The 60,948-nt window shown below is 40.5% G+C and overlaps 5 protein-coding genes across 10 annotated transcripts; 3 read left to right on the top strand and 2 right to left on the bottom strand.

The window, feature by feature from the left end:
- Window positions 1-12,359: 12,359 nt before the first annotated feature.
- LOC135584238 (uncharacterized) lies at window positions 12,360-20,319 on the top strand. Of its 5 annotated transcripts, none has more exons than XM_065183890.1 (9): window positions 12,361-13,643; window positions 13,761-14,095; window positions 15,894-16,419; window positions 16,504-17,084; window positions 17,158-17,313; window positions 17,441-17,774; window positions 17,859-17,929; window positions 18,018-18,140; window positions 19,467-20,319. In XM_065183890.1, exons 1-9 carry the CDS (start codon window positions 12,749-12,751, stop codon window positions 19,839-19,841), a joined length of 3,396 nt encoding a protein of 1,131 aa, XP_065039962.1. In that variant the 5' UTR covers window positions 12,361-12,748; the 3' UTR covers window positions 19,842-20,319. The 5 variants fall into 5 exon arrangements, with proteins under 5 accessions (XP_065039964.1, XP_065039962.1, XP_065039961.1 ...); XM_065183889.1 differs by having other exon boundaries at window positions 16,501-17,084; XM_065183891.1 differs by having other exon boundaries at window positions 15,894-16,728; window positions 16,819-17,084.
- Window positions 20,320-21,705: 1,386 nt separating this feature from the next.
- LOC135674237 (brefeldin A-inhibited guanine nucleotide-exchange protein 2-like) lies at window positions 21,706-34,793 on the bottom strand. 2 transcript variants are annotated; one of them, XM_065183885.1, is made up of 11 exons: window positions 33,399-34,793; window positions 31,833-32,150; window positions 31,378-31,723; window positions 30,859-31,281; window positions 30,486-30,772; window positions 30,084-30,357; window positions 27,588-28,078; window positions 27,150-27,471; window positions 26,633-27,014; window positions 25,728-26,416; window positions 21,706-22,536 (listed from the first exon to the last, which is right to left on the bottom strand). In XM_065183885.1, the coding sequence occupies exons 1-11, from the start codon at window positions 34,598-34,600 to the stop codon at window positions 21,925-21,927; spliced, it is 5,346 nt and encodes a 1,781-aa protein (XP_065039957.1). In that variant the 5' UTR covers window positions 34,601-34,793; the 3' UTR covers window positions 21,706-21,924. The 2 variants fall into 2 exon arrangements, with proteins under 2 accessions (XP_065039957.1, XP_065039958.1); XM_065183886.1 differs by lacking the exon at window positions 21,706-22,536 and adding an exon at window positions 24,840-25,594.
- A 587-nt stretch (window positions 34,794-35,380) lies between these two features.
- On the bottom strand, window positions 35,381-39,668 carry LOC135674238 (ATP-dependent Clp protease ATP-binding subunit CLPT1, chloroplastic-like). Its single transcript, XM_065183887.1, has 6 exons — window positions 39,380-39,668; window positions 39,279-39,314; window positions 39,047-39,156; window positions 36,649-36,828; window positions 35,861-35,988; window positions 35,381-35,782 (listed from the first exon to the last, which is right to left on the bottom strand). Exons 1-6 carry the CDS (start codon window positions 39,568-39,570, stop codon window positions 35,750-35,752), a joined length of 678 nt encoding a protein of 225 aa, XP_065039959.1. The 5' UTR covers window positions 39,571-39,668; the 3' UTR covers window positions 35,381-35,749.
- Window positions 39,669-41,347: 1,679 nt separating this feature from the next.
- On the top strand, window positions 41,348-47,131 carry LOC135674236 (enolase-like). Its single transcript, XM_065183884.1, has 17 exons — window positions 41,348-41,504; window positions 41,745-41,808; window positions 42,151-42,215; window positions 42,719-42,766; window positions 42,873-42,959; window positions 43,047-43,127; window positions 43,216-43,317; window positions 43,404-43,484; window positions 43,564-43,638; window positions 45,179-45,241; window positions 45,342-45,422; window positions 45,555-45,749; window positions 45,844-45,894; window positions 46,303-46,391; window positions 46,464-46,515; window positions 46,617-46,673; window positions 46,768-47,131. The coding sequence occupies exons 1-17, from the start codon at window positions 41,439-41,441 to the stop codon at window positions 46,846-46,848; spliced, it is 1,338 nt and encodes a 445-aa protein (XP_065039956.1). The 5' UTR covers window positions 41,348-41,438; the 3' UTR covers window positions 46,849-47,131.
- A 2,540-nt stretch (window positions 47,132-49,671) lies between these two features.
- On the top strand, window positions 49,672-52,922 carry LOC135674235 (very-long-chain aldehyde decarbonylase GL1-10-like). Its single transcript, XM_065183883.1, has 5 exons — window positions 49,672-50,066; window positions 50,458-50,780; window positions 52,343-52,490; window positions 52,574-52,606; window positions 52,713-52,922. Exons 1-5 carry the CDS (start codon window positions 49,737-49,739, stop codon window positions 52,761-52,763), a joined length of 885 nt encoding a protein of 294 aa, XP_065039955.1. The 5' UTR covers window positions 49,672-49,736; the 3' UTR covers window positions 52,764-52,922.
- Window positions 52,923-60,948: the final 8,026 nt, after the last annotated feature.

Raw genomic sequence — 60,948 nt, 5'->3', positions numbered from 1 at the left:
GATATTGGGCCTAGAGGGTCACACACATATGGTAGGCAATGCGATGAGTAGAGGTTCGGATATGAGATATCCGACGGAGCCCTTGTCTTATTAGATGCAGATCCAATACCCACTAGGGAAAGGACCCATTAGGGTTTTGACACGGGATCTCTATAAATAGGAGGGATTCACAGCCTCATAGGCTAGAGTCTTTGCTTGCCCTTCCTATTCTCCTCTCCCTCTCCACCTCAGAGTAGGCCTGGAGTTTTGAGGAGCGTCGTCGCAACCCTGCTGTGTGGATCACCGCTAGAGAGGAGGACGCTTGACCTCCTTCACCCTCTCCTAAGGATCTGCAAGGAAACAGGGATATACGATCTCCCTAGGTAACACAATCTTTATACGCAGTTTTGTGTTTTTTTGCAGATTTTGCGCACCAATCTTCGCACGACGATGAACATCTTTTTGGGAATCGGGGATTTTTGTTTTCTTGTTCTTCCGCTGCGCATATGATGTCGCCCCCTATGATTTCCCAACAGTGGTATCAGAGCCAGGTTGTTCGTGCGAATGATTGGTTTTTGAACTGCGTGTGTTGTGTTTAGGAAGAATATTGACGTCAAAATCGTTGACGCAAAAGCAAGGAAGGGCAGCAACAGTTGCTGCCCTCGATCTGCATGCCTGCAGCAAGCCGCAGCCGCAGCCAGGCAGCACAGCGCCGGCGCATGCGCAAGCGCTGTGCCTGCAGCAGCCGACCGGCGGTCTGCTTGAAGCAGGCTTGCGGCCGGCGGGGCTGGCAGCCCGCTCGGTAGAAGCGCCTGCGGCCACTGAGCCCGCGGGCAGAGGCGCCGCGGGGCAGCAGCGCGGGCTGAGGCACCGCAGGGCAGCGGCGCCTGTGGCCGCTGCTCCCACGGGCAAAAACCCCGCAGGGGCGGCCGCCAGCGAGACAGCACCACCTGCGGGCGCTGACTCGCGGGCAGAACCGCCCGCGGAGGCGGCGGCGCCCGCGGGGGCGCCCACCTGCAGCGGCAGCGACCCCAGCGGGCGTGCCACCTGCAGGCGAGGGCAGTGCCCTCGCCCTCGCCGCACAGGCCGCCGCCAGCAGGGTGGCGGCGGCGGCGGCGCAGCAGCAAGGGGGAGAAGGGTATTAGGGTTTTCTGGGCAAAAAGATAGTTTTGCCCCCTCGGAATTTGAGAAATTCCAGTTTCTGTCTTTTGTCCAAATTACGAAAATACCCTTAGGAATTGAGAAATTCCCTATATATCCCTGATTTCAGAAAATATTAATTAATTAAAAGGTTTAGTTGATTGTTATTTTTATTATTATCTAGTAGTCCTACATGATGATGATTATTTATACATGTGATGTATGATGAGTGGACGGATGATCATGGACCGTGTGATGTGTGTACTTGTGATTATTATTATTGAGGTCTGCGAACCTCCATTATATTTCTCGTTTATTGTCGGGCCTGCGTGCCTATGATTAAGTTGTAATCACATGAGGAGGCGCAGCGGGAGCGTGGATGCCATAGCGGGACCCACGAGACGGACGATCGTGATGCATGGAGATGCATCAAGATGTCGACGGAACCGACGAGGACGAGATGGACGATCACAAGGCATGGAGATGCACCGTTGCACACATAGATCTTGATGTGAATGATTAGGCCTACTGGCTCGGGCCTAATCATATTAGGTTGTGGTCCATGATCATCTGGTGTGATTGCTTATACACATACTAGATATGTATATATATTTGCATGCGATGTAGATATATATTAAATATGTATATGTGTGACATGTCATATTAGGAGACCAAATAATAGAAACATCTCTCGATAAAATTAAGTCGGTAAACGTGAGGCAATTAGATTGACCCACGTGGCCTTCCATCGTTATGAGTAGGAACCGAATCCCGGTGTAGGTTGAGTTGGTCGAGTCCCTCGAGACTCACCTATATCGCGATTCGCTATCTTGCTTACGACATAGAGATGTCACCGGTGACCTGAGGGTATGATATGCTTGGTCGAGTCCCTCGAGGGTATATCATCAAATCAGACTCATCTTGTAACGAAGGTGTTGACTTAACCGAGCATCATGGTTGGTCGAGTCCCTCGAGGCCATGGTGATTCGGAGGCCGAACAGGACGGGAATCACAAGGAGTTGTGATCGGCAAGAGTTGTCTACCTTTTAGGCTTAGTGTGATTGGTCGAGTCCCTCGAGGTTACACTAAGACGCTGATTGGATCCTGATCCCCACTAGAAGTCTGCCGGAGACTTCCGTTTCACGTGCTGAGGGTGTCGCGTGACTCGTTAGTAAAATAGTGGGAGCATATTAAGATAGAAGTCCATATCTTGATAGTTTATTTCTTGCAAAATCTGCATGTTATTCATTTTTGCTACATCTTTATTTTCAGAAAATGTCGCTTTCAAATCCCTTACGTGGCATACTTGATGTCAACCGCCTCACTGGTCCAAATTATACAGATTGGCTCCGTAACTTGAGAATTGTTCTCACAACGGAGAAAATCGTGTACGTCCTTGATACAGTGATGCCTACGCCCGAAGAAGGGGCAAGCGAGGATGAGATCGCTCGCTACGTGAAGTACATTGATGACTCCACTCTTGCTCAGTGCTATATGTTGGGCTCTATGACTCCAGAGTTACAGAGACAACATGAAAAGATGGATGCCAGATCCATTCTCCTACATGTCCGTAAATTGTTTGAGGAACAGGGAAGGACTCAACGATATGAGATATCCAAGAGCCTTTTCCGCGCTAGGATGACTGAGGGGACACCGGTTCAGAACCATGTCCTAAAGATGATTGAGTGGATAGAGAAACTCACAGGTCTAGGAATGGTCCTAGAGGATAACTTGTGTGTGGACATTGTGCTTCAGTCCCTACCAGATTCCTTTTCACAGTTCATAATGAACTTTAATATGAACAAGCTTGAGGTGACTCTCCCAGAGCTCCTCAATATGTTGAGGGAGGCAGAGAGTACTATTAAGAAAGAGAAGCCAGTTCTCTACACTGGTGAGACCAGAAAGAAAAGGAAAGCAGAAAGGTCCCTTAAGAAGGGAAAGGGCAAGGGCAAACAAGGTAAAGCAAAGGTTGCTAAGAAAGACCCAACAAAGGACAAAGGCCAGTGCTTCCACTGTGGTAAAGATGGGCACTGGAAGAGAAACTGCAAAGAGTACCTTGCAGAAAGGGCGAAACAAAAGCTTGATGAAGCTTCAGGTACATTCATGATCAGTCTCCATTTGTCAGACTCTTATGATAACACATGGGTATTAGATACCGGTAGTGCTTATCATATATGTAATTCGTTGCAGGTTCTGGCAAGGCCTAGGAGACTAGAGAGAGGCGAGATGGACCTCAAGATGGGTAATGGAGCAAAAGTTGCTGTATTAGCTGTTGGCGAGGTCGCCCTACATCTGCCTAGTGGAGCTTTTATTGCATTAGATGCATGTTATTTTGTTCCTTCTATTATCAAAAACATTATCTCCATTTCATGTTTAACAGTTAGTGGATATAAATTTGTTTTTGAGAACAATGGTTGTTCGATATTATTAGATGATAAGATCATCACGAAAGGAACATTGCATAATGGTTTATTTATGTTAGACACCACTCCACATATCATGAATATAAATGTGTCCAAAAGGAAACGAGATGAGTTGAACAGTGCCTACCTGTGGCATTGTAGGCTAGGTCACATCCATGAAAGAAGGATTCAAAAGTTGCTAAATGATGGATATCTAGATCCATTCGACTATGTGTCATATGCAACTTGTGAGCCTTGCATTCGTGGAAAACTGACCAACTCTCCATTTAGTGGAACTGGAGAGAGAGCCACTGAGTTGTTGGAACTCATACATAGTGATGTATGTGGACCCATGTCAACTCATGCCATTGGAGGTTACTCCTACTTCATTACATTTACTGATGATTTCTCAAGGTATGGATATGTGTACTTAATGAAGTACAAGTCCGAGGCCTTTGAGAAATTCAGAGAGTATAAGAATGAGGTGGAGAACTAGACTGAAAAGAGTATCAAAACTCTTCGATCAGATCGAGGAGGTGAGTACTTAAGTACAGAGTTTACTCACTTCCTCAAGGACCATGGGATATTATCCCAATGGACACCTCCTTATACACCTCAGCTCAATGGTGTCTCTGAAAGGAGAAATCGTACATTATTAGATATGGTACGGTCCATGATGAGTTTCGCTGACCTACCCATCTCATTCTGGGGATATGCCCTAGAAACCGCAGCTTACCTTCTGAACAGAGTTCCAACTAAGTCGGTGGTGTCTACACCATATGAGATATGGAAAGGGAAGAAGCCTGATCTTAAAGTAGTTAAGATTTGGGGCTGCTCTGCCCATGTTAAAAGACACAACCCCGATAAGTTAGAATCAAGGACAGGGCGATGTAAATTTGTGGGATACCCCAAGGAAACTTGTGGGTATTACTTCTATCATCTCGAGGACCAAAATGTCTTTGTAGCTAAGAGAGCAGTGTTCCTTGAGAAGGAACACATTCTTGACGGAGATAGTGGGAGAATGATAGAATTGAGCGAGGTTGGAGAACCAAGCTCAAGCACCACTCTACAGCCCGAGTCTGTTCAGGTATATAATACACAAGTTTCAACTTTACGCAGGTCTGATAGAGTATCCCATCCTCCTGAGAGATATGTGGGACATATTAGAGCAGAGGATGTAGAGGATATTGATCCTCAGACCTACGAGGAGGCTATTATGAGTATAGACTCCGGGAAGTGGAAAGAAGCCATGAATTCTGAGATGGATTCTATGTACTCCAATAAGGTTTGGAACCTAGTTGATGCACCCGAAGGTATTGTACCCATCGGTTGCAAGTGGATCTTTAAGAAAAAGATCGGAGTAGATGGAAAGGTAGAGACCTATAAAGCAAGGCTAGTGGCTAAGGGGTATCGTCAAAGGCAAGGTGTTGACTACGACGAAACTTTCTCACCCGTAGCAATGCTAAAATCCATCAGAATTCTATTGGCTATTGCAGCACACTATGATTATGAGATCTGGCAGATGGATGTGAAAACCGCATTCCTCAACGGGAACCTGGAGGAGGAGGTGTATATGATGCAACCTGAGGGATTCGTGTCCAAGAACTGCCCAGATAAGGTGTGTAGGTTGCTTAGATCCATTTATGGACTAAAGCAAGCTTCCCGAAGTTGGAACATAAGATTTGATGAGGCAATCAGATCTTATGACTTCGTTAAGAACGAAGATGAGCCTTGTGTATACAGAAAGGTAAGTGGGAGCGCTATTAGTTTTTTTTTGGTGTGGATGACATCCTCATCATTGGGAATGACATAGGAATGCTATCCACAATAAAGGCTTGGTTATCTAGACACTTCTCCATGAAGGACTTAGGAGAAGCATCTTATATCTTGGGGATTAGAATCTATAGAGATAGATCCAAAAAGGATGCTTGGCTTGTCCTAGTCCAGGTACATAGAAACTATTGTCAAAAGGTTTGGCATGGAAAATTCCAAAAGAGGTCTCATACCGATGAGACATGGGATATCGCTTTCTACGAGTATGTCCCCAAAGACTCCAGAAGAAAGGGCGAACATGGATATGATACCTTATGCCTTAACAATAGGGTCTATCATGTATGCCATGCTATGTACTAGGCCTGATATAGCGCATGCTCTGAGTGTCACGAGCAGGTATCAGGCGGATCCAGGCTTGGAGCACTGGAAAGCAGTAAAGTGTATCCTTAAGTACTTGAGAAGGACTAAGGATCTTTTACTAGTATATGGAGGTAATAGCCTTAAGGTTGAAGGCTACACTGACTCAAGTTTTCAGTCTGATGTCGATGATAGCAAGTCGAATTTAGGGTATGTGTACACCTTGAATGGAGGAGCAGTGTGCTGGAAGAGTTCCAAGCAAGATACCACTGCTGACTCGACCACAGAGGCGGAGTACATTGCTGCATCAGATGCAGCAAAGGAGGGAGTCTGGTTGAAGAAGTTCATCACAGATTTGGGAGTCGTGCCGGATAGTGAGGAGCCGATTTCCCTATATTGCGACAACAACGGGGCAATTGCTCAAGCGAAGGAACCTAGGTCTCATCAGAAATCTAAGCATGTTCTGAGGAGGTTCCACCTTATCAGAGAGATCGTGACCCGAGGAGATGTAGCAGTGGAAAGAGTTCCATCCGAAGATAACATTGCAGATCCACTAACAAAGCCATTGTCTCAGATTATCTTTGAGCGTCACAGGGGTCTGATGGGGATCAGACACATAGGTGATTGGCTTTAGGTCAAGTGGGAGATTGCTAGTCATAAGTGCCCAGCAAGCCAATCACGTGAGTGATGGCACGTGTGACTTGATACAGAATCTTTTTTGCTTATTATATTTTGGCGTATATCACTTTATAACTATTGCATAAATGCATATATATTGTGATGTCCTTGGATTTGTGCAATGGGAATCGGATCGTGATGAGATCACGATAATGAGATCGATTCACCTTTAAACACATATCCTAAATAATCCCGGTCATAGGTTACTCGAGAGGGACATCGTGATAACCGGATAGACTGGTGTGCTGTATACCCGTCCATATGATGGATGCAGCTGGTCTCATAGCTGCTCGTGTAGGGACACTAGGGATACAGTACAGGTGCTCATTGGAGAATGAGTTCACTGATTGATCCGCTTACGAAATGCTGGATGGTTGATGATGCCTTATTGTCAGACAACGATTCCGTAGTCCTAGTGGTGTATCTGGTTCTTAGACTTGAGACACCAAGGATGTCCTGTATGAGTGCTCCACTCTTTGATACCAGACTTATAGGTTTGGCTGTTCCCAGATCTAGTACAGCTGGTCATTGGGAGTGGTAGTCGACCTTACGAGGGCTATTGAGTGTCGATAGAGGATCATCCACTCTCGGTATCATGAGAGGAATATCCCATGTGTTCTTGCTCAGACAAATCCCTGGCCAGGGTCATTCGGGTTGAGAGAGAAAGAGTTCTCCGGGAGAATCCGATTAGAGCGAGACTCGAGTAGAAACTGTATGGGTCTGACAGCACCATGCTCGATATACGGTCTCTGGGATATTAGATGGATGAGGGACTATAGGTACATGGTAACTGAGGACAGACAGGTCCAATAGATTGGATTCCCCTGTATCGTCTGGGGACTACGGCGTAGTGGCCTAGTACTTCCGTAGTCGATGAGTCGAGTGAATTATTACAGAGATAATAATTCACTGAGTTAGAAGGAGTTCTGACAGGTATGACTCACGGCCAGCTCGATATTGGGCCTAGAGGGTCACACACATATGGTAGGCAATGCGATGAGTAGAGGTTCGGATATGAGATATCCGACGGAGCCCTTGTCTTATTGGATGCAGATCCAATACCCACTAGGGAAAGAACCCATTAGGGTTTTGACACGGGATCTCTATAAATAGGAGGGATTCACAGCCTCATAGGCTAGAGTCTTTGCTTGCCCTTCCTATTCTCCTCTCCCTCTCCACCTCAGAGTAGGCCTGGAGTTTTGAGGAGCGTCGTCGCAACCCTGCTGTGTGGATCACCGCTAGAGAGGAGGACGCTTGACCTCCTTCACCCTCTCCTAAGGATCTGCAAGGAAACAGGGATATACGATCTCCCTAGGTAACACAATCTTTATACGCAGTTTTGTGTTTTTTTGCGGATTTTGCGCACCAATCTTCGCACGACGATGAACATCTTTTTGGGAATCGGGGATTTTTGTTTTCTTGTTCTTCCGCTGCGCATATGATGTCGCCCCCTATGATTTCCCAACAGTTAGTAGATAATACTACAACTATGGTGTATGATGATGATTATTTGATTGTGTCTCCTTCTAATGATATTTTTTCTTATATATTAAGATCTTGGGTGGGTGATTGATATATATGCTTCTTATTATGCTACCATAGATGGAGTTTTTTACTACTTACAGGTCTAGAAATTTCGGTGTTGTCAAGATGGGCAACTATGAAAGCTCAATAAGAGTTATCTTATTATGACTATTGAAAAAAAAATATATCACACCTTATACAAGTTGCATGCCAAAGCTTATGGTGAGTAACTGAATGCTATAGAGAAATACTTTAGCATAAAGTTGTAGCATAGGCGATTGAGACATACGAGTGAGAAGGGGCTATAAGCTCTTTCCAAAAGAGAGATATTATCAAATCTCAGAGGTACAAATTTGAACCGTTATATTGATTGTTTGACTGGTAAACAACACAGAGTTTCATTTGCTAGTCCTGCTTTGTCTAAAAAAATACATGTCTTAGATCGTGTTTATGTAGATATATGTGATCTTTTGAGGATAAAATCTCCTGGTGGGTTTGTTAATATTCCTAGCATCAATAGTATACTTTATTTTGTCACTTTTATAGATGATTTTTCTAAGAAAATTTGAGCCTATGTTATGAAGACCACAGATCGGGTTATTAAATATCTTCAAAGAGTTTCATACCAGAGTTGAAAAGAAGACAAAAAGATAATTGAAATGCATAAGATCAGATAATGGTGGTGAGTACACAAGATTGTCTAATTATTATTGCAGGTCATATGACATCCGACATGAGATGACAGTTCCAAATACACCTCAACATAATACAATTATAGTGAGGATGAACCGCACTATCATCAAAAAGATCAAATGTATGCTTTCATAGGCCAAGCTACCCAAAAGAATTTTGGAATGAGGCTTTGAGGACTATAGTTGATGTGATCAACTTGTCATCACGTAAAGTCTTATATTGTGATGTTGCAAAGTATGTATGGTCAGGGAAAAGTATTTCCTTCAAGCATTTGAGAGTATTTGGTTATCGTGCATTTGCACATATTTCAAATAATGAGAGGTCTAAGTTAGATGGTAAGAATAAAGAATGTATTTTTCTTAGCTACTCATATGATCAGTTTGGTTACAAGCTTTGGAATCTAGAAAAGCAGAAGGTGTTTAGAAGCAGAGATGTGATATTCTTTGAGGATAAAACCTTTGAGGATTTGAAGAAGAAGACACTAACCAAGACTTATACATAAGGATTAGCAGATTGTGACCTAGTTACTCCTCCAGTATATTAGGGTGATGGGAGAGATGTACAGAAAGATGGCGTAGAGCTCGATGTTGATCTACCTGCAGTACATGTTGAGCAAGAAGAAGTTGGAGAGTAATTTTCCGTAGAACCTCAATTGAGAAGATCTTCTAGACAACGTCAACCTTCCAGAAGATACTCTACATATGAGTATGTGATGCTTATTGATGTAGGTCAACTATAGAGTTACTATGAAGCAGTTGAAAGTGAGTAGAAAAAGAAATGGTCGATTGCTATACAAGAAGAGATGGATGCTCTATAGAGGAACCATATATATGATTTGGTGTAACTACCAAAGGGAATGAAGGCCTTGAAGAATAAGTGAGTTTTTAGGTTGAAGATTCAAGAATATTGTTCTCAACTAAAGTACAAAGCTAGATTGGTCGTGAAATGCTTTGGTAAGAAAGGTATTGATTTTGAAGAGATTTTTTCTCCTATTGTTAAAATATCTTCTATTCGTGTTGCTCTTGGTATTGTTCCTAGCCAGGACTTGAAGGTTGAGCAGTTAAATATGAAGATAGCTTTCCTTCATGATGATTTTGAGGAGAAAATTTATATGGAGCAACCAGAATACTTCAAAGTCAAAGGTAAAGAAAACTTTGTCTACAAGTTGAGGAAGAGCTTGTATGGGCTGAAGTAAGCTCCAAGATAATGATACAAAATATTTGATTTATTTATAACTGAAAATGGATACAAAAGAACGGCTTCATATCATTACGTGTACATTAAATGGTTTGGTGAGAATTTTATTATTCTCTTACTTTATGTTGTTGACATGCTTATTTTTAAAAAAGATATGTCTACAATTGACAGGTTGAAGAAGGAACTGAGTGAGTTTTTGTAATGAAGGACATGTGGCCAGCATAGCAAATACTGGGCATACATATTTTTCATGACAAAAAAACCAAGAAGATTTGGTTGTCACAGAAGAAATACATCGAGAAGGTATTGAAAATATTCAGTATGAGCAATGCAAAGCCAGTTGGTTCTCCTCTTACAGGTCACTTCAAGTTGTGCTCGGAACAAAGTCCGTCAAGCGATGATGAGAATGAGAAAATGCAAAATATTCCTTATGCTTCAACGGTTAAAAGTTTTATGTATGTAATGGTATGTACCAAGCCGGACATCGCATATGCAGTATGTGTTACTAGCAGATTTCTTACAAATTTATGTAAAGAGTACTTGACAGTAGTGAAGTGAATCTTTAGATATCTCAAAGGGAGCTTTAAGGTTTATTTAAGCTTTGGAGGTGGACCTTTTGCGTTGACAGGTTATATAGATACAGATATAACAAGAGATATTGATACGAGGAAGTTCACATCAGGTTTTATACTTACTTTTGCAAGGGGAGTTGTGTCATGTCAATCCATATTGCATAGGTGTATTGCTCTCTCCACCACAAAGGCATAATATATTGTTGTTATAGAGGTTTACAAAGAAATGTTATAGATGAAAGAATTCTTATAAGAATTGGGACTAAAACATGAAAACTATATGATGAATTGTGATAGTCTGAGTGTCATTCATTTGTGTAAGAGCCCAATTTTTCATTCTAAGTCAAAGCATATAGATGTCAGATACCATTGGATTCGAAATATACTTGAAGAGAAGTAGTTTTAGCTTCAGAAAATTCACACAGATGATAATGAAACAGACATGTTGACAAAGATCTTTATCAAAAGAAATGCATGTTGACAGTTGGTTGGCATGACTTCACATTAATGAGTCATAAGACAACCTCCCTTATGGGCTGAAGGGGAAGGTTGTTGGACTAACAGCCCATGAGTTTAGCCCTTAGTGGGCTTTAACAGCCCATAGCGTACTCTCATTTTAATTTAACTTTAGACCTAATAAGGGGGGTATGGTGGTTACGAAAATAGGGAGAAAATTTATAGAGACATAAAACTGTAGTAGCAACTTGATTCAAAAAAGATGAGAAAATGACAGAAAAACAAGTGAAGGAAAGGGAAGAAGATAAGGACAACGTGGAGAGATTGTTCTCATCTCATGTTAGATTAGATCTATAGTAGATTATTGTTGTAATTACTTGGGAAGAATTTAGATATTGTGCATAGTGACATAATTCTTATATCTCAGTTATTCTCTTGATATTGTTGCTTGGATTTTAGGTAAAAGATTCTGAATTTTGTATATTCATTATTCGATTATCTATAGTTTGTCTCATAGATTTTACCCTTCATGTGGGAGATGTTTTCCATATAAATCTAGGTATTATATTTGATTATAATTTCTATTTAATTCCGTTGCTAGAATAAGGGGGATGTATATATATAAAAGGATCGGATCGGAGTCGAAGGCGGATGGATACATATAGAAGGATCGGATTGGAGAGGTACGAGATTTTGATGTGAGATAGACGAGCTTTTCCGTAGCTTAGAGGGATTAGAGAGAGAAGGCGTAGATCATCTTGAAGCTGCAAATGATGGTGATTTGATTTCGGTAATCCATTTTCATGTAGAGGTTTGCAATTGTTAGCGGTGTTGATTTCAATGGTGGAAATGTGGCGTGATGATGTCTAAGTAGAGAAAATGTTCATTCCGTGAGTATTGACCCAAACTCATGAATTAATTCGGTTGATGATAAGATTATCTTTGAGGTATGTTGATGTGGTATACTTAGTTGACATCATATTGTTTTTATGCTATCTAAACTCCCCATATCAAATTTCTCGATTGGCTAATGCAGTTAATTATCATATTATTTGTCTTTATTATGTTTTTAGATAAGATTCGTCTATCCTTATCAAAAATTTAAAAATTATTATTTACATCAAAATTTGATACGAGTACTCTAGATATAAATAATATTTTTTTCCTGATACTTATGGTGGATGAGATGATTTAATATTTATTTTGAATAAATGCATCTTGTGTATAATATGATGTTAAGATATATCTTATCCAAATATAATATGTTTGGATGATTTGAATCTTATCTTTGGTTAAATGTATAATATGTTTGGAGGTGCTTTAATGCTTATGTCTGACGTATATTATATGTGAGAGATTAAAATAGTTTTAAGGGATGCTTTACTCTCAATAAAGAGACGTTTGGACTTACGTCTCGGCACATTGTCATTTTGAGCCCAATTTAAATGGACCGGACCGGTCCGGCCCTGCTCATACTGGCCCAGACCGGCCTGGTCTGTTTCGGCCCATAAGTAACTCGGCTCCCGTGCTGCCCGTGGCCGAGGGGAAACCCCGGACTCCAAAGCCCCCTCATCAAATGGCACATAATAACACATCTCCGAATCCGCCACCCTCTTTTCTCTCCCCTCTCCCCCCCTGTGCGCGACAAGCAGCAGCAGACGACGACGACGACGACTGTTCCGTCGGTGAGGAAGGGTTCTTCTTGCGGCAGCCTTTGTCTACCCTCGGAGAAGAGCCGGGCTGCGATAGCAGGCAGGCAGGCAGGCGGGTGAGCAAGCAAGAGCGCCTCGCAGCGCTCTCCTCGATCTCACCTCTTCGCTAGATCTCTTCGTCCCCTTTTCCCCTTTCGTCTTCTCCGAATTAAGATTCGGATCCCGCTCGCTCTCGCTCTCTTTGGCTATCTGATGAAGGAGAATTGACCGGTTGAGGTCGCGTTTCCTGTCCCCCGCTGCTCCCCCCGGCTGAGGGTGAAACGCTATGAAGGGGCGGTCGCAGCGGCTGCCCCCGGCGGAGCCCCCGGACGACTGGGGCGACGGGTCGTGGACGGTGGACTGCTCCTGCGGCGTCACCTTCGACGACGGGGAGGAGATGGTGAGCTGCGACGAGTGCGGCGTGTGGGTGCACACCCGCTGCTCCCGCTACGTCCGCGGCGAGGCGTCCTTCGCTTGCCACAACTGCAAGGCCGCCGCCCGGAGGCTCCGCTCAGCCTCCGCCGCCGCCGTCGGGCACTTCCCCCTCCCCGTTGACACCGAGGAGACCGAGGTCGCCCAGCTCCTCGTGGAGCTCCCCACCAAGACCGATGTCTGCCCGCCACCTCCCCCTCCGCCGCTACAGCCGGCCGACTCCGCGGCTGGGCCCCATCGGCGCCGTCTCTGGGCGGAGATTCCGCTCGAGGACCGTGTCCACGTGCAGGGGGTCCCCGGCGGCGAGCCGAACCTCTTCGGAGGCCTCTCATCGATCTTCACGTCGCAGCTCTGGAAGTGCACCGGGTACGTGCCCAAGAAGTTCAATTTCCGATACAGGGAGTTCCCTTGTTGGGAGGAGGACGAGGAGAAGAAAGAGGGGGAGGAGGAGGCCGAGAACCCGGCCAACAGAGGGGCTGATGTGCTATTCTCCCTCTCCAAGGAGATCATTCCTTATGTTCCGATGAAGAAGTTTGATGCGGCCATCAAGGAGGGAGAAGGGAAAGTCTCAAGTGGCAGCCGCTCATCCCTGAGTTGCAGAAAGAAGGATAGGAGCAGGCTTCGGACAGTTGGGCAGGCAAATGTTGCTAAGAAGAGGAGGGAGGAGCCAGGAGAAACAAAGGACTGGACCGGTAAGAAGAAGACTAGGAGTTCTGCTGAGAAAATTGCAAGTGATACTAAGAGGAGAGGTTGGTATCTTTGCATTCATTGCTCTCTTTTTGTTGCAGAGCAGCTTGTGTGAGTAAGATGCTAATGCTTGTGTTGATACTTCTCTTGCTGGCTGTCGTGATTGTGCAATTTGCCAGGTTCTGTACCTTTCACTGGTATGAAGAAATTCGAGTTCCAAAAGGACAAGGATCTCCAGCTTGAAGAGGCAAGCGTTCCAGGTCCAAAAAGTGAAGATCAGACAGAAGAATTACACTCAGCATCCTGTTTTGCTGGTCAGCCAAAAGGAATGGGTCACAGTGACAAGCCCAAGCACCTACTTGCTGATAGTAGTATGATAGCGAGAGAGGTGAAGGTTGAGAAAGTTGACCAGCTGGAAACTGTAAAAACCGAGAAAAGTGATAATTCTCCAAAAATGGATGTTGCATCTCGAGGTGGCACAAGTCAAATTGCAAAAGAATCTAGTACAGATGAGGTATCATGTCTGTTTATCGTAGATGCTTTTATCTATATAAATATTAAGCGTGACTTAATATTTTGCTGGTTAACTGTTCAAATAAGTTTACCTGCATCCCCTATAGTGGAGAGAAAGAATGTTGAGATAGACGCATAGGAATACTAGAAAGGATGAAAAAAGATAAATTCATGAATAATTAGGTATAGTTCTAAAAGTGAGTAAAATGAGGAAAACCTTTTTAAGATGGTAATTGCCTGGTTAAGAGGGGGTGAGTTGACTAGAATTAATGTCTTGAGGAGAAGTAAAGAGAGATCTAAGAGAACTTTATTAGAAATAAAAACAAAAGTTTCAGTTCTCTTATTGCTGACCCAAATAGTGGATGTTATCTTTATTGTACAATGTGAATTGGATCACTCAGTAGACTTATGTTGGCTGGGTAATTTCTGATATAGAGAAGAGAGAGAGAGAGAGAGAGAGAGAGAGAGAGAGAGAGAGAGAGAGACATTCAGAAGAGTGAGAACATTCATGGAAATCATTACCAAAGGGCTAAAACAATCTTGAAATAATGTGTTTTAGAACATTTAAATACAATTCGTTTGAGGATTAATGTCCAATTAGACTATCCTGTAAATGAACATTCAAGAAATGATAATTTCGTGATACTCGTTTTTAAATTTAAATGTACAATCACAGAGATTCCAAAATTTTGAGAAGATTAATCATTTAGAAAAAGCTTATTCTTATTGATATGTAGGGGAAGGGAGATATTTGATGATACCTAGAATTATCTTCTCCAAGTTAAAATCAGAAAGGAACAATAAATTTTTCAATATCTTTGCAAATCATGGCTTTAAATAAAAACTGTTTATGTGTCTCTGAACAAAGTTGTGGGAGTGAAGGGGTCAACAGTCGATTTTTGCATGAGTGAATGAGTGAGTGAGTGAGTGAGAGAGAGAGAGAGAGAGAGAGAGAGAGAGAGAGGATGTAGTGCATGTTGTGCTGATGGAGTCTGTGAGGAACTTGATCAAGCAATTTCCAGAGTGATAGAACAGCGAAAAAGTTTTTTATAAAGGATATTGGGAGGAAAAACAATAGAGGTCCAAGATTGGGGTTAAAATGAAACAAGCTACATATTTCATGATGTTATACATCATATCTTAATCAAATCAGTCTGTTTGGGTTAAAATGAAATTACCTAGATATTTCATGATGTATATATTTCATAACCTATCTAGATTTGGGACATTGCAGACAGAAATAGACTCCACACTGACAAAATATTGCCTGCTACTTCGAGAAAGGGGTTCTTTCTTCTCCCTGTGTTTCTCTCCAAAGATATGCTTGTATGATGTATTCACATTCGTCTTACCTTTTATATTTGGCCTATATTTAGACATTGCATAAAAAAGTTTTAAGTTAAGATCCCATGTTTGGTACTTACTAGCCAGTCTCAAATTAATTTATGTAGGCTTAGGATTGTGCTTAGTTGCTGAATGCTTGGATGTAAGATCATGTTTTAGACTTTAAGGCAACCTACTAAGGCATTGCAGAATGCTTTCATGGTTTACTCAACTATTAACTGGTAGATAGGCACAGTTTGTCTGTGACCTTTCAATCTTCTGTTTTCTTCAATGTTCTCTGTGATGTTGCTTTTCTCAGTAACTTAAATGTTTAATTATTCTTGGTTATGCTTTCTGCTGAGTTGCACAATTTTTTGTTAGACTTGCTACTGGACATTCCTTTTTCATTAAATTTTTCTGCTAAATATGTGATGCTTTGGACGATAAATCATGCTTCCACTGAAATATTTACTTAGGTTAGTAGCAGAGCCATGTACTGCATGAAAGAACCCAAGGATGAGAGCAATTTTGAAGGGCGTCTAGCTAAGGTTTCTTCAAGTGTTGTGATGGACTCAGGAACCTCAAAGCCTGCCAGTGCTGATCTTGCAAATGGTTGTAAAGAATTGCTAGACAAGCCAGTACTTTCAGGCTCAAAAGATGCAGTGATATTAAGCACAAAAATGGATGCAAATGAAGTGAAAATTGAAGGTGCTGATGACCTGTCAACAGGGAATTTAAATTTCACTGCTCCTTGTACAGTTGCAAAGTTGCCTGCTATAGACAGCCAACAACATGGGCAATTATTGAATCAGTTATCTGAGGGTATTCAGGACCAAGAAAACAAATCTAGTTTTCCATCTCATGGACATTGGTCTCAGGATGTTAGCAGAGAGTGTAATGAATTTAAAGATAGTATAACTTCAAGAACTGGTGAGCTTCTGAAACATTGCAGTCAAGTGGAGAATTCAGCAGAACAAAAAGGCACACTGGAGATAGGACATGGTACAAAAAATTTTAATGAATCTACAAACTCAAGATTGCAAGATTTGAATAGTTTAATTCCTGATGCAGTTAATTTGGCAGTAGGTGTCATAAAGGATTCTTCAACTTCATTTTCACCAGTTGTCACCAAGCTATCTGTTCCATGTACAAACATGTCTTCCAGTACGTCTACATCCTCAGCTGGTAAGGCAAGCCATTTAACCAAACAAGCACGAGCAAAGGTGAGCACAAATACTGCTGCCAAGAAAGAAGGTGCACCAACTCCAGCTGGAGAAAATATGGGAGAGATTTTAGAAAATCCGGCAAAAGGTCAGTCAAAAGTTTCCCTATTTTCTGGATCTAGGCCATCAAAAACTAGTAGAACATCTTATGATTCTGCCTCTGAGCATCTGGTATCAGATTCAAAAGAAGAATTGCCTTTTCAATCTTCAAAAGCTTCCGGCAAAGAGGACAGAACAGCAGTTTTACGCACTCATGATGTTGCTGGTTCATTGCAGTCCCAAGTAGCTTCTGTTCAAATAAAGCAGACTTCCACAAACCTGTCTCATAGAACTGAAAGAAGTCATCAGTCAGCTCCATACACTTCCTCAAAAGTTCTAAGCACCTCTATTTTTATGCATCCATCTGCATCAAGCAATGCTACCACGACTTTAAGTGATGAAGAGGTAAGATGACAACTTGCACGTAGCTACCAGTCTATTTATCCAGGGTTCTTAATTTCTTTTCATCTTTTGTCAGCTCGCACTATTGCTGCATCAAGAATTAAACAGCTCTCCTAGAGTTCCCAGGGTGCCACGTGTGCGGCAAGCTGCTGGCATACAGTCAACCCCCACCACCGGCATGAGTGTGCTTTCCAAACGCCCTTCTGTTTCTGGGGGAAAGGATCAAGTCTCGGTGAGACTGCTTCTTCTATTAAACTTCTATTTTAACTGTATATTCAATGCCTATTCCTATGTGAACTGTCAAAATATTGTCTTCAAACTGAGTTTAGGGTTACTAACATTGATTTAGTTAATTTTAGGTATTCAGAAGGAAAAACAAAGAAGATGCATCGAAATATGTTACCCGCAATTCTCAAGAGTTAAATGATGAGAGCAGGAAAAAGGGTAGGTTGTCATCTTTTCCAGACCAGAGACATCAGCAATCATCCATCTCATCAGAGAAGAAAAAGGAATCACAGATTAGACCTCCTGACTTGGCGTTAATAAAGAATATTTCTCTTGCCTCTGGTGAAGGTGAAAAAAGTGATCCTTTTTCCTCATCTGAGGTTAGTGAACATATTACTTCTATAGCATGCAGCTCACCTAGGGATATTCCGAGAGATGAAGGTGGTGTTATTGTGCGCACTTTGCCTGGTAGGTTCCCAATTTCATTTCTTTCATAAACAACTTGTGTCATTTGTCTAGTGATGCAAATTCACTTAAAGCATCAACCTGCAGGATTGATAGATGAGATTATGAGTAAAGATAAGCACATAAGGTATGAAGAGCTGTGCAATGCTGTTCGCCCGGTATGGTTTAATATCTCTATCACCTTAGTGGAACTTCATGGTGGCCATTTTACCGTCCTGTTTCATGTGCCTCTTCTCTTTTTTGCAGCATTGGCATGATTTAAGAAAACCCAATGGCGAGCGGTATGCTTATCCGAGTTATTTACATGCGGTCCATGATTGTCTGAGGAACAGGAGTGAATGGGCTCATCTAATAGATCAAGGTCCTAAGGTATTGAACCATCAAATAGAGGAATGGTGCATGCTATTTTGCTTCAGCTCCTATCTTTTTAAATGGCTAGATGTTGCTTTCTTTTCACTGAAAATTAGACCATTCTATGGTCATCGCTCTTTGATTGCTTTGATTTATTCCTATCTTATAGGAAATCCAGATTTAGCTTTAATTACTGTGCTCTTTGAATACAGAAATTGTTCTCTAAGATTTTTCTCCCATCTAATAATATGCAAAAGACTTTTTGTGTCCTCCTTAGGCCAGTAGGGAAATTGCTAGATTAATGCTTTTGATACATGTTATTAAACACAGTATCAAATGCCATCCCAAGTATGAGTTTCTGCTGTCCAAATTTATCAAAGGGCTTTTTGTTTGTCGGAATATAGACAGGATAATTAATGGGAGAATGTACTTTGGAGGCCTGTATTATTTTGATCGCCAATTTTTTCAGTACCAGACACTACATAGAAAGGGGATTGCCACTGTCGACAAGGTTTTGGATTTGAGGGATTGTGACTTGTCTCTTTTGTCTTCATTTTATTTCGTTCCCCGTCTTACTGCCTAGGGAAGCCCCCAGAAGTGTTCTTGGTTCACAGATCAAGATTGGAATGCCATCATAGCCACAGCTTGTGATCTATCATGCTGTGGTGTTTGATAAAGGATCTTTCTGCCCCTGCCATCATAGTCACAGCTTGAGCTCTCTCACTTGGATCCCATCTGAGAAGGGACAAGACGGGTAAAAAAGATAAGTGACGTTAAGGGGAAAGAAAATCTCTGTGTATAGGGAGGTATGGAAACAGTAGATATTATAACCCGGAATCTTGAGTAATTCCTGTAGGGGTAATGAATGCAATTAACAGGGAATCATATTTCTTATGGTAATGTAATCATAATAATATTGTGACTTTACAAACATTAGGAATGCAAGACATCTGTTCCAATTCCAGTTCGAAGCCTCTTTTCATATTACCAAAAACACCCTGATATTTAACCGCTTTTTCCGGATCATCAAACTATGCAACACATCTCATAATGCCTCAGGCATCATGCATTTGCAATCTGTGGGTATAATACACCATGCGAGTGTAATTTTCATCAATATTTTTTAATTATTGATTTACAGTATCTGGTTTATAAAAAAAAAAGTCTCTCTTGTTAAACATGGATAATTTTGCTGCATGGACACCATCTTGTGCTTTTTTTTTTTCCTCCATATGAATTTCCATGACGAGCTAAATCATGTTTTCCAGATGTGTGTGTGTGTTTTTTCCTGTGTGCTTGCAAAAAAATTGTTGAAGATTGAACGGAATGGATCGTTTGTTCCAGACAAATTCAAGCAAGAAGAGGAGGAAGGCCGAGGTTGACCCTGACGTGGCAACAATTGAATCTGAAAATGAAAAAGCAAGGACCAGAGCTTCAAAGGAAGAAGACAACGCGGTGGACTCACATAGAGAAGATTTTCCAAAGCGCAAACGCAATGCGCGGAAGCGTAGGCGACTTGAGCTACGAGGAACCGGTGTGATGGAGGAGGGTAGGAAGAGGCGGAGCCGAGCTGCCGTTTCAGATTATTACTCTGCCGCATTGTCTCATTCGAGCAATGAGGGCAATGAATCCCTCTTCAGCGAGGACGAAAGCCAAGTGGCCGGACCACATGCTGGTGGGACCGAAACCTCTAGTTCTAGCTCAGACGACTCCACTTGATGCTCTCAGCTGAGCTCAACCGCGAAGCCAACTATGGGGGATGTAGCTTGTCCTTTCAGGTCCTGATCGATCCAGACTATGACGAAGGTTTCTTTTTGTGACACAACCGTGCATTTTCTATCACCCGTTACTCTCGATCGTCTTCAACCATGAACTAGGGACCAAAACTATGTGTTGAAGGCAAAGATTGTCACCAACTTTGTTGCAGCAGGGTTTAGGATCGTCTTCAACCCGTTACCTCTGATGTCGGTGGATGTCATTAACCCAAAGAAGTTGGCTGGCAAGTGTAACATTAGTGTACATGTAAAAATTGTGCCTGCTTGTAGTCTGAAACTTGTGTTAGCATGCCAAGACAAAAAGAGCATATGATTGCATAGCAAACTCGCAGGTCGTAGTAACTTTTTCTGGGCAGTTGGTTTATTATCCCTTTTTCTTTTCTTCAAGGAAACTTTTTCTCAATCAAATGAACTGTTCTTCATACATCATCTCACTGCTCTCTACTGTCCCCTATTGTGGCATGGATACTGACGAGCTTTAGAGAGCTGATGCAATTTGTGCTTGATGGCTGAAAGAGAATTAATGGTCGAGTGCAGCTTTATCTGAGAATAATGTGTGAGTTCATTGTGCGTGTTGATGGATTGGCCGAGCTGTTGGTACAAGTAATATTCCATGTTATGTTATAAACAGAATTTAATTATATAAATAACATTAAATGCATTTCTTATAATTTATTCACAATGGAGACTAGACATGAGAATATATATATATATATTTATGCCCATCACATCCAGCAGCTCCGTGTTGATCCAAGAGGTTGCGGTGCGCATTTGAAAAGAAAGGGACATGTGATTATTCTTGATATCGGGATTGTGATTTTCGATAAAATCAAAGTTATATAATTATGATTTTTGATATCGAATTGTCACGTTTAAGTCATATAGTTAGATCAACCTCTTCGTAACCTCACAAGCAAATTGTTGTCGTTGTTCCGTCAATGTGTAAACTCAAGATTTTATGTGCAAATATTAAAACAAATACTTAAAAAGATATTACAATATGTAAAGATAGACTTTACAAGTTCTAAACGATCTTATAACAAAACGATCGAAGATAAACCATCACGCACAAATATCTACATGACATTATTGCATAATCAAACAACAAAGATCCAAAGTATACCATCAACAAAGATCCAAAATATACCATCGTGCACAAATACCTACGTGATATTATCGTAAAATCGAGCAACAACCTATCCTTGGATACCTACGTGATACTATCTTAAAATCGAGCAACAACCTATCCTTGGACACTATCCAAACTCCCTCTGGCCACATGCAACACAAGCGTCTCAAGAGTTTTTAGATGATTGATATTTTTTTTTATCACTTTTTCTCATTAAATATCCTTCAATTTACATACAATCAAAGACTCTTGAAACCCAATCGTTTCAAGAGTTTGAGAATATTTTGAGACAATCACGCACAAGCAACAAGCTATGCTTATAAGGCAAAATACCATAAAACTCAATCAATATATCATCTAAGACATGAACGAAACCAAATAAACATAAATATTACATCAAACATCTTTGTTATTATCAAACCTATTGCAAACCTTAATGGCTAAAACATAAACAAAATCGAAAAGCATAAAATATTCATCACACAGATGATATTATTATATCATAGTATTATTATTATTATTATTATTATTATTATTATTATATTTCTTAAATCAGGGCATCAGAATTTAAGTGGTGGAATGAAAACCCATGGAGCCAATTTTGACTCACAAATGATTTATCTTAGCAGAAATGCCAGAAATAATCATCATTCATGATTGCAAGTAAGGGATCAACAAGTGGAAAACATCACAACAATGAAATACATTCCACCAGCAACATATTTACAGAATGAAAAACTAGATTACAACATCAAATCTTCCCCCCATCTCTGCTTTCTGGTACACTGTTCATACGAGGTTCCGAAGGCAAAAAGAAAAATGAACAGCCAAAACAGCATCCAGTAAACTGACATAAATCCACCTCAAAGCCCTAAAAATTGAGATCATCATACCGTGTTCAACATGCCCGAAGCAAGATTGGACCTACCCATGTATTGAGCATGTCACTTAGTGCAACCTGTACCTCAGTAGACCCATGCTCGCAGCTTATCAGACATGAAAGAAGGGGGAAGAACAAGGCCAGGTTCTTTCTGAAGGGGGTATCACCCAGTCCAGATATGGCGTGCAGAGCTGACACAACAACGGGTGCCCGAGCTGCGAGTTCTCTTCGCTTGCCAGAACCAACTGGGATGAGCCAGTGAGTTCGAGGTTGAGTGCCAGTTGAAGCTACAACGGGCTGCCCTTTAGCTGCTTTAAGATACACCTCCAGGACCTCTCTGCAGAGTTGAACAAGGTGTGCTTCCACTTCTACATCACCATTCAGAGGTCGGTCCACAACGCTGTTCTGAAGCAGAACAAGGCATAAGTGGTATGACTCGTTCTCAAGGCGTAGCAACGGAGGATCCTGCATCTGGGTCAAGGAACCAAGCTCCTGTAGCTTGGATCTTAGGTCGGCATCGCTGTTCACCTTGTGTGCATGACATGCCACAGCGTGCAATGCTTCAAAAAGTAAGAGTTCATTCTTAGCTGATATTTGTGCTCTGTACATGTTATATATCTCCATCACAGCCTGCAAATGTTAAACCCTCAAGTAAAAAATTCACGCATGAATCATATTCGACTCTCCATTCTAAATAAGTCATAGAAAAAAAAGTATGCATTTTATACGTCTAGATGCAAGCTGCCAAGAGAAACCACAGCTATATATATTAATATGCACAACATATACAGGAAAAAGCAACCAGGTCATATAACTGCAAACAAGATCAATTATCACCCAGCACATTCCATTTACATCAGAATCATATATATGAACGATAATGAGAAAATGGAGAACTCGAGTTTGGCATCTTCTTAAAAGAAGAGGTGCTTTTAAGTAGGGAGCTTGGGTAATAAAGACTGAGTCTGAACCAACCTGCCAGCAGGTCTTGATACGTCAACCTGGTTCTGACCCAGCAGGTTGGCATGTTGACCCAAACTGACTCAGTTTATTAATTAGCATCTTGGCACCTCCATTTATCCCAATCTTTTCCCACTAAAAAAAGGAGAGGCCTCCTTGTGTTTGAATATTTTCCCCCTCTTCTAGAGGTGTCCAGATCAGGCCCAATCCAAACTAATTAGCGTCTTGGCACCTCCATTTATCCCAATCTTTTCCGACTAAAAAAAGGAGAGGCCTCCTTGTGTTTGAATATTTTCCCCCTCTTCTAGAGGTGTCCAGATCAGGCTCAATCCAAACCCCATTCAGTGTCCAGGTCCTACCTGGATCAGGTCAGGTCCTATCCAGGTCACCAGATTAGGACCTCACCCTCCTGACCCTCTGCAAGATTTTCCAGGGTGAACCTCCAGCCTAAACTGATGGCAGAACTGACCAACACAGGTACGTTCAGTAGCTACATTTGATTGAGCAGATGTGAGGACGTAAGCATCCAAGTTTTACCCAGAAAGAAAAAGAAAGATGATAGGCTGGGCCACACTTATCATGTTTAACTCACCTACAAACACCAAAATGGGTCAAGAAGGCCTCACCAGAAGCCAAACCTGACTGAGAGGGTCATTAGGCCTTGACTTGGACCAGACAATGTCTCAATTTGAACAAGTCGGGTCCATGTCCAATCGGGTTGACCCAACAGGCTTGGTTTGGAATTAACAACCCTACTCAAAAGTAATTGAATTTGATTTAGAAGATGACTTTGCATAAGTCAGAGTCCATTCAACAGTCCTGGGATCTTATCAACAACAACAAAGAAAACTAAAGGAAAACACCTAACCCTTATTAAGTTGAAGAAAAGTGATCATTCTGTGACATAAATGAGAAAAACAACCCTTATTGCAATTTTTAATTGATTTAGTTATAGAGAACAGCATCTTCCTAATTGGTAGGTCCACTGCTCAGTTCTAATGTTTATAATCATGTCCAAGGAGAGACACATACATATGCAATTGTGGTGATAGGCCCACTCCACATCAATACCAGTTTGTAACAACCTGCACTACCTGATCAAATTGTTTAAGTTGAACAATACACATAATCATGAACAGAAATAGACAAGAGAATCAGTTAATCCAACCTTTGTGAATTGGATTTTGATAAAGATTAAAGCTGTAGTTTGCATATATTTACAAGGTATGCCAAATTCTATTAGAATAAGTAGCTTCCTAATGCACATGGTTAGGATGCTGCTTCACGATCTACAATTGTCCCTCCATTTGTCTGCATCCTTAAGCAACCAAAAGGGTTGAAATTTTTTTCCCAAATGATAATAGAAAAGACTAGATGAATTTAATATTAAAATTCTCTCTCCACCTCACCTGCTTTAGCTGGCTTTGACTCCACCTTTTCAAAAATGCCAACCATATATCAGCTTGGCAACTTGGCCTACATGACCTTTTCCAGCAACCCATCATTTATCCATCCTCAAAGGCAACCTTGACAAACCCTCGTCCTCGATCAACATCCTACTTCTTTGAGAGACACCCCATTAAATTAGGCTACTAGACGCCTGCTATTCTCAATATATCCTCATCCTCCAACTACCTATTTTCCCTTGTACTTCACCTTGTTTGTTCTCAGCGAAAAAAAAGGTGGCAGATTCCAGAACAGGATAACCCTGTTGGAACCAGCTGAAAATCAACTAAGCATGAACCAATCTTGGACAATTTCTAGGCTAGACTGTCAAAGCACTGACTGAACTAGCTGAAAATTGACCAAATTCAGCCAAAATGGATTGCTATTAGCAGATCCGACCAATTTCCACAGTATCATTCAAGAAATGGAAGTTAAAGGTGAGGTCAAGGAGTACAAAGGAACCTGAGAAGTTTCACCCTGACACTATCACTGTAATGACAGGCATGAAAAGAAGGTGAAAGAGGACGAGGTCCGAGAGGAGAAGATGTAAGAAAATTTGAGACCCCTTTAACAGGGTTGTACAGACCAATCCAGCCTAGGTCAAGCTTGAGCTATTAGCAAATACTAAGCCAGACTGCACATTTAGCTACCATCTCTCTGGTTGCCCATCTGATTTAACTGGCCAACATTCTTGTTACAAATAAAACTCTCCAACGGGCAAGCACCGAAAAATGCTGATAACATGAACATGGGGCCTCATCATGAATTGTGCTGTAGTATCATATCAAATAGTTTAAACATAAGCAATAAACTAAAGTACCATAAAAATCCATAGTATGTATGCAGTTGTTTGTATCTTAACTTAAAGTGCAGAAAACATTATCCAATTGTGCCTTCGAATTTGTGAATATACATGAATAAATAAAGTCAACAAATGTATATGAGCTACTTAATATTGCTTTGTGAATATCTAGGAAACAAACCCATCAAATAGTCAAAAACCTCTCATATATTAAGCATATATGAATAACATGATAAATGAATATTATTTTGAGGCCTAAATCAAAAGAAAATGATTGGAGATGAAATTGTAGTTGAACTGTTGCACAAAACTAATATAGCATTTAGTTTCTCATAATATCTAGTCATATTACCTAATATCCTTGCTTATTTCCCATTAGAGCGTCAGCCTTTCTTTTGTTTTTTGCTTTATTATTTGCCCTTCTTGTCTTTATTCCCTCCTCATATCATTTCTCTATCTTCTCCAAGTTACTAAGTACATCTAGTAGAAGGGTAGGTGATCAGTTCTCCCACCTTGTAAAGCTTATTAACCTCAGAGATTAAGATGCTTTCCCATTTTCTAACAAGATCCATAATCAAGTAGGAAATGCCATCATAGGGAGAGAGTCACTGACCTGGATTAAAAGTAATTGAATGGCAGCACGACACTTGGCATCACCAATTGCAGAATATAAATTTCTCGTTCTCAGGCCTTCTGAATCATCATCTATTGATCCCCTAGATTCACCATTCTCTTGCATCAGAGGAGAATTCCCATTGTCTGATGCTGCATTATCAAGATGAGCTCCAGATGAAATATATGAAAAATCAGGGAGAGTGGCTTTAGCAGCTTCTTTCAAAGACAAAACAACAATCTCCCACTTGGTCTCAACAAATAAAGGCCCTGCACTGCTCATTAAGCGAACAAATGCTGTAATGCCAATGCCAGCAAGGCTTTGATGAGGACGCTTAATCAAACTTGTCAGCAATGTCAAAACCTTTTTCAGAAGTGGATTTACTGTGTCATAAAATTTCACAAACAAGTCCACAACTAACTGAAGAGCCAGCTTGCATGTTTCATAAAGCCAAGCATCTTGATCGAGCTCTTCCGTATCATTTTCTGACCCTTGTCCTTGTGGAATTCCCCTAGGGGTATCAACGTCATGTCTTACAGAGTCAAATATAGGGAATAGGACTGAATCAAACACTTTCTCCCATAAGGGCAATGAAAAATGATGACCACAATTTCGTAATGTATCAAATAGCACTTGCAAGGCACTTTGTCTAATATCAGGTCTTAGGTCAAAAGTGAGTTCCGATAAACCTGCAAAAGCAAGAAAAGAGAATCCTTGAGAAAATATTGCTTAATAAAAGGTTCCGATAAAACTGCAAAAGAAAGAAAGGATGATCCTTGAGACAATATTATTTGCTAACTTGTAAACAGCTTCCCTAAATGTAGCACTAGCAATTAAAACCAAACACATAAGTATCATAGATGTGTTTTTAATCATATAGAATAAGCAAAAAAAATGTATGCCACCTGCTAAAAGTGGAAACCATAAGTGTAGGTGGTCATCCTTGTCAATGATCAATGGAGTATCTTGTTTTTCATCCTTTATAATGTGTGGTGAAGGGGGACCATTATTCGCAAAAGCCTCCTTGTTCTTGTATCTTGCAGAAGCACCAATATCTCCTTCTGCAAGCTTAGCCGCACAGAACCGAAGAAAAGCAATTGCATTGAGACTAATGTCTTTGTTAAACCTACTATTAGTAAATGCAATTAAACAATTAACACAATCAGTAAAGGTGGTTGTTTCCGTTTCAGTTATGTAGGGGAAGTAATCCCGTAAAATCTTCTCAATGATCTCAAAGGCCAGAAGGACTATATTTTTGTGATCATCATATGATGCAGTTGCAAATACCTGCAATATATACCATTCAGTTTGTTAACTCGATCAACTTCAATAAGACAAATACAACATCTAAGTCATACAACAAGTGAATGCCATGATAACTTTCCAGCAATCTAAAATTAGCAGAAAGAGGAAAATAAGTACCATGAACATGCTTTTCCACCCAGACTTGACATTACTAACACGAGCCAACACCATCTGAGAGAAACATCTGATGATCAGCTCTCTGATCTCGACAGCTCTGCTTTTCCTCATAACAATAACAAATGGTTTCATGAACTCATTTTGGAAGTTATAGTTGGCCAATTCTTTTCGCTCCAAGAATTTCATAGCCAATTGACGCAAGGAATCCATTGCAAAGATTGCAATTGAAAGGTTCTCAGAGCAGCCAATGGTAACAAAAAATTCAGACAACACACTCCAAATGCTTGACCACACAAGCCTGATACGGTTCATATTGTAATGTCTGTACAAAAGAAATCAATCAAACAGGTGCTAAATTGATATATGCAACATCAATAATAAAATAAGGGTAATTCTTATGCATTCTACATAAAGAATAAAATGAGGGTAACTTCTTACGCGATCTCGACTATTTTTGTCAGACTGAAAACACGAGGATCAGATGCAGAGCGTAGTTCCTCCATTGAAACCTTACAGAGGGCTTTAACAAAATTAATTATTGCCTCGCTGTTTAACTTTTCACTTCGTACAAATATGCGATTCACTTCAGCAATTCCAACTTGTTCCAACAAGTTCAAATTGGAAATTAAATTATTCATCTGTTCAGATGTAACAACTCCAGAAGCCTGACCACTGACCCCAGCACTATCATAGGTACCTCTTCTGGCAACAACAGATGAAGGTCCTTTTTTCTTCGTTGTAGTTAGGATTGATGATTTGGTTTGATTAGATGTGTCAAGTTCAGTCTGTTGTATTGTGAAAAATGTGGCATCCGGAGGAGCTCCCTCTCCCAAAAGATGCAAATGTTCAAATCGAGAAACACATGTCAAAACATGTTCCCAAGCTTCTTGAAGGTAGTTACCATCTTCATCTGCGATGTATAAAACAGCCTGGAAACATTTTACAAAAAGGATAAGTCATCTTAATTTCTGAAAATTAGCTTCAGAAAGCCATTGAAATTGCAGTTAACTGAATGCAATAGATTTTAGAAACTGTGAGAAGATAGAACCCATACATTCCAATTATTTCACATACAAGCATACAAAAAGATAACTCAAATGTCAAAGAACTAATCTTGATGGTTTCTTTATCCCAAATTGCAGTGATTAATGCAGCAAAAGAAAAAAAATGAAGGTGCAACTCAACATGTGTATTAGCATGGCGGTACCAGCGGCAGACAGGACCCAGTGAGTTAACAAAACTTTTGATGGACAGTCACCTTTTAGCTAGCTATTAACTGTACCCTTCAGACCAAACCAGTCTTGAATCTTCCTTGATGTTGGCTTAGATTTATTTTTTGTTTACATATCTATTGAACCTAATGCTTTCTCCTTGTTCTGTTAGAATGGTTGTTTATATATGGAAAGAACTTTAAGAGGCACCAAAATAAGGATCAACCTTGGGGTCAAAATGTGGAGTTGTCGATTAAGAATTGCTGAATCTCTTGTACTTGCTAAGACCAGGGTTTGAAAAACCACCAGGACTGGTATGAACCAAGCAGTAAGCATCGGTCCAACAAAGCCCCAGACAGCAGACCAGCCCATTTCATGCAGTTCAATTCCGGTTCAAGGTTATTGCATAAAACCCTCTCTCTCTCTCTCTCTCTCTCTCTCTCTCTCTCTCTACTTTTATGAAAAGTAGACTTGTATGCCAGCCCATGTCATGTTGCTTTGTCATCTAAAATAGAAATGGGAGATGAGTTCATTTGAAAAATCTCTGGATGTTCAATGCTAGATTCATTGCAGGCACCCATAATTAGAGTATATACTGAACAATGATTCTATAAGTAAATAGATGATGTTCTTAGTTAACTATATACTGTGTTAACAACTTGCTAAAATTGCTCTAAGCAAGGCATAACTTATCTGAACAGTGATGTAGATTATCAATGTATAACAAGCCATAGTTCCTCTACTGGACTTTAAAATAAATATCTTTAATATCTTAAAAATGAGAAGACCAAGATTGTACCCAGGATCTCATGCTCAGGCCACAAGCTATATTAAGATGAAACAGATTATACTCTAAAGGTACATGACTTGAGGCTTTAATTAGTTTGCTTAAACAATACTTCCAATATATGCATGTTGTGAACTTGGGAAAACATAATGCTGCTCATAATGCTGCTCAAACATCGAGATTGTAATTCACCAGATCCAACCAACAAATAGTCATCTTAAAACTTATTTGTTACCATGGCCTTCTATCTAAAGATAGCATCATAATGGAAGATTTTTTATTTTTCTTGAGGGCCAACATCATCTTCTGGTATTATGTTACTCATCAATCTCTGGATTTTAAGCCACTCATGGCTGTGACTAATAATATTATACATTTTTAGAAGTTTAGGACATTAACAAGGAAAAAAGAACATACGAAAAGAAGCTTAAAATGTTATGCTCATCATATTTTTCCCAGCGTAATAATAAAAAAGAATTCATATTACAGGACAAAAAATTGAGTATGTCTATGATTGATCCACTTGACCTGTCTACATCAGGTGAAAAGTGCTTATGTGCTCTCCTTCCAAGTTAGTGTCTACAATCTAAAATATGCACCATATAGACATCAAGGTTTTCTCATATTTGGTAAATGCAATTTGAAGAAATCAATGTCTTGTAGGATACAACCAGAAGCATTAATAAGAGCACCATTGATAAAGTTTAACATCATCTAAAGCTATTTTGAAAAAGAAACTATGAGAAGGAAAAAAAAAGGTCAACATCAAGGAGCAAACCATAATAAGTAAATGTCATCAAAGATTGAGTTCAATCTCAGGAACACATGCAACTATATATACATATACTCTGAAAGTACATAAGCTTAAGAGAAAAGTTTCTTAAAAAAGCATTTTTTTCGACTAAAAATAAAAACCTATGGAACTTAAAAACAAACCTTAATAGCATCAATGTTTTTCTGCTTGATATCTGCTGCTGAATGAAGGGATGTAAACTTTGCGAGTGAAGTAACAAAAGCATCTCTTTGAGTCTCCATAGACATTACTGCTGTAACATGGACCGCACTACGAAATCCTTCGAGGCATAACGATATGACTGTTTCATCGTCACTCTGGTCAAGAGGAACACTAAAGGCAGCAAGCATTGGGGCCCAGCATACCTCGATCATAAACCTTAAAATTACCACATCCGTTGCAGAGTAATATGCTGACCTATATTCACAAATAAAGCAACTTGAACTATATATTTTATACAAATTTTAACATTAACCTGCTAATATATTGGCAAAACCAAGGATCAAACTATTATAGGAAAATTTGAATTTTGTTTGAACACTTACTCAGATTTGCGAGCTTTTTCTTTAAACTGCTCTTGCATGTGCCTGATCATATCATCACTAGTCTCTGTTGATGAATGTCGCTTGCGTATCACAATGTTTAAAATGCCATCCAAGCCAAGAATCTTGTTTGAATTTGAAGATTGTATTTGTTGAGGAGCCAAATTATCCTCTTTCATCTTGATTTCATTCTTGGAAATTCTGTCATACAGGGATCTCAAATATTCTTCTGGCAGATCCTTTCCATCATCGATACCTCGGTTGTTTCTTATAAAGTCATCTGGTGACATCTGCATAAACAACAATATTTGCATTATTGCTCCATAACCTACAGAAATTCAAGCATATAATGAGTTTTTGCAAACAAAGGATAGACCTTGTTTTTCACCGTCGGATTATGAGCATCGGTGTTGAGCATTATTACAGAGTAAGCAAGCACATAAGCTGTATCTGCACTTGTAAAAGCCTTAGGGTTGCACTTACAGTAGCGCTCAGCAAATTTTTCCATGATGCGATCAATCTTTTGTGCCTCACCAGGCAATCTAAAACCTTGTAGGAAACATCTGATTGCTTCATCAAACTTCATCCCTTCAAAATCGAATGAATCCACATATGCATGCATGACTTTCAGGGATAAATCTTCTCTCTCTCCTAAATAGTCACCAATTAAAGTCTTGTTTAAGCCCGATGCACTTTTCAGGAAAGCAGCTATTTCCTCAGGTGAGTCACCCACCTTCTTTGCATTAATAAGAAATTCAATGCCTTTCTTAGGTTTTTGATTAAAAAGTGAAATACCTTCCTGCAATTTATAATTGCATTAAAAGAACTTAACAAACTCATGTTAGATAGTTGCATTAAAATTACCACAAAAATCAAACCCATGTTAGATGAGCACCTGAAGTTCTAGTTTGTAAGCCCTACGCAGCTCAATAGATGCAACTTCTGAGGTTCCATTTGCTGTTTCAGAGTGAGAATCACTTACTTCAGCAGGCTCCTCACTGTTGCCATTTCCCAGAGGAAGTTCATTACTACCACCAGTATTGCCATCTGCGGTTTCTGTATTTTGGGAGTAAGGATCAGGAATTCTCAATTGTTTGTTCATCCAATCTCCCATTGACCTCAAAATTGCCACTAGACACTTCATAGCTTCAAACTTCATTGTAACATCTTGTGGTGGTACCAATGTTGTGGGAGCCCCTGGGGGAGGCCCTTGAGCAGTTTTAAGCAGACCGTTTACCATCCTAACAAAACAAGGAAAATGGGAAACAAATGCAGATGGTCATTTGCTTATGATTATATTCTGCCAATGTTAGCTTGTGTGCCAAACACATCAAAATGAAGAACACATACCTCTCAAAAATATTTGAAGAGTGAACATCACAGTCATAATTAATGAATATGTCCACCAAAATTTGAGAATCTACACAAAGCTTTTCCAAGAAACGAAGCACAATCATCTTCTGCTGGAAAATCGGTTGAGCAACGTTTTCCAAAACTCTAAGTACAATCATCGGAAAGAAAACTCCAATCTCTGCCTTCAATCCTGGTCTAAATCTTGATACCAAGCTCATAAAAATGGAACACGACAGCTGAAAAACAATCAAATGAGCTGAAGCACTGTTCTTCAAAAGGGATAAACATAGATACTGCTTAATAGCACCTAAAAACCTGCTTGATTGAAGGAAATTTCATCAGGTTGGGGCATGTCAATCCAGTTTAATATGATATTGAAAACAAGCTATGTAAAATTTGACAGACAAGAAATAATAACAGTGAATATTGACATTCAATTTTAAAGTACTCAATCAATGTATGCTAATCAAGGGTTGAAGTTGAATACAAGCATACAATCATCTCAGCAGAATGTAACATCAGTTGCCAAAAAAATGCACAGTGTTTATGTGGAAATTAGAATCTGAAAGTTGAGTGTATCTTTCACCCATGTAAACTACTTCGAAATTCTCATGCTATATACTTATGCAAGTTCTATTTTCCTCAAACAAGTTGCAACTTGCAAAGCAGGTGACACTGGAGACTACCTAAGATGCAGCATGATTTTTAATAGCAAATTAACGATCAGTTGAAAAGCCACCGAAATCGACGACACATGGAAAAAACCTATTCCAAACTTCTTGTCCTTGGGCAGGTCATCAAGTTAATCACAATCCCATTGAAGATTTATTTTTATGGATTATGTTACATTCTATGCAGAATTTAGCTTTAGAAAATTAGAAAATAAGTGATAGGTTAGAAATCATACTTTTGTTTGTAAAAGTAAAGTGAATTAGGTGAAGGAAGATCCCAAAAGAACAAAAAGTCAGAGATGACAGTCCCATTAAAGTTTAAAAGAGATTCAAAGATCAATGGGATAGCTTGTAACTTTGATTGATTAGCTTATTCAACAGTATTTTGAGAACTAATAGATGTTTGATAAATGTGGGAGAAGACTTTCGTTAATAAGGAAGACATTCAAAATTGCTCCAGTTATCAAAGAAACTAACTAATAACATAAAAATTATGAAATGGTGCTATGAAAAGAAAAATAAAAGACAGATTTCCTATAATTGGTTTCATACCTGAAATATCAATCCAGAAACTATTTATTTATTGAGACAACTAGTAGAAGCATGTAGAGAGAAGAATAAAGATTTACATAATGGTACTTGTTCACCTATTAAAAGACTGTAACAAGATTTCTAGAAATTTATTTTGGTGGGTTTTAAATATAATGATTATCTAGTAGTTGCATTGACATAATATCTGATATGCATGATAGAGTAATTACTTCTATTAGGATCATAGGTGTACCTAGCAAATTACACATGTTAAACAGAAACTTACTAGAAAAGGTAGAAACTAGGAAAGAAGCACATAAAAGGAGAACATGAAGTGGAACAGTAGTGACCAAGCAAGTACCTCTCACTAGTCCTAAACACAGCTCCTGCATTCTCTAGCAAAATCTTGAGCAGCTCCAAAGCCACAATCTTTCCCTTCATGAGTGCAGGATCAGCCACTGCCTCCTTCGGAGGAGTCTTCATGGAGAGTTTACAGAGGGCCCGGAACACCAGGAAGGCATCACGCCTCAGCTTGTTCCCAATCTGAACCTCTGCTTCATCATCTCTGTCCACCACTCCCTCCGGCCCCAGCTCATCCTTCCTGTCCTCCAGGGCTGTCTTGTACATGCTGATCTCCCAATACTTGGCATCCAGCATGTCCTTGTCCGTCGAGTCCAGAAGGTCAGCAGGGTTGGTGTTCTCGACCGCCGTGGTCTCGAACGCCCCGTCGTGTTTCCTGGCAGACTCAGTACGGGCCAGCGGAGTGGAAGGGTTCAGCACCACATCGATGTCACTGATGATCCTGGTGATGAACCCCTGGACGAAGCTGACGTCCGCGGCAGCAGCGTTGGACGAGCGATCGGCGGGCTCCATCAGCTCGGCGACGACAATCGGCTGGACGGGGACGGTGGAGGAATCGGCCTCCATGCGGCGGAAGACAATGACGAGCATCTGGATGAGCGACGCCTTGGCGGTTGTCTGATTGACGGGGTTCTTGCTACCGAGATAGAGGTCGTAGCAGGTGCGGACGATCTGGAGGAGGGCGTCACCGTGGATACGGAGCGCGGTGGATGTGACGGCAGAGAGGAGGGTCTTGAGAACGAGCAGCTCGAGGGCGTCATCGCCGCCACCGCTGAGGGCGAGGGAGCCGCAGACGGCATCGATGAGCTGGGCGAGAAGGCGAGCGTCGGGGCCGCCGGCGGGGTCGGCCTCGCCGTGGAGGTAGGAGTGGGCGACGAGCCTCTGGACGCAGTCGAGGGCGGGCTCAGCGACGCGGGGGGAGCCAGACGAGCATGCGGCGATGAGGGGGGCGAGGAAAATCTCCGAGTCGGCGAGGGAGTAAACGGCGGAGCCGCCGTCGCGGAGGGGGCCGGGGAGGGAGGAGGAGGAGTTAGGGGAGGAAGGGGAGGGGGGAGGCGGAGGGTGGGAGAGGCGATCGATGAGGGACTTGCACTGGTGGGCGAGCTTGGAGTGGCCTTTGCGCCAGGATGCGTTCTTGACGATCTTCTCGAGGGCGGGTGCGAGGACGAGGGGGAGGCGGGAATCGGCTTCCGGAGAAGCCATTCCCCCAGAATATGATCGAAACGAGGGCGGTAGGAGGCGGCGGCGGGGAGGGGAGATGGGTGTAGACGGCGGCGGGTCGGAGAGGAAACGATGCCGGATCTGGAGAGGGCTTTAGATCTGGTGCACAAGGCTTTCCATGTGCGTAACCGTGTCACACTCGTACAAAATTGCGCCCAAGAATATGATTGATCTCGCGTGGCGTTGGGCTGCTGCGTAGATGCTTTTCTTTTCTTTTTTTCTTAATATTCGAAATGGACATCATGTGATGCAGCTACTTTTCTTTATACTAGAGAATAATTAGTGCTGCTGCTGTCTAAAAGATCGATTTAACTTGTAACACATGTAGATGCGAGTTGATGATGCCACGCACATATTATTGCGTCGATTGGGAACCAAGGAGTATTCAGTGTAAGGGACAACGGCCCATGGGCTGGAGGAGGTCTTCACCATTGTGGCCCAATCGAATAGTTCATCCTTCTCCCTGTAGAGGGCAGAATTCGTCAAAGCTTCTACCCGACTCACGGAGGAACGGTTCGACTCGACAACGATGTTGGTGGCTCGATGGCACCTTTTGTTTGTTGGCCAACACCTTCGCTTCCACTCGATGCAATAATACAGTCCGTCTTGATATGTTGCATGCGTTAGTGAGAGATAGAGAGGGAAACATGTTACACGTTAGTTAGGTGGACACCATATCCAACGGATGAGCCCACATCAAAGAAGCTAACTCTGTCATCATCATCATCATCCAACGGTGCCTACACGACAGTTGCTGCTATCTTGACCACCAACGATGAAGTCAATTGCAAGAATAACACGGATGGTTGGTGTAGAATTACAATGGGGAAATAATTACAGTTTGTCTTCTGCAACAAAGCCAGATACCAAGTCAAAAGTGTCTCCTCACCCATAGTAGTGGGTTACCAGATTGAGAGAAGCATTCATATCAAGCATTATAAATGTGTGTTGAATCCAGGGGAAACTAAAACAGGCACTGCCCACCACCATGATGAGGAAAGGCCATGTTCTAACCTTGTTTGCAGTTGCTGAAACTGAATTGCTAGGAATCAATCAGCTCCTTGAAAAGGCGGAAATTCTAGTTGGCATACATGTCAGAGCTCTGAACCAGTTCTTAGTGTTATACAACATCTATCGGGAGTTCATGACCACATCCTTGTTGGCCTGAAAGCAAAGGCCAAATCTTGTTAAGAACAAACTGCCATGTGAATTTACTCAAAAGAGGACAGGTTAGATACTCACAGACTTAGCCAGCTCACTAGCTTTCTGATCATCAAAGCCTAGGGAAGCCAATATCTTGTAACCAGCTGACTCTTTCTCAGACCATATGCCCAGAAGCATATGTGCAGTGGTTATCTCTCCATCCTCACCTGCTACCATTATAACAAAACTTAATCCAAGCCTGGCTGGATTTGAGTTGGCAGAGAAAGAATTGATCACTTTAAAAGAATCAACAATTTTCAAATCCACAATTACACGTTCCACTAAACTACTTTTACCACACGCCGTAAATTTACCCGTTCACCAACTATAGTGTAACATAATTGTAACTGGCTCAGAGCCTGGACGCTAAATTCCAATTGATTAACTTTATGAACAGATAAAGTCTCATAAAGAACAGTGGCAAAAATGGATTAAGAAAAAGGTATGAAATGATACATACAAGTTGTTGATCACTATTGAATGCAAATTCAAGGCAACCTAACCCAATCAGCCATGCAGGAACTTCCATACCAAAATGATTTAAGAACATTGCAAGAAAATAATGAAAAAAACAAAAAACTGTATGTGATCTTATAGGCTAGTCACAAGGATCATACTAGGTCCTTAAGCTGTCAGCATAAAGTTAACCATAGTCGAGTCAGGCCAAGTGATGCCTAAGAAACTCAGCATCAGTTTCCTGCTTGATGCTCTGGGCAGGTTCAGGCAAACACAGTCAAAGGAAGCTCACTTTATGGTGACATATATAAATTAATTATAAAACAGGATCAAGTAATACAAGAAATCAAAGTTCAAACTAACCAACTAACCAGATTTCAATTTCTCATCAACAGCCCAATCTAGTGCCCTTTGTGCTGATTCAGTCAAGGGAGGATGCTCAGGGCTAAAAGAGAACAGGTCCGACTTGCCCAGTAACTTTACAGCCTCTTCACGCACTTTAAAAAGAGTAATTCCAATTGCACGTAAGAATTTTGATGCTTCATTTGTTCCTGAGAGAAAGACCAAGCATACATTAATTACTTAACGAACATCCATTAGTTAAGGATTCTTAAATGAGCTACAAACTAACCAAATCAGGAGATAGTATTACATTATCAGACAGCACACAGGAACAATTCTATCATGCAAATGGAGCTCAGAATAGAGAATGTAAGCCCCATCTTTGAAGCTTAATTGGCAAGCTATCACTCATGAAGTGAGCATACAAAGTTATTTCCCTAAAAAGACAGGGCTGAAGAGCTAGCTAGATCTAACAGCGATAATAACATTATCCTACATTTTCATTGCTTCTCCTCTTTGACAAATAATCTATCCCGTCGAATAATAGGATCAAGGTGCAAGATATCAACATTTGTTTCTCTAGCCTACGGTTGGAGTTGCACAAACCACAGGATTGCTTTCTCAGTTCCATTTAAGAAGTTTTTGTTGCAGAAGCCAAGTGACATGCATACAAACAAACCAAACATATTAATACAGATATAGTTTGCCATTAAGCAAGACCATAGTTAAGTTATATGGGATAAAACACACATTGTGTTGTTTTACTACACTTTATAAACTTATTTTTGGCAGAGGCAAGAATTTGTACAGGTTGAGACAGAAAAAGTGACAACTAATGCATTATCAAAAAAATTTAAGTGCATTCTTAAAACAAATCAACCTTTCATATTTATAACTAATTGGTTGACATCTCCTAAATTCTACTCATGTAAGAAGCTATTGGTAAAAAAATCTGTATATTCTTTGATTTGATATTGATTCAGGTTATTTGACTAGTTTTTAATAGGTTTTTAAATTCAATGCATCCCTTATTTCCATATTTCTTCAGACTCAGACTAACCAAGATCATCTAACAAGTTTAACCAAAGATAGATATTCCTAAGGAGATCTATACCTTTGCTACTTAACAAAGTGTTTAAGCTTCTTTCAATCACAAACGAAAAGCACCAATTAGCTAAACTCGTCTCGAAAGAAGACAAATAATCTCACATGATATGCTTTGCAAGTACTGAAAAATGGAAAACCTAAATTAAACAAAAAGACAAAAAGAAATAAGCATGAGTAAGAAACAAACAACTAACAACCCTTAATTTTTAGATGTTTTAACCTCTACATTTAGATCTTTTATGGAAGTCAACCACAAGCTAGAGTCTGAAAGTATTTGTTTGACCTTTGACACTAGACAAAGATGTTGATTAAGGCATTGAAATCTTGATTTCCAATAAAACAATATATGACATCCTAGATGGCTGAGGCTTCACAAAATCATGATCTAGGGATTATTTGATACTAAACTTAGTTATTAAATGGATTATCTCTTTCACTCTTTCTTCTGATCAAGTAAATTCATAAGTATTAAATGGATTATTTGATACTAAACTTAGTTATTCCAAAATATTAATGCAGTAATTTTTTTAAATATCTTACAATTGAAATAGTAAAACATAACATAATCGCCTGAAACTACTACTTATCTAGTTTCACGACTGCTTTAAATTCACCAAACCTGAGTTTCTATCCGTGATCAAAATCAACTCAGCAAACTCAATAATGAAAACTATGAACAAGATTCTTTAAACAATTTTTGTCTGTTTCAGCCAATGGCCAGATTGACCCAAAAGAATTTGAGTTCATACTCAGAATTCAAACATTGGTGAATGTAGTGCATATACTTGTGCCACTAGACGAACTTCAGGCTGGCACCTGAGTAGAAATTGCATTGTCAAAACAACCAAGACTTGAAGCTAAATCATGGATTTGAAGTAACAACATTGAGTATCATTATATTTTGTGCTGAGTCTTTGCCACCCATGGGCTGGCACAGTACATAACCATCCCCATTCATGTGCTAGTTGACATACTTGGACACTTAGTATATGACAACATAGTATTATACCATGCGGTAATATACATGCTTTGCAATGCAGTGTTTGACCAACATAAATATCCTAAAAGATAATCAGTCTAACATTTGAACAAACATGTGAGATGCATGTTTGGTAATGAGAGAAAAAATGCACTCTGATAGCAACGAAATATTTCCACAACAATTGTCAACGTACATGACTTGCAGGAAGAGTTGCAAGATGATTATGTCTTCTTTTTTTCTCAAAGAATATGTAGCAAGTAATTCTTGCAGAAATAAAGGCAACTACTAGATTGCATTTGATAACACAAGTATGAAGGGAAGTCAGAGATCCAACTGACCTTCAACCAAGATGCCCATGAGGAGGGCCTCCGTCCCTGTTTTGGGGTACTTGAGCTTCCGCGCCTCCAATTCCGCCATGCCAAAGGCCCTTATGGCCATCGACGACCATCTGTCCCATTCATTACTAATTCCATTACTACTACCCAAAACAACCCTTATCGAAGCACTAGGCAACCAATCATCAAAAGAAAGCCACAACAAGAACAAAGACCAGGGACCTCTATAGCTTACTTGGGCATCTTCTCCGCCGACGCTCTCTCCGGTTTCCTGATCCAAAGATGAGCTAATAAGAATCGAAATGAACCAATGGAAGGAATGAAGTGGGGGCTTACGCTGTGGGGAGCAAGGAGACGACGGCAGCGAAGCGGAGACTCGGCCTCCGGAACAGCGAGGGCGGCGCGAGGGAGATGGAGCCGGCGAGGAGAGAGCTCGAGAGGCGGACGGCGCGGGGGTTGGACGGCGGCAGCAGGGAGGAGGCGATCTTGGTGGGAATTGGGAGGAGGGAGAGGGTTGAGGCGGCCATCTCTACCTTCGTTTTCTTCTCCGGCCGGCGTCGATCGATCTCTCTCTTGAAGTCGCTGGAGATGATGGGATTTGAGCGCGTGCAGAGGCTGTTTCGAGCGATTTGCATCTTTCTTGGATGAGGTTGACTCGGGCGAACCGGTTCGAACCGAACCGTTTAAGGCTCCGAACTGAATCGGTTTTTTATTTAATTTGATTAAAGCAAAATACTCTGAACATTCAGATTTAATTGATTCAAGACTATTAATTCGGTTCAATTAATTAATTCATAATTTAAAATATTTATATATATATATATTAAATAAATCGGTTCAATTCAATTAAATCAGATATCTTAATCTAATTGGACGACATGAAAATATTTATAAAATTAAGCTCACATCATTTCTAATATTAAGTTTTGAGATGATTTAATTAATCAGTTTGAACGATTAAGGAGTTGGAATAATCAATTTAGATTAATATCTCTTTAATTAAAATTTATTCGGCTCAGTTTAAACTGATAAACTAAATTAAATAATGATATCCCGAATCAAAACTAAACCATTGATGAAATTAGTTCAAAATATCTCTTTTGAGGGGGTAATGTTAAATAGTAATAACATACAAGTGTTGTGGTTATGATCAACAAGAACGATACGATAATAAATAACAAAAAAATGATAAGAAAAAAATATAATTTTAATTTGATATATATCTTTCGTCAGTAAAATTAACAATGTCAGGGTAAACGAGATTAAATGTTTTATTTTTATAATTATAAGAATTTTAATATAATTTTTTTAAATATAAAGATCGAAAGATTTAATTATAGAAATTTTAATATAAATTTTTTAAATCTAATGATCATAATTAAAATGAATAATTTATTCGTTATCAAAACATATGACATCGTGGATAAAAAAGTACTGATCAAGAGACCATGGAAATCTATTGTGGCCCATGAAAACACATATGTGGGAAATCAAATCGCTTCCAGCTTCGAGATGCAGCAAAACCCGTGGAACTTTCAGCGTCGGCCACTGGTTTCTTTCTGCGACCGCCCATGTTTTTTGTTTTTGTTTTCTTGTTTCTGTTTTCTGTTGACTCGCCTAACTATGTTGACCGCATCTGTGCATGAGCGCCACAAATTATACGACTCAATTTCGACTTTTTCCAAAGCAGCAAAGGAGAAGTATTGACATTAAGCACCGTTATGGTCTCCGTAACGGTTTCGGGTGCTTCTCGTACCGTTACACGTAACGACAAGAAAATATACAGTCATTCGATTTTTTTCTCTGAATAGATCATACCGGTTCGGAATGTATCGGTAAGCCATCGATATCTCGTTGGTTACTTTGAAGGAATATGCTCAGGGCTGCGTCAAAGATGCGATGCGGATTCGCCGCATCCGCATCCCACGTGCCACAATAATTAGTCTTAATAGGACCCACTTTTCTTTTTTTGCCAATAAACCCAATTTTCTTCTTATTTGATGAAATGCCTAGTGGTTCTTTAAAGGATCGATCACATACGCTCGCTAATCTCAAACCACTCATAATTACCGTGGAGATTCTTAATTAGTGATTTCCGTGTATTAAAATTGTTATGAGGGTAAACATATAATTTAAATGCTTTGCAAAAATAAACACTTAAAGAAGCCCGAAAATTACAAAAGCCGGGAAAAAGGACATAAAAATCATCGATAACTGTGGTCAAATACGTGGATCGCGTTCCTCGAATCCAACGGCTCTTCCTGGCTCGGCTTCTCATCCGTCCGTCTATAAATGCTTCGCCGGCCTCACATCTTTTCACCTACGCACAGTCTCTGCCTCATCGCTTCTTTTCCTTCTCCGTCCCGATCGAGCGAGAAAAAGGGAAAGGGAAAAAATGGTGACGATCAAGTCCGTGAAGGCCCGTCAGATCTTCGACAGCCGTGGAAACCCCACCGTCGAGGTTAGATCCGTATCCTTCTCGCTTCGATCCGCCATCTCCTCCTCCTCCTACTCATCATAGGGTTTTAGGGTTTTTAGATCTCTGACTGTGACTCCTTATGCAGTGAAGGATGCCTCAATAATTATATTTTCTTGTGTCAGATCTGATTTATCTGCTTGGGAATTGATGAAAAAGCACTCATACCCTTTTTTTCTGCTTCCCCCTTCCTTTCTCTGAAAGCGGTTGTCGTGTTTGTTTCAGGTGGATCTTCATTGTGATGATGGGACCTTTGCCAGGGCTGCTGTCCCCAGTGGTGCATCCACGGGTAAATGATCGCACATCATTTCTTTGATCTTTCGTTATTTCTGTTTGTTTCAAAGATTATGTCGTTTTGGTATACAAAAGTGGTGTCTTTCATGAAAAGATCTGTTCGAGGGCTTCGATCTTCGATAAACACGATAACTTTACCGTATTTGGCTATTGCTTGCGTAAGCTGGTTTATTGTGCACATCTCAAGTGGTGAAAATAATATAATCATTATGTGATCGTGCTAGTCTATTCTGGTTATGGATTATCGATTTTTGAGTGCTATAGTTGAATAGCTGTTTTCCTCTGCTTGTTTTATGTCTTTAAGAACACACTAATTGGAAATTTTTTGATATTTAAGGTGTATACGAAGCATTGGAGTTGAGAGATGGTGGATCGGATTACCTTGGGAAGGGTGTCCTCAAGGTTATGTTTCGACTTCTCTGCTTGAAAGAGTTCTATCTCTCCTTCAAGTGATTTCTCAAGTTATAATTGTTATGGCATGACTTTTAATAGACTCTTGTTAGATCAATCAAATTAATCTACAACCTATATGATTTTACAGTATTAACTCACTGGTTCGAAAATTATCTCAAGAGTAGTAACCCTAAGAGTGCATGAAACTATTTTAACATTTGTTCATTGATATTTTTTTTGTTTTTCGGTCTTAGTATCCTCTCGCCAGCATTTGAACTATTTCTACCATCTTTTGAGTGACACCCTAACAATTGCATAAGCTAGTTGTGATAGGATCTAATAATCTCTTTTGTAGAACTAATTTTGTATTCATCTTTTTGGTTTAGATGTCTGAAGCTTATAGCCTATTTTAAAAATAAAACTAGCATATTTGTTAATGTTTTTGGGATTTTGATTCCTATTGTGTATGAAGTTGGATAAGACAATAGTGTTAAACGTTATTTTTGGCTCAGGCTGTTGAGAATGTGAATACTATAATTGCTCCAGCACTGATTGGCAAGGTATGCAAGAGACTATACGTTTGGTGCACTTATTTGGATTATTTTTTACTTTAGATTAAACTGCACATTGGTAGTATAACCAACATTCATGTGCATAACGTTGCAGGATCCTACTGAGCAAGCTCAGATTGATAACTTCATGGTCCAGCAGCTTGATGGCACACAAAACGAGTGGGGCTGGTGCAAACAGAAGGTAATATTCTGCTATTGAAACATTATTTTATACATGCTGTATTCTTTTTCCATGATTCACCATCCTGGTTGGATGTTTTTGCTTCAGCTTGGTGCCAATGCTATTTTGGCAGTATCACTTGCTTTATGCAAAGCAGGTGCAAGTGTGAAGAAGATTCCTCTCTATCAGGTTTGTAAAGTGATTATGTTGTGTGAAATTGGTAGTAATTGGTTAAACTTCTTATTGTCTGATATGTATTTCTCTCCCTGAAATGTAGCACATTGCAAATCTTGCTGGAAACAAGAACTTAGTTTTGCCTGTGCCTGCATTCAATGTTATAAATGGAGGATCACATGCAGGGAATAAGCTGGCCATGCAGGTTATTATTCCCATGAGCTATGTGCTGAGCAGTTGCATATAATATTAGTTATTATGCTTATCTTTTTTCTTTGGTTATTATAATAGGAATTCATGATTCTTCCGGTGGGGGCCTCCTCTTTCAAGGAAGCCATGAAGATGGGCGTGGAAGTTTATCATAATCTGAAGGTTTGTAACATAGTATTTTTTCCAATTTCTAAACTCTGATTCAGAGAGCATCGTTTGACACTCATTCTCTTTTTTTTAGGCTGTCATTAAGAAGAAGTACGGACAGGATGCCACTAATGTTGGAGATGAGGGTGGTTTTGCTCCCAACATTCAGGTCTGCTGTGCATTTTGATTCTTATATGATTGCCTCCTGCCTTTTCCGTTAAATTTGTGATGTGGCATAATTCGTGCAACAATGTTTAAATAGAGTCTACATAGATGCAGTTATCTAGAGTGTCCTATGTTTCTGTAATATATATTATCAGTCAGGTATATTCTGGTTAGAGCAGTAGCAGCCAAGCAAGCAAATATGTCGGGTATCAGGAGTGAGCCTGCAAGTTGCAACCTTACCCCATGAGCTTAACAGCCTTTCTTCTACTTGCTCTGTGTTGATATTTTCCATTATTTTAGGTGATGAAGACACTAGGACATTCTGTTTTCAGTCTGCAGCATTTTTTTGTGTTTCTGGTTTCAACTGCAATGCATCAGCTTTGGTGCAAATGCAATTTTCTCTTCTAATCTTAGGGTTAGTTTGACAACAAGTATGGCCGATTTGTTGCTGCTGTATGGTCGTGGGCAAGGATGTCACTGAAGCCTTGTGACTGATTATTTGTATCTTGTAAAAGTTAGCAGATAAAGTTTATTGAAGTCTAGGTATGTTGATCAAAGTATTTTTTTGGCAAGATAAAAGGTAAAAAATACACTTTTCCTTTTATTTTATATTTATGCAAGTCATTAATGATCATATTTATTAGTAACATCTCATCTCATATTACCCCATATTGTATTTTTTAATGCTTGCAATATTATACACTTTTGCTTCTTTACAGGGTAATAACTGAAAAAGTTCTTATTGGCGACTTGTTTGATTTTCTGATAATAAAGTTAGTGCAACATTTGTTTCTCTTTTTGAAGTGCATTAATAAGTGAGGGCAACAGTTTACCAAGTGTTTACTTGATAAACTCTTTGTGAACTATATTTTTGTATATATAGTTTGTCTTCTGGTTTTAAAGGTAATGTTGCATTTGGTACTTAACTACTTATCTGTTAAAGTTGTTCTGGAACCATCTAGGATTGTTGTAATGGAAGCAATTTTTTAGGCACGACAGTTGTTTGCCATGTCTAGGTTTTTCACAAATTGCTGCCATAGCTTTCATTGCTCCTCTGAAGTCGGTTTTGTGGCTTATTAGATAGAAATCTCCTCTAACGTTGTGTCGATGTCTAACCATACACATACGAGTCTCTTACAGCATACATGCTTTTAATTCTAAAGCTTGGATACTCCTGGGCAAATCATTTGCTGTTGATTTCTAAACTTTATGAATATGTTCGGAAGTGGAAATTCAGGCTGCCAAATTTTAGGATCAAGCTGGATTCAAGTTCTCATTGGCTAAGATTTTATTTTTTTACTTTTTGTTGGTTAGTAATTTTAGTGTTAATTTTTGCACTGTTAATGATATTTGAGACCTCATGCCTACTTTAGTTGGCAAACAACATCAGGCAATGAATGCTTAATTATACCTTGCCCTGCAACACATTGCATTCATGCTGTCAGAATTTTTTTAGTTGAAGTCAGAATTTTTTTTGGTTAAAAATATCTGTCTGTCATCTATGGGGGTGATCTCACACATATGTATCCATTTTTCAATTCCAGGAGAACAAGGAAGGTCTTGAACTTTTGAAGACAGCCATAGCTAAAGCTGGTTATACCGGCAAAGTATGTACTATAATTTGTGTTTATTTCCATGTACATGTGTTCCCTTGCAAGTTTTGAGTTCTAAATTTCAGCTTTTGATTGTTCTTGTCTATTTCTGTAGGTTGTGATTGGCATGGATGTTGCTGCTTCTGAATTCTATAGCGAAAAGGATAAGACTTATGATCTCAACTTCAAGGAGGAGGTAAGAATGCTTTTGTTGGTTAACTAAAGTACTTTTTTTCTCTAAGTCTTAGGATTATCTTAAGTTTCCCTCGTTTGTTTCATTTCTTGCCTATTTTTACATTTGGTGATGTTAAAATCTCTGTTACTGCAGAACAATGATGGTTCTCAAAAAATATCTGGAGACAGTCTGAAAAATGTCTACAAATCTTTTGTCAGTGAGTACCCCATCGTATCAATTGAAGACCCATTTGATCAGGATGATTGGACCCACTATGCAAAGATGACAGAAGAGATTGGAGATAAGGTGCAAATTGTTGGAGATGATCTTCTCGTTACCAACCCAACAGTAAGTTTCTATTAGGAAAAGATTAAAAATCTTATGTATCTTTAGAATATTCCTATTTGAGATCTGAAATTTTTTGTTCAATTTACTTCTGCAGCGTGTTGCCAAGGCGATAAAGGAGAAGTCATGCAATGCACTTCTTTTGAAGGTATTGTCTAATGATTTTATCGTTGTTCCTTTGTTTAGGGACTAGGAGGTTAATTATCTGGTAGGATTGTGGATGAGGGAAAAAAAATCAAGTTAGATGAACATAGAGGTTGTATCTGATTAAATATACCAGTTGGGCTGGCTGCTTAGAACCTGCAATCAGGACAGTCCAAGATGTGCTGAGAGAAAGGATGCAGTAAATTATACCCATTCTTAGAGTTGGTATGAACGATTGTAAGAGGATTTCAAGAACCGTAATTATTCATGCATTGGTATGAACCATGGTACCAGACTTGAATCCTTACTAAAACCTGGCTTTAATAGTTTTCTTGATGGCATGTAAGATTCTTAGCATTGGGAGGTATCCCCTCTTGCAACATAATGTTATTCTATTTGCATGGCTGTTTAGGTGAATCAAATCGGGTCTGTTACTGAGAGTATTGAAGCAGTCAAAATGTCTAAACATGCTGGCTGGGGAGTGATGGCTAGCCACCGGAGGTACGCTTTTAGCTTGTGTATAATTTTTATTAGCGTCTGTAGGTGATTCTCACTCGTATTCTCTTGTTATAGTGGTGAGACGGAAGATACTTTTATTGCTGACCTCTCGGTTGGTTTAGCTACGGTATGTTACATTCATCGTCACTGAACCATATGATTTTTGTAGAAACAGCGTTTGTTCTCCAACAAGTCTCTGTTGTTTGAGAGATGATGATTCTTAAACAGGGCCAAATCAAGACTGGAGCTCCGTGCCGCTCTGAGCGCCTTGCTAAGTACAACCAGGTAAAGTCATCACGCCATATTATAATATGAATACCTCTCTACATAGCGATTGATGTGCCATGTTACAACATTTCTTTTTGTGCCGTGAACACAGTTGCTGAGGATCGAGGAGGAGCTTGGTGCTGCAGCCGTCTATGCGGGAGCAAAGTTCCGAGCACCTGTGGAGCCCTACTAAAACGGAAGAGCCTGATGTTAAACTGCCTAGTTTTGATTTCGGCTTTCCTTTTTTACCGGACTAAAGTTGATTTGCTTGAGGAATAATTTCTAGTTCTACACACTGCAGTCTTTCATTGGGAGATGAGTTTGTAACGTAAAGATGCGGACCAACGCATGCAAATAAGTGTTTTGCTTTGTACTGGAAATATGCACCAGGAAATATTTTTCTTGCCATCCTTTATTTGCCAGTTATCTGCAGGCTTTTCTGGTAAGGGGATATAAAATTCATCCATTTTTAGCTACTTTCTATTTTTGTTGTGAACTTACTTGGTATGATGTCTCGTGCGTCGCATGTGGCCTATTTAATTCGTAACGTTGGACAGCGTGCCCTTTTTAATTCATGAACTGTGTAGTCTTTCCATGCGATCTATTGGTTGGGTTGAGTCGGTGGGTCTGTCGGTCAAACCACATAATTTATGATAAAAAAATAAATGTATATATATTTCTCTTTGTTTGTTATAAATAAAAAGGCATAACTATTTTAACAAAATTTAAATGATCTAATCAATTTAGCGTCTGTATCTCTAATTATGTTACAAATTGGTTTTTAATAATTACTTTTTTATTTTATAAGTGATCCGATCGGTTGATCGAACCGAACCGATTGGAGGGGTTTGGTTCACCGTTTTTCCCCGTCCGGCCAACCGGTTTGATCCGTGTCCGATGACAATGGTTCCATGTGAGACAGCTTGGAACCAACCAAATCATAGGGAGAAATATTGTTGATTGATGGATGCAGAATCCATGACAGAGTATCACGTGTCTTGATGAGCGACATGCCGCTTCACCATCGAAGGGACTGGTTTCAGTGTTCTTCTTTACGGTGATGGAGTAGTTTGAACCACATTGTTTTGTCCGCCGAAGATGTGGAATTTGGGAATCACCAGAAAATAGAAAACCCAACGTCTGCATGCCGCATTAAACTTGTGCCTGCAGGACGTCCTTTTCGAATTAATTTGACTCAGCCCGAGATATGGAGTGACTGTCTCTTTGGTTATGTTTCCCGAGGCTAACACTTCATTTTTACCTGCTTACATCTGTCCAAGAAAAAATTATTAATTATTCTATGATAATTATATGATATTTATTAATTATTATATTCTATTACTTGTTATATGATATTTATTAATTATTAATACATTACATCTACAAGATCATGATAGAAATATACATAAAATAATATTTTTTTATTTTTTTTATTCTCAATCAATCTATCATCTAGATTAGTTGATTTGTTTATATAATTTAAGTAATTGATTGTCTCCCTTGTATAAATACTCATATGAATAAAATTTATCTATTTTTCTTTTCCTTGTTGTTCGAACGATAGCAATCCTTTTATCATTGTTGGTTGCTCAGCGATCCTTTTGTTGATTTCTGTTGCTTCTTCGATCATACCAAGGATATTATGCCCTTGGGAACGTTTGATCGAGCACTCCCACTTCATCCAGGATATGATCCTCTCTTCTGATGGCCAACTTGCCCTCTACGACTCTTGGGATGACGCATCTTTGTCTTTGGGATCTCTCCATTAGTGTCACCACTTGTCATCTTTGATATCTCTCCATTGGTGTCACTACTCCCTTTGCCCTCAAGTGGCTGCCTCTTCTCCCTTGATCTATCTTGTCACAATCGTCTTCTCCCCTTCCTCCCTACATCGACGATTTTCTTTACGACATCCATTCACCCTCCCACGATGATCTACTACAATCACCCACCAACTTCAAGACAACCTTTGCCCTTCTTACACTCTCCTATGGCCGCTACACCGTCCTATGGCCACGGTCACTCCACCCTCCACATCTTTGTCGATGAAGTGCTCTCTGCCCTGAGCCACCACCCCTTCTTCATCATCGACTATTGCACCTTGCTCGATGGCCTATTCTTTTCATCGCCAACCAAATCACGTAATTAGATTAGCTATTCAAACATGTGATTGATCCTCAAATCATTAATTGATTAAGGATATAAAGAAACAAGGATATTATTCTATGTATGCCTCTATCATAATATTCTATCACATTATTTGAACCGTTTAATAAATATTTAATAAAATATTTAATCTCATATTAATTGAAGAATAGGAAAATCAAGGACTCGTCGAATCACCTTACTTTTAAATGTCTTTTGGGGCTTATGATCTTCCAAAGGATAAAATTATAACCGTGAACAAGCCAAAAGCAAATAATTCCCTTAAAGGACCAATCACATGTTGATTTATCAATATTACATTAGAAGGATGGTCACGAAACCAATCTAATATGTGGAAATGCCAACATAGGGGGTAGGTTTGAATAATATTTTATCACTTTTGTATAATAATAATAATAATAATAATAATAATAATAATAATAATAATAATAATAATAATTATTATTATTATTATTATTATTATTATTATTATTATTATTATTGTTGTTGTTGTTGTTGTTATTTTTGTCACTTTGCTAATGCTCGTCTTCTTAGCCTAATCACAGAAGGAGTTAGTCAATCACATGTTAGATTTATCAAAATTACCTTGGAAGAAGGGAACCAATCTTACTTTAGATATGTTCAGGTGCTACCATAGGGGGTGGGGGTACGTATAAATAATTTTTTGTCACAAATATATATATATATATATATATATATATATATATATATATATAATAATAATAATAATAATAATTATTATTATTATTATTATTATTGTTTGTCTTTTTGTCACCCAACTAATGCCCCTCTTCTTAGCCTCTGCCTATATAAATCACAGAAGAGTTGCCCACCACCATAACAGCAGCTGCTCTAGAACAAGCCTCCACTGCCTCTCCTCCTCCTCCGACCTTGTATAGCTTGGCTTCTGTTGCTATGCTGCCGTTTACGAGCATCGGCGAGGCGGAGGCGGCCCTGGGGAGGAACCTGACGGCGGCGGAGGGGGTCTGGTTCCAGTACTCCGCCGGCATGCATGACTTCTGGCTCTACGCCCACAACATCGTCTTCCTCCTCCTGGTCTACAGTGTCGCCCCGCTCCCCGTCGCCTTGGCGGAGCTGAAGCGCCCCAAGGCCATCCACAAGTACAAGCTCCAGCCCAAGGTCCACGTCCCCGTCGCCGACGTCCTCAAGTGCTACAAGAACGTCGTCAAGACGTTCCTCTTTGCCGTCGGCCCTCTCCAGCTCGTCTCCTTCCCCACCATCAAGGTACCCCTAACGACAACATTCTCGCTGCAACAACACATGCGTTCATACATCTCTTTATTTCACATATAGCATTGTCTGTACCTTATATACTGAAGAATGATAAGTATTTGGTGGTGTTACATATCCCTTCCAAGAACTCCGGCCTCTAGCACACGTCGATGATTGACGTGACATGATGCAACAGGAGATACAAGTACAGATCAAGTTTCCCAAGAAAAATGGAATCTTTGGGGTTGTGTAGTCCTAACTTTGACTCCATAAAGGATTTATCTTTCGTGTCCAAAACTGTTCTAATTCATTGTGTTGTCTAAATCGGTAATACTACAGATTTGCACAGCGCACGGGCGATGTGGAGATGGAAGGTATGACTCGTTTCTTCTTCTGTTCGCAGTTGGTGGGGATTCGGACGGGGCTGCCGCTGCCGTCGGTGTGGGAGGCGGCGGCGCAGCTGGCCGTATACTTCGTGGTGGAGGACTACTTCAACTACTGGCTCCACCGGGCGCTGCACAGCCGGTGGGGCTACGATCACATCCACCGGGTGCACCACGAGTTCTCGGCGCCGGTGGGGTTCGCCGCCCCCTACGCCCACTGGGCGGAGGTGCTCATCCTCGGCTTCCCTGCCTTCCTCGGCCCCGCCATCGCTCCCTGTCACATCCTCGTCTTCTGGCTCTGGTTCGTCCTCCGCCACGTCGAGGCCATCGAGACGCACTGCGGGTACGTCTCCCTGTCCTTCATCCATCGTCGTCTTCTCATTGAGATGCATAACGCTGCAAATTAGATATGGTCCCGTTGTTACATGATCGAGCGACACACTCTGCCGATGGCAGCAAACGAGAAGGCTGGGCCTGAGACCACTAGTTTTGGGATCTTTTGCTCCTCGTGATCTGCCATGCATGCCTGTTCACGTGGTGTCTTAATCAACCACCTTGCCTTACCTACCCAGCTTGCCTTACCTACCCACCTTAGTGTGATTATTTAAATCGTGTCCTCAACTCAATCGTGTAATCATTCAAACCATTGCATCGAAAACATCAAAGATTAAATTACTTTGACATGGGAATGTAAATGCAAGTATATAATGGAACCACGGAGTTAAATAAAACAAAAAAGTATTAATAAGCTAAAACTTCTTTGAATTAGATTTGATAAGTGAGATTAGATACCTTTAGTATCTCAATCCCTATACTTTAAAAGTAAAAAAGTAATTTTAATGTCTCAACTAGTGGTAACGAACGATGTCGTTGGGGGCTACGGATGGTTATTATAGATGAGGAGAGTGATAACAAGAGGTGAGGACTGTTCTGTATCTACGTCAACACCGACGTAGTTGTTGAGCGACGTTGCTCGACAACTGTAACGATGCCGATGCAGATGTCATGTGATGAAAGGGTCGCTCGATAACTACATCGACGTCGATGCATATGTAGAGGGTCCCTCATCTCTCGTCACCACTTTTTTCATTCACAACAACCACTCGTAATCCTAGTGGCATTATCTTCCGCCACCTCCAACGCTGTTTGTCACCATTGACGTCATTCGCTATCACAAATTAGAATATTAAAATTATTTTTTACTCTTTATTTTCATGTTTCTGTTGGTAATACTGAGGATGTAAAGATAAATAGATCTAGATATTTTACTTTTATAACTATACGGGTGCTATTATATAACTAGCCCACTAAACATAGAGCAAAATTAAGGGATGTTTCAACATAAAACTTGGTTGTGTTACAAGTCAAAAGCTTAAGTGCGCCATTAAGCAGTTCTAAGTGACAACTTGGTAGTGTTCATTAAACAATTAGAGCGTGGAGAGCGAAAACCAAATAATTATTCACGCATAGTGTTGAGGTAGATGAGATTATTCTATCGTTTTAGGAAGGTGGTCAGATCTGGTCGCTTCTTCTTTGTCCTCAGCTGCGGATCCCACCTACTCCTCCTTCCTATTGAAATGCACTTTAGATTGAATGAGTACCCGAAGCTGGATTTGCGTTGCATCACTTCCAAAGATTCTCCACGTTTTATGCGCGCATCTGCCGAGAACAACTTGTGTCTGCATGCGACGGAAGAGAGAGAATCACAGAGGAAGAGCACTCGGTTACAGGAAGCATATAGCAAAGATGACACCCGGCTTTCTCGAGCAAACACTCGCTGTAGGAGCTTAAGATTACAGTTCAAGAGAGTAATCAGATGTTATTGCATGGGTCGGAATTATCTGATCGAAGCTTTCATTCTCGCTCTTCGTTTCCCCTCTCACATGGTGGTTGGTGTCTGTGCAGCTATGACTTTCCTCAGACTCCCACCAAATACATCCCATTCTATGGAGGTGCGGAGTACCATGACTACCATCACTATGTTGGAGGGAGAAGTCACAGTAATTTCGCATCGGTGTTCACCTACTGTGACTACATATATGGAACCGATAAGGTCTGGTAGTCTCATGTAGTCACGTAAACCTCCCATTTCACACATGAATCAGTGTTCTAAAACCCTTTTCTTATTCACTGCAGGGCTACAGATATCAGAAAGGACAACTTGCAAAGGTATTATTCTGCATCTTCTTCTTTTAGCTCTACACTTCATTTGTCATGAATGTTGACATATATATAATTCCCTGCTTTTGACTCATTCTCATGTCATCTTGAGCAGCTGAAGGAGCAGGAGAAGGCAAAGAATCAAAATGGGGAGAAGTATGATTGAGTGTTTAAGCTGTTGGCAGCCTTAATCATGTGGGTTATGAGTAAGGTTTAAGCTGTAGTCATGCTGATAGCATGTTATCCAGGGAAGCCTTTGCATCTGCAGTTGTAAGCTTTCAGTACTCCATATTGCCGTATACAATGGGCACTCTAATTACATTAATAGTGATGTCTGTGGCTGTGGTCGAAACACATCTTGCCAACAGTGCACCTTCGCACAAAGATCAAGGCACCTCATCTAATTATAGCTTCAAAGATCCGGTCTTGCAGTATAGGCACATGCCTCGCTGTGTGATTATTTCATTTGCAGATGTTTGATCTAAAACTGGGATAGATTTTAGATTGTGCATTGCAAATCATAGCGAAGGAAAAGAAGAGATGCATCAGCCAATTGAACTTGCAGAAAAACCAGCACTCATCATGATCATTTCTGTGCTCTCTACCCAGCAGGCCAATGGAGGAGAAATATGGCACCATGAGCTCTTGCAAAAGAATTTTCCACCTGATTTCAACCTCCAAAAGACTTTTTTGTCTTTCTGAAAAGAAAAACTATTTAATTACTCAAAGCCTTAATTTTCTTGAAGAGGTCATCCAATTCGGGAGATGAAATTGATGCACCAAGTATCAATACATCATAATATATACCCAACTGGCTTGAGATTTATGGAGAGGAATCATATCTACATCACGTATAGTTAGTTCTTTGTGCTCTAATTAGTTGGCATCGATGGAGCACCGACACGTTGGTTTGGTGGCGGATCTAATCATGTTTTAGTTATTTATTTATTTATTTATTTATTTTGGTTTGGTGACGTGGAGGCGTGAAATCTTAGGACTCTGCTTCGTCGACGAAATCTTGGAGGATTTCTTGGAACATTAAATCTCTGTAATCGTCGGCGTGTAACTCTGCCGCAAGCTCACCGACGCGGGCTGTGGAAGAGGCTTAGCCCCGGCCCCAAGTGGCCGAGCCCACCTGAGTCCATCGTCCACAACACTACCACGACCCGTCGCGCACCCCCGGGCCCTTGACGACCTCATCAGCTAAGCCTTCTTCGTCACCGGTGTCGAGCCTATGGACGAGGCTCCATGCCGAGCCCACGAGCCTTCTTCCTCACCGGCGTGGAAGAGGCTCTGCCCCAGCCCACCTGCGTCCGCTAGACCATCGCGACCCCCTCGGCGACCTCATCAGCGAGGCTTTCTTCCTCACCGGCGTGGATCAAGGTACATTCGAAATCTCTCGATATTATCGAGGAAAATCCTCCCTCCTAATATATATAAATAAGAGAGAAATATGTTAATACATTACAGCTTTTTTAATAAAGCTTCTTATCTTCAATAAAGCTTCTTCAACGAAGCTTCTTCAATAATTCGACCATCGAAGCTTGTCATTCATCACATTTCTTGCCTCTGCAGAGCAAAGAAGGGGAAAACTCTTTCTCGCCGGACTCACTTCCTCGTCGAACTCCCCTCCCCTCTCTGTCCGCTGTACGATCGTCCGCCGCTGCCTTACTGTCAACTGTCGATCCTCAACTCCTACTAAGAGCAAATCATTACAGGTTTCTCCACCAAATCGCTGCAACTTCCTTCTTGATGGGGATATAAACAGGAATAACCTTTGTATAGGAACAAATACTAGAAGACCAAAATACGCAGCGGAATAAAATGGAAACACAATCAAACAGAACACCAAGATATACGTGGAAAACCCCTTCAATGTGAAGGGTAAAAACCACGGGGCAAACTAGAGATAATCCACTACGAGAATAATGAATGTACAAATCTCAATCTCTTGCCCAAAACCCTAGCAACAACCACAAGAGAATAACTGGGATACAAGGATCACGTCACTGCCTACAATATCTGAAACTTTCCAAGTAATCACAGCAAGAGTCTACTGTAGATTTGATCTAACCTGAGATGAGAACACTACTAGATGATTGAGAACAGTCTCTTTGCGTTGTCCTTGTCTTCTTCCCTTTCTTTCTCTTCATTTTCTGCCTTGTTCTCCTTCTTCTCTTTGGAATCTCGTGGCTCCAAAGATCTGCCTCGTTGCTGCCTTTTTATAGCCTTAATCTGCCTCTAAAACGCAGCCACCACACCCCCCTAATCTTAATTAGGATTAGGTTAAGAGGGGGTGTGGGCTGTGGGCTGATAAAGCCCATATGGGCTGATAAAGCCCATATGGGCTGAATATGGGCCATCAGCCCAACAACCTCTCCCTTCAGCCCATAAGGGAGGCTGTCCCATGACTCCTCAATGTGAAGCCATGCCGACCAACTGTCGGCATATCTCCTGTCTTTCTTTTGGTAAGGTCTTCGTCAATATGTCTGCTCCGTTTTCATCTGTATAAATTTTCTGAAGCTGCAACTGCTTCTCTTCAAATACATTTCGAATCCAGTGGTATCTGACATCTATATGCTTTGACTTGGAATGAAACATTGGGTTCTTACACAAATGGATGACATTTTGGCTGTCACAATACACCACATAATTTTCCTGTTTCAGCCCCAATTCTTGTAAGAATTCTTTCATCCATAACATTTCTTTGCATACCTCTGTAGCAGCAATATATTCTGCTTCTGCGGTGGAGAGAGCAATACACCTTTGTAACCTGGATTGCCATGACACAGCTCCCCCTGCAAAAGTAAGTACATAACCTGAAGTAGACTTCCTCGTATCTATATGTCTTGCCATATCTGCATATGTGTAACCTGTTAACACAGGTGGTCCACCTCCAAAGCTTAAACAAACCTTAGAGCTCCCTTTGAGATATCTAAAAATCCACTTCACTGTTGCCCAGTGCTCTTTGCTTGGATTTGCAAGAAATCTGCTAATAACACCCACTGCATATGCGATGTCTAGCCTCGTACATACCATTGCATACATTAAACTTCAAACTGCTGAAGCATAAGGAACTTTTTGCATTTTCTCCTTCTCCTCATCACTTGACGGACTCTGTTCTGAGCACAACTTGAAATTGTTGAATCTCGTATTTTGATGATGAAACTACTTGATATATGTTTATGATTTAATCTGCGTTTTGAGTGACGCAAGATGCTTCGATCAGGATGAGACAATTAAAGCAGGAAAATCATGTTGTGCCGAAGGAACATGTCAGAAGATTGGACGTCGGGCCGGTGGATCGGTCGACGTATCGACAGAAGGCTTCGGGCCGTGGACTCGGGCATCGGGCCAAGAAGAGCGGGTATTGTGCCAAGGATATCGGAGTTGCGGAGTTGACTGGCCGATTGGGCAATAGGCTGCAGAAGAGGACGATGCGCCGAAGAATCGGACGAAGCGTCGAGGGACCAATGACATGTCGGACAACTTGGTTAATTGCTTAGGATTAATTGTCTCGATCGAAGTTTTGTTTTGTTGTGCAGGATTAACTACGATGAAAGTTAGACAAGCAACAGGAGTTGCGCCGGAGTCAAGTTCATGATCACGTTGGGAGTTCGAGAGTTCGACGGAAGTTCGGACGATCGTCGGAGGTTCTGCGAGAACAGATCCGAGAAGTCCAGAAGCTTGCCAAGCGAAGCTCGTCGGAACTTGCCAAGTGGATCTTCGCAAAGTCCAGGAGTTTGCCGGAAGTCCGCAGGAGCATCACCGAGGGTTCATCGGATGATCGACGGAAGTTCGCCGGAAACTCGCCGGAAGAAGCGATTGATGTACCGAAGCAAAGCTGCAGAAATTGTCTTAGATTTAATCGTAGTTAGCACGGTGATTAAGTTAGAAATGGGAGGTGATCCCATTAGCTTAATCCTGGGGCAATTGGGCCCCTGAAGAACTCAAGTTGGGTCGAATGGTTCAACCCATTCGAACCCAAGTAGTTGTGGGAGGTGCAACCGCCCAGGCAGGGAGGTAGCACCGCCCAGGCTAAGTCTCCCAGCGAGACTGGGCGGTGCAACCGCTCCAGCTAGGCGGTGCAACCGCCCAGGCTAAGTCTCCCAGCGAGACTGGGCGGTGCAACCGCTCCAGCCAGGCGGTGCAACCGCCCAGGGCTCAGTCTCCAAGCGAGACTGGGCGGTGTAACCTCCTCTGTCAAGAGGTAGCACCGCCAGAGCTCAAGTTCCGAGCTCTGCCGAGAGGTGCAACCACCGAGCTCGGTCTTCGAGCTCTGGCAGAGAGGTGCAACATCTCTGGACAGGAGATGCACCGCCTGAGCTCGGTCTTCGAGCTCTGGCAGAAAGGTGCAACCACCCCTGACAGAGAGGTGCACCCGCCTGAGCTCAAATTTCGAGCTCAAAACGATCAAATCCCGGAATTCCGGGATCAGGCGGTTGCACCTCTTGACTGGAGAGGTTGCACCGCCTGGCAGAGCTCGAAGACTGAGCTCAGGCGGGTGCACCTCTCTGTCAGGGGTGGTTGCACCTTTCTGCCAGAGCTCGAAGACCGAGCTCAGGCGGTGCATCTCCTGTCCAGAGATGTTGCACCTCTCTGCCAGAGCTCGAAGACCGAGCTCGGTGGTTGCACCTCTCGGCAGAGCTCGGAACTTGAGCTCTGGCGGTGCTACCTCTTGACATAGGAGGTTGCACCGCCCAGTCTCGCTTGGAGACTGAGCCCTGGGCGGTTGCACCGCCTGGCTGGAGCGGTTGCACCGCCCAGTCTCGCTGGGAGACTTAGCCTGGGCGGTGCTACCTCCCTGCCTGGGCGGTTGCACCTCCCACAGCTACTTGGGTTCGAATGGGTTGAACCATTCGACCCAACTTGAGTTCTTCAGGGGCCCAATTGCCCCAGGATTAAGCTAATGGGATCACCTCCCATTTCTAACTTAATCACCGTGCTAACTACGATTAAATCTAAGACAATTTCTGCAGCTTTGCTTCGGTACATCAATCGCTTCTTCCGGCGAGTTTCCGGCGAACTTCCGTCGATCATCCGATGAACCCTCGGTGATGCTCCTGCGGACTTCCGGCAAACTCCTGGACTTTGCGAAGATCCACTTGGCAAGTTCCGACGAGCTTCGCTTGGCAAGCTTCTGGACTTCTCGGATCTGTTCTCGCAGAACCTCCGACGATCGTCCGAACTTCCGTCGAACTCTCGAACTCCCAACGTGATCATGAACTTGACTCCGGCGCAACTCCTGCTGCTTGTCTAACTTTCATCGTAGTTAATCCTGCACAACAAAACAAAACTTCGATCGAGACAATTAATCCTAAGCAATTAACCAAGTTGTCCGACATGTCATTGGTCCCTCGACGCTTCGTCCGATTCTTCGGCGCATCGTCCTCTTCTGCAGCCTATTGCCCAATCGGCCAGTCGACTCCGCAACTCCGATATCCTTGGCACAATACCCGCTCTTCTTGGCCCGATGCCCGAGTCCACGGCCCGAAGCCTTCTGTCGATACGTCGACCGATCCACCGGCCCGACGTCCAATCTTCTGACATGTTCCTTCGGCACAACATGATTTTCCTGCTTTAATTGTCTCATCCTGATCGAAGCATCCTGCGTCACTCAAAACGCAGATTAAATCATAAACATATATCAAGTAGTTTCATCATCAAAATACGAGATTCAACAATCTCCCCCTTTTTGATGATGACAACCACTTGATGACGGAGTTAAACTTAACTCCCGGAGTTTAAACAAACTCCCCCTATCAATATGCCATATTGATAGAACCTTGAATTCAAACTGAATTCAAGTCATTGCAATATTCATCATGAATACTTGCAACACGTCAACATGAACATATGCATAAACTTATGCATCACATGTCATGTCATCAACATACTTTCATCAACATACTTCTCCCCCTTTGTCATCAACAAAAAGGAGAAGTATCACAATCAAGTGTTTGTGTGTGATATTGGTTCTACTCTTTGCATGAAAAACATAGTATCAAGTTTTATCATCATGCAATCTTGGAGCTAGAAGATTTAGCAAGTGTTATATCATCCTTAGAACATTCATGCTATCAAGTTTTAGATATTCAAGTTTTATAACATATAAGATAGCACTTTTGGTAATGTTCAAGATAGCAAGTTCTATATCATGCAAGCTAGCAAATTAGAGATGTTCAAGAAGGCAACTCTTGCTTCTTGAAAATTTTGCTCACTTTGCTAGATGCGCAAGTTAGCATTTTTGCCTCTTGAGATAGGCAAGATAGCATATTTGCTTCTTTTGAGATAGCAACTTTTTTCTTCTCTTTAGACCAACAAGCTAGCAATTTTTACGATGTACAAGTTTCACAATATACAAGCTAGCAAAAAACTTCGAAAGCAAATGCAAGATAACTTTCTTGTGTAGGCTCATGATTATTGCTTCCTATTGTAATGTGCAAGTTGCAAGTCTTGCTTCTTGAGATATTCAAGATGGTGATGTTCAAGAAGACAACTTTTGCTTCTTGAAATAAGCAAGTTAGCAATCTTTGCTACTTACGATAGGCAAGCTAGCAATCAAGTTTTTGCATCTTCTTGACTTGTGCAAACTAGCTATCTCCCCCTTTGTCATTGTCAACAAGGGAAAAACCCTTTACATCAATTTCTAAATCATGACAAAGGTAAGTAATCATTCTTATTTGTGCATCATTATAGTTTCAATGCACAAATTCATTAACATTACATTTCAAAAAATTTATGCATGATACTGAAAAATCAATCATCATCATGAGCATATCAAACATGATATTCAAGCATTCATGATATATCATTTTGGCAGCATGATCATAGATATTCAAACGATGGTATCTAGAATTCATTACATCCTATTATGCATGATCATTAACTCCTCATTTGTATTTCATGCATTATTTCATTTCATCTCATAAGGAATATCAAGAAGAGTTATTGGATGATGAGATAAATATTTTATGAATACACAGAATATCATAAGTGTTTCATGTATTCATATTATCACATGAAGCATATTATCAATTTTAAGATTCATAACATGAATAACGTTATTACTATTTCATCAAAATCAGTTTCGAGATTCACATAATATCATGAAATCATTAATCTCGATAAAATGGGAAAAACATTTTCTTTTTAAGTGATTCTTTTAACACATCATAAAAAAGAAAAACTCATTCATAATTCAAGTGATTTACAAGATATCATAAATGAATTTATCACTTGTATTTCACCAAAATCGAGAACTCTTAGAGATAGAAAATGATTGAAGCATTTAATCTGATTGAAGAATGATTCATATTTAAAGTGTAGCATTTGTCAAATCTGAAATCATCAAGTATAACTTTAATATTTTCATTGCAACATTAAGCAAGGTTTCATTGAACATAATTTTGAATGATTCTTATAAATGCCTAAAACTTCTTTAGTTTTAATTTATGATTGACTTTATAATAGCATGCTCAAATCTTTATTTTTATGTCAAAACCATACATTATATTTAATAAACAAAGACAATGAAAAATATCAAGCCTTCCAGACAAAAGCCATGTATCGTCATTGAAAAGCAATATGAAAATCATCAAAATATACATTCTTGCTTCTCAAGCACATAAATAAGATTAATCTCACTAGGTGTAAAATCATTAGATTTCTATCTTGCATTAACATAAGACATGCAATTTTCATTATCATTTTCAAGATTACAAGCATGATCATATTTTTGCATTTTCATTATTAAATTATTAAAAATATAATTTTCAAGAAAATTTAAAGAAAAAGAAAAATGCATCATGAAATGCATCATGTAATTTCGAAGTAAATTAGGGGGATTTCGATTACCTCATCATTGTAGGCTGTTAAGGCGTAGTTTGCCGCCTTGCTTTTGTTGACTTTCTCTTCTTCGGAGGAGCTCGATTCATCCCAATTTTTGTTCTTCTTCTTGCGTTTAAAGCAAGTAGTTTGATTCTTTTTGCTTTTTAATTTTCGTTTCATTTGTAGTTTAAGTTCACCATCACTTGAGCTTATGCTCGAGTGGTCTTCAAATGTTCTATGTCCCAAATCCTTCCTGTTCTTTGGAAGGTTGTTTTGTTCATCATTGTCCTCATCACTTGAGTCATCGATCAAGTGGCATTCATTTGTCCAGAGTTCAACATGTTCATCATGTGCATTGTACACCATTTCATATGTCATCAATGAACCAATTAGTTCTTCAAGTGGTAAGTTGTTTAGGTTTTTAGCTTCTTGTATTGCAGTTACTTTTGAATCCCACTTCTTAGAAAGAGAACGCAAAATCTTGTTTACGAGTTCAAAGTCCGAAAAATATTTTCCAAGAG

The sequence above is a fragment of the Musa acuminata genome, chromosome BXJ1-5 (genome assembly GCF_036884655.1).
Source record: "Musa acuminata AAA Group cultivar baxijiao chromosome BXJ1-5, Cavendish_Baxijiao_AAA, whole genome shotgun sequence".
NCBI lineage: Eukaryota > Viridiplantae > Streptophyta > Magnoliopsida > Zingiberales > Musaceae > Musa > Musa acuminata.
This window is presented reverse-complemented; position numbering and strand designations above follow the sequence as displayed.

Excerpts from the sequence above, each read along its gene's own strand:
- LOC135674238 (XM_065183887.1), bottom strand. The coding sequence starts at position 39,570 with ATGGCCGCCTCAACCCTCTCCCTCCTCCCAATTCCCACCAAGATCGCC. Across the intron at positions 36,829-39,046 it reads CATGGGCATCTTGGTTGAAG|GAACAAATGAAGCATCAAAA; the intron begins GTCAGTTGGATC and ends TCTTTCTCTCAG. Across the intron at positions 35,989-36,648 it reads TGATGAGAAATTGAAATCTG|GTGAGGATGGAGAGATAACC; the intron begins GTTAGTTGGTTA and ends TAATGGTAGCAG.
- LOC135584238 (XM_065183888.1), top strand. The coding sequence starts at position 12,749 with ATGAAGGGGCGGTCGCAGCGGCTGCCCCCGGCGGAGCCCCCGGACGAC. Across the intron at positions 17,314-17,440 it reads GGGGAAAGGATCAAGTCTCG|GTATTCAGAAGGAAAAACAA; the intron begins GTGAGACTGCTT and ends AGTTAATTTTAG. Across the intron at positions 17,775-17,858 it reads TATTGTGCGCACTTTGCCTG|GATTGATAGATGAGATTATG; the intron begins GTAGGTTCCCAA and ends ATCAACCTGCAG.
- LOC135674235 (XM_065183883.1), top strand. The coding sequence starts at position 49,737 with ATGCTGCCGTTTACGAGCATCGGCGAGGCGGAGGCGGCCCTGGGGAGG. Across the intron at positions 50,781-52,342 it reads GCCATCGAGACGCACTGCGG|CTATGACTTTCCTCAGACTC; the intron begins GTACGTCTCCCT and ends GTGTCTGTGCAG. Across the intron at positions 52,491-52,573 it reads ACATATATGGAACCGATAAG|GGCTACAGATATCAGAAAGG; the intron begins GTCTGGTAGTCT and ends TATTCACTGCAG.
- LOC135674237 (XM_065183885.1), bottom strand. The coding sequence starts at position 34,600 with ATGGCTTCTCCGGAAGCCGATTCCCGCCTCCCCCTCGTCCTCGCACCC. Across the intron at positions 31,282-31,377 it reads CTTACAAACTAGAACTTCAG|GAAGGTATTTCACTTTTTAA; the intron begins GTGCTCATCTAA and ends TATAAATTGCAG. Across the intron at positions 30,773-30,858 it reads ATCCGACGGTGAAAAACAAG|ATGTCACCAGATGACTTTAT; the intron begins GTCTATCCTTTG and ends TTGTTTATGCAG.
- LOC135674236 (XM_065183884.1), top strand. The coding sequence starts at position 41,439 with ATGGTGACGATCAAGTCCGTGAAGGCCCGTCAGATCTTCGACAGCCGT. Across the intron at positions 41,505-41,744 it reads GTGGAAACCCCACCGTCGAG|GTGGATCTTCATTGTGATGA; the intron begins GTTAGATCCGTA and ends TGTTTGTTTCAG. Across the intron at positions 46,392-46,463 it reads GTGATGGCTAGCCACCGGAG|TGGTGAGACGGAAGATACTT; the intron begins GTACGCTTTTAG and ends CTCTTGTTATAG.